At 60.4% G+C, this 65,662-nt stretch overlaps 1 protein-coding gene across 2 annotated transcripts; it reads left to right on the top strand.

Moving 5' to 3' along the window:
* Window positions 1–10,515: 10,515 nt before the first annotated feature.
* Window positions 10,516–55,679, top strand: FAM222A (family with sequence similarity 222 member A). Of its 2 annotated transcripts, none has more exons than XM_002723975.6 (3): window positions 10,516–10,647; window positions 34,933–35,060; window positions 53,317–55,679. In XM_002723975.6, the coding sequence occupies exons 2-3, from the start codon at window positions 34,979–34,981 to the stop codon at window positions 54,603–54,605; spliced, it is 1,371 nt and encodes a 456-aa protein (XP_002724021.3). In that variant the 5' UTR covers window positions 10,516–10,647; window positions 34,933–34,978; the 3' UTR covers window positions 54,606–55,679. The 2 variants fall into 2 exon arrangements, with proteins under 2 accessions (XP_002724021.3, XP_089179434.1); XM_089323308.1 differs by lacking the exon at window positions 10,516–10,647 and adding an exon at window positions 16,169–16,267.
* The last annotated feature ends 9,983 nt before the right edge of the window (window positions 55,680–65,662 follow it).

A 65,662-nucleotide genomic window follows, 5' to 3' on the forward strand; every position in this document is an offset into this window, starting at 1 on the left:
CCCTTCCAGAAAACAGGCTGGGAAATGTAATGGAGAAATAATGACTTTCCTCCACAGGATTAAATGACATAGACCAGGGCCCGGTGAGGAATCGGGAGGCGGGCGCAGAAGCCCTGTTTCTGGCAGCCTGTGTGGCCCTGGGCAAGTCTCCGGCCATCTTGAGACTTGGCGTCTCCACCTGTCCAATGAGAGGGCTTGGAGCAGCATCAGGAATGGGTGAATGACAGCACACCTCCTGTCACTGTCTCCTCCTCTGCCCATGGTAGGCATTGCTAATCAATTGCAGCACCATATTCATTGGACTGGATGGGATAGCAGAATCAACCGAGCCAGTGTTCCAGGCATTTTCTTCCAGGTGGTCGGGGTTGCCACACCGGCACTGGACTGGGCGGCCACGGTCTTCTCGAGGACAGAGCCCGTGATGTCCAGCGGTGTTGTTGCTACTCTCCTAGCTCACAGCCCAGCACAGCAGGAATACCCAAGGCTAGCTCTCACAAAGCACTGGCCAGGGGTCCAGGGCTTTCTGCGTCACCCCGCCGTGACACCAGAGCCACCAGAAAAGGCAGTTTTTATTGTTATCCTTGTTTTACAGGGCAGGAAAGCGAAGCCCAGAGTGGGTAAGTGATTGACCTCAAGTCACACAGACAATACGTGGTGGGGTCGGGATTCAAACCCACGGCCCTGTCTCACCTGAGGCCGTCCAGATCGGGGCAGGAGACCCTTCTCTTCTCTTGTGGCTGGAAGTCTGAGGAACAGGCCACCAGTTCTCCACACTAAACTCTGTGCCAACGACGTCACACAGGCGGCCACTTGTAATGACCTCCCTTTTTCAGATGGTGACACTGAAGCCCAGAGGGATGACGGTCATGTGGCTGGTGTTGGGTCACGTGGTACGATGCGTCCCCTCCCCTCTCTCCCTGCCCTGTGATCCCTTGGAGATGCAACATGACCAGATGGATGAATGGTGAATGACCGATGCGTGTGGCACTGGAGGAGCTCTGGGCCGTGCCAGCCCTCTGGCCCCTGCGCCGATGCCCCGTGCCTGTCCTTTGCTAAGCCACCTGCCTTGGCTGCGTGACCTCTCGCCTCTGCTCATGACCCCAGATGATCCTGGGAGCCTCTGGTTGGGGTCTGAATCCATCACTGCCGAGTGCTCTGTCCCAGGCCTGCTCCCTCCCATCCATCTTCGCCCCTGCGGCTCCAGAGAAGGGGGCGGTGCAGGGGTGGAGGGGAAGGGTCCTGCCCCTGGGACCCCTGGCCACGGAGTTCTTTTCAGCACTTCCCAGTCCCCTCCCAATCAGTGACACACACCCCCCACAGGGCACTTTGGTCCCTCGCCTTGGAACTCAGGGCGCTGGTTGGTGAGTGTGGGCTTTGGGGGCGCCCCAGCTGGCATGCAGCGCTCAGAAGGGAGACGCCCCGAGCGAAGATGTGCTGAGTGGCCCCTGGCTTGCTCTGTGACCTGGGGCCGGTCTCTTCCTCTGTCTGGGCCTCAGTGTCCCCAGTAATGAGGGGGCGAAGCCAGCAGCTCTCAAGCCTGTCTTATCGGATCCGGATCCGTAGCAACCTTTTGAAAATACTGAATCGCACGCGAACCCCACTGTGGAAGCCGTGGAAGTGAATGGACTCCTGCTGAGGTTGGCAGGGCAGGGGCTGGGGTGTGGCCTGTCCACCCAGCCCCCCCCCCCCAGTGGTCCCTAAGACACTTTGCTGAAAGCCCGAGGTGCCGAGAAAGATTTTGAAAGTACAGTAACCAATGTTCTTTTCAAGCATTTTATTATGAAAAATCCCAGCCAGCAAAGTGAAAAAGCCGCCTGCGGGCCACCGTAACACTTTCCTGTCCCGCTCTGTCAAACACGGCCACCCCCCCCAGCTCTGCCCACGCCCAGGGCTCAGAGAGGGCCGTGCCAGGGCGTCTAAGTCCCCCTGTTACGGACCGACGCTGACACGGAGCGGCTCAGCTCCCGCCCAGAATTCCGAGCCTGTGGCGGGGGTGAGCAGGTGGGCGGTGGGCAGCTTTTCTTCCCCAGGTGGCTCCAGGATCCAGGCTTGGTGTATCTTTTGGTCCTGCCCGGTGCTCAAAGGACAGATCCTCTGCTTCGGGGTAGATGGGAAGGCGGGCAGAGAGAGGGCACGACGGCTTACTCTGCACTCTCGCGTTTCCACGGTAAGCGGAGCCTGGATGTGTGGTCCCCGGCTGGGCACTGCTACCTGGAAACCTCCCTCCCCGGGCAGGGGGGCGTGGAATTCAGCAGCGACTGGGCGGTCTCGGCCACACCCAGTATGGCTGGAAGCCCCACCCTCCCCGCCACCCGCCCAGGGCCATCTACTATCCTTTCAGTCATCCCCCTGCCTCCATGCCAGGTCAGAGAGAGGCTGGCCAGCCCTCCACAGGAGTTTAACTTTGTTCAAACATGTATTAGGCTCTGACTGTGTACCTGTGTCAGGATTTGGCCTCTGTCCTCGGGACCCTGCCGGGAGATGGAACAGAGAGCCTTCTCCTTTGTGGGCAGAGGCCCCGGGAGCTTTCCCAAAGGATCCGAGGTTGGAACACTGGAGGAGGGATCTGATCTGATGAACCGCTATTAGGCGCCTCCTGTGTGCACAGCACACTCACGGGGCTGAGTTCATTGATTTTTCCCTTGTTCTTGGAAGTCTGCGGCGGGGGGGCGGGGGGAGAGGTGGCCAGGGCTGAGTGGTGACGGGACTTGTCCCAGGTTGCGCAGCGAGGGGGTGGAGCTGGGATCTGAACCCGTTCCTGCTCTCTGAGCTGGTCAGAGAAGAAACACGGCTTTCCCCACGCACACCCCACCTCCTTCAAGCCCCTGCGCCAGGGGCTCCACGCGCGCCCCCTCATTTCTTCCTCTCTCGCAGCCCAGTGAGCCGATCAGAGATCCGAGGCTCAGAGTGGCACAGCACCTCACCCAAGGTGGCACAGCACCTGACCCAAGGTCACACAGCCAGTGGGGGTTCCCCTCCTGGTCCGTGGGTCACACCGGGGGCCTTGCTTGGGGCACCTGTGGTTTTTACGGCTAAAGGCAGTCACAGGGGTGCTTTCCACGGCCATGGCGTGTTTTCTCTGTCAACGATGGTGTGGACGTACTTCAAGGCCACGGAGCGACGTCTCTGAGCAATCATGGTTTATAGGACAGCTGCAGATGGGTTAGCAGAACCCCTCGTGGCTGGATCCCAGCCAGGAAGGGGCACGGGCCGGGGGTGGGGGTGGAGGGGGCGCCTTCCTGGAGTCCTCTGGGTCTGGGCCCAGGACTGGGGGCTGTGGCAGGGAGGGGGCCCGGGCCTCTCAGTGGCCGGGGGCCCAATCAATGCTATCTCTCCAGGCCATGCCTGGGCAGACATTGATTTCCAGCGCTGCTGTTAACTCCCTGTTTATGTAACGCCTGAACTTTGCACAACTGAGTCGTTTAATGTGCAGAGAGGGCTTGTTGCCATGAAAACCAAGCCGCACATGACAGCCGGGATGCGGCGGGATCCCTGTTTTATTGGCCTGTGCTGAATGTATTTTAACCTTGATAAGTCAATAGCGTTCTGTACAAAGGAGCTCTGGCACAGGCCTTTACAGGTCAGCGGGGAGGCGGGGCCGGCCCACTCTAATCCCCTGGAAATCTCCCCGCCACCCAGAGCCCGGCAGAACCAGGCCCAGCTGGCCAGAGGACAGAGCTGACCTTGGGGGGGCGGGGAGGCCACGGTGCTCTCCCTCCAGGCCCTTGTTCCTGTGTGTAAGGCCTCCAGCTAAGTCGGAAACCCTCTGTTGCCAAAGAGACCCGGCCAAGGTTCAAATCCTAGCTCCACCCCATCAGGGGCGCAGCGCGACCTTGAGCAAGGCCCCTGACCCCGGCCTCAGTGTTCACGTCTGGAACAAGGGCCTGTTGCTGGGGCCTCGTCCATAGCAGGGTCTCTCACGACGGATGCTGTGACTTACTTAATTTTTTAAAAAAGGATTTATTTTATGTTTTGAAAGGTACAGGGACAGAGAGAGATGGAGAGACAGAGAGATGTATTTTGCAGTAATAGCTGTCAGTTTGACTCATTCATAGAGCCCGTCAGGCCTGGGGAGACGTTGGACCTGTTTTCTCGTGACTGTCCTTGCGACAGGCAGGGCTGGACTAGACAGCCCCAATTTTCTTTTTTCTTTTTAAGATGTATTTATTTATTTGAAAGTCAGAGTTGCACAAAGAGGGAGAAGCAGAGAGAGAGAGAGAGAGAGAGAGAGAGAAGTCTTCCATCCGCTGGTTCACTCCCCAATTGGCTGCAACAGTCAGAGCTGTGCCGATCCAAAGCCAGGAGCCAGGAGCCAGGAGCTTCTTCTGGGTCTCCCACGTGAGTGCAGGGGCCCAAGCACTTGGGCCATCTTCCACTGCTTTCCCAGGCCATAGCATCAGAAGTGGAGCAGCCGGGACTTGAACTAGTGCCCATATGGGATGCTGGCACTGCAGGCGGCAGCCTTACCCGCTACACCACAGCACCGCCCTCCTCCCCATCAATTTTCAGATGAGGAAAGTCAGCCAGGGAGGTTGTCCGTCTTGTCCATGGGTCAGGTGAGAAGACAACCTGGAGCACCGCCAACAAAGAGCCACCCAAGTCCCTGACCCCAGCCCACTGCTCTTTCAAACTCAAAAACACAAACCCAAGAACTGCACCCCATGCAGCTCCTTCCCCAACACCCAAGCCCTGACTCCAGGCAGACATCACCAGTCGATGGCCGCACCGTGTCCTTCCCCTCCCAGCCCCGGTGGGGCTTCAGAGTCCTCCTCAACAAGGAGCAGTGTTGGAGACGAGACTCGTCTAAAACTGTGCGTCCTAAAGGGGCTCTGGGTTCAAGTCCAACTCTGGGGGCGTGGCCTCACCTGACTGCATGACCTTCCCGCTCTGGGTCCCCTCACCTCCAACAGGGGAATGTTCGTCCCTCTCTGAGGGGTCTCCCAGGTAGAAGGGACCTGCACCAGCCCCTGGTTCCTGTCCCAACTCTATTCTCCCATCCCCAGGCCCCCAGATCTTCCCCAACCCCATCAGCAAATACTGACCTCTGTGCTAGTGGCTGGGTAAGGTGCTGGGGACACAGCAGCAAGACACAGAGAAGAAGAGCAGTCAGTCCACCTGCAGGTGCACTGAGAGTTACCAGCTACCAGGGAGGGGAAAATAACTTCAGATGGGGTAGTCAAGGAAGGCTTCTCAGAGGAGGTGGCCAACCTGAAGTATGACAACGAACGAGCCATTGAAGAAGTAGAAGGAACGGCTCATACAAACTGGGAAAGAGACACCTCCCAGCCATGAAGCAGAGGCAAAAGAGGCTTAAGGCGAGGGCGGGGTGTGGCCTGGAGTCTGGCAGGGGTCCATCACCCACACTCTGGTGTGCCCACTGCTCCCCATCGGGCCTGCCCCAGAGAGCGAGTAAGGGAGCCAGCCAGCGCTGCAGGTATGGGGGGCGGGGCCAGGCGAGGAAGCAGGTTGCGCGTGCTCCTGCCACCCCTTTGCTCCACCAACTCCAGCAAGAGCATAAAGAGCCCTTTCTTCCCTGCTTATTAATAGCTCTGATTAAATTATCTCTGAGCGCCCTGCGTGGTGTGCACCAGTGGGGGCCTGGCTCCCTCCAGGCGCTGGCCTAGAAACAGCAACCAGGGCAGGTAAGGCAACGGGGTGGGGGTGGGGGCTGCTCCCCTGGCCGGGATAAAGGCCCCGCCTCTGCCTCCCCACCTCTCCCCAGGGCGGGCACAGCCCCGACCCACTTCTGCCCCCTCCCTGGGAGCCCCCCGCCCACCCCGTGCAGTCTTCCCGCCCCTCCCCGCTGGCCTCTGTCTCCCATCTCCCAGGGCAGGCGGCCCCAGCCTTTTCACCATCACCAGCTGCTTGGGGCTCCCCCCTCCCACACTCCGTGGTGACATCTGCCAGTCGCCCACTCCGTGTCCTCCACGGCACGTGAGTCCCACAAAACCCGTGTCTCAGCCTGGGTTCCCGCTGAGTTCCCAGGGCGCTTACTTAGGAAACATTGAATGAAGGGAGGAATTAGCAGAGTTAAAGGGAGGCTGCTCAGGCCCCGGTGAGTGGGGGCATGACCAATCTCAAGTCGGCGGGAGGCTGGAACAAAAAGTCCAGGTTCCAGGACCCCTGAGCTATGCCTATATGGCAATTCATCCCATTTCACAAGTGGGGAAACTGAGGCACGAGCTCACAACCCAGTCAGATTTCACTCCCTCCTCCCACCCCATTCCCAGAATAAAAACCAAAAGAAAGCCAAAAGCCAGCTGATTTGTCAATTCACCCAACAAACCTTCCCTGAGTGCTCTGTTTCCAGGCCGGTGCTAGGGATCAAAGGGTCCAAACGCAGACCCTGCCCTTGGAGAGCCCTCAGGCTGGTGGAGAAACTGACCAATCCGTGAGCTGTTAGGACAGCCATGAAGGGGGAGGAGCCCCAGCCTGCAGGGGTGTAGTCAGGGAAGGCTTCCCAGAGGAGGAAGCACTGACGCTGACGTCTAAAGGAGGAGCAGTGGTCAGCTACCCGCAGAGGGGCACTGAGCGGTGAGCGAGGCCCTCAGAGGCTGTGCAGGTGTTCCGCAGGGTTGCTGTGGAAGGGGGGCCCTCCGTGCCCCTGGCCTCCTCGGGGCCTCTTGGACCCCCGGCCTCAGCCAGTGTTCGGGGCCTCGGCAGCCTAGCGGCTCTGCGAACCGTGGCAAATCCATCCTGACACTGTCTGCAGTCAAATAATGCTGAGTTATTGGACACGACCAAGAGCAGGGACAGGAGGGCTGACCTCGGGGAGGTGGGGACATGGGCCGGGGGCTCGGGGGGTGGGGGTGGGTGGCATGAGTGGGGACCCAGGGCTGAGCATCTTCTGGGGAATCCACCTTCCTGGAGGAGCCCAGGAGGCCCCTGGGAGGCTGGGACCTCCTTACCCGGATGAAGAAATTCTGAAATCCACGAACAGTGTGTTTTTTTGTTTTTTTGTTTTTTTTTTTTTTTAATATGCATGTCCATGAACTTTATGAAGACCCCTCATCTGCATGGATTTTGAAATTTTTGCACCCAAAAAAAATCTTTTAATTCCACTTCCTGTATAGCAAGTTTGAACATTGATTTTTATTTTACTTGAAAGGCAATAAGACAGACTCTTTGATCTGCCGGTTCCCTCCCCAAATGCGTGCAACAGCTGGGACTGTTGGGCCGGGCCGAAGCTGAGAGCCAAGAACTCAGTCCAGGGCTCCTGGGTGAGCGGCAGGGACGGAGGACTGGAGCCGCCACCTGGTGCCTTGCAAGTGCCCATCAGCAGGGAGCTGGCTTTGCAGCAGAGGAGCAGGGACTGGACCAGGCACTCTGATGGAACATTCCACCTCCCGCCCAGTTCCTGCCCCCGCACAGCAGCCTCTGGGCTGGCTGCCGCCGCCATCCCACCATCGGCACAACAGTGACTCACAGACCAGGGGCCTTTCCAGATCTGTGGGCCTGGCTGCACCCTCTGCCAGCACCAGGGAGCGACTGACCCACCTCCAGGATGTCTGATTGGCAGCGCCGGGCCGGGGGCTCCACCCTCCCCGTTATAGTGGAGGAAACTGAGGCCCGTGGAGTGGAAACTTGCCCTGAAGGCCACACCCAGGCAATTTGTGGTTGGCACAGGGCTCCATGCATCAGGGTCAGGGGCTTTGGCCTTTGGGACCTGCTTCTAGCACTGTGTGGCCTTGGGCAAGCCCTGTGGCCTTCCTCCACTCTAAGATGCTAAGACCAGTGCTGTGTGGGCAAGGAGAGGCAGGACTACTTGTACGAGCTGGCATTCGCACTGAACACAAACCTGGCAGGTGGTGGGGACCAAGGTCGTTAGCAGCCTATAAGGGAAAAAGCCCCAGGCTGCGAGTGGCCCACCACAGCTGTCTCCCCTCTCCTCACCCCTTTCTTTCCCTGTCTCTGGCTTGAGCCTCTGGCCCCCCAACCTGTCCACACCCAGGGTCCCCCCAGCCAGTGCCCCCACAACCCACCTCGGTGGCATCCCTGCACCTCTGGCTGCTGGCCTGGGGGGAAAGCAGCTGTGGCCAAGCCAATCACACTTCCAGGGAAAGCCCCGCCCATTCCCCCAGCTCAGGGAGGGGGAGGGGAAGGGGGGGGCCCGGGGAGGGGCACTGAGGCCCTGAGCAGCCAGGAGCTCTGCACCTGGCAGCCACTTGAGGCCTGAAACAGGGCCAGCTCCTGCCCTAGATAAGACGGTCGGCGGCCTACTTGGGCAGGCCCTGGAGGCCCCCCGCGGGTGCCTCTCCCCAGCTCCTAGGGCCTGACTGAAGTCAGCCCATGCCCTGGCCGTGCTCAGTAGCCTGGGGGCCCTGCCACAGCAGGCACTGACCGAGCACTTAGTGGTTGAGCCCTCACGGGCAAGAATGCACTTTGCTCTCTGGACAACCCTGTGAGATAGGAATGGAGGTGCCCCCCCGCCCCAAGCTCCCAGGCTGCACACGGAGGCGCAGGGTTGCAGAGGTACCTTGCCAAGGCCGACAGCTAGCCGGAACGGGGTGACACAGCCTGAGCTGTGGCGGTGGGGGGCTCTGGATGCCGCTTTGCAGTTCTGTAGGCACCCTGAGGTTTAGCCTGCAGGGCTGGCTCCCAGCTTGCTGAGTGATGGACACGGAGCAATAGGGATCTGCCCCTCTCAGGGCTCAATCCCCCAGCTGTCAATGGCGACTATTAAATGGGCCACCCATGGGCAATCAGACAGCCCAAAGGCCAACTCATGAAGCTGCTTAGGAAATAAAAAGCAGAGCTGGCGCTGTGGGGGTTAAGCCACCGCCTGCAGTGCTGGCATGTCATATGGGTGCCAGTTTGATTCCCGATGGCTCCATTTCCGATCCAGCTCCCTGCTATTGTGCCTGGGAAAGCAGCGGAGGATGGCCCAAGTGCCTGTGTCACTAAACCCACGTGAGAGACACAGAAGAAGCTCCTGGCTTTGGATCAGCCCAGCTCCAGCCATTGTGGCCATCTGGGGAATGAACCAGCCAATGGATGATCTCTCTGTCTTCCTCTCTCTCTGTAACTCTGCCTCTCAAATAAATCTTAAAAAAACAAAAACCCACAACATCTTTTTCTTCTACGCGTTGGGTCATGATAATAGCAGCAGCCATGTCAGTTTTCTCTTCTGTAAAATGGGCCAATGATACACACAGTGATGAAGATGACATAAAATACTTTATTTTGCTGCGTGTTAGAGACTGCGGTTTTTGTTATTCTTTACAAATTCCCCACAGGGTTGCTCTCAAGATTAAATGAAGCAATTCAGACATGGCACTCAACTCAGCGTTTTGCCCTCAATAGGGGGCACGCTGGGGCCCCGACCAAAAGGGACTACAAGTACCAGCATGCCCTGCGCTCTTAGTCGGGGCCCCGCCGTTCGGCGCCGGCGCGTAGCACGCTGGGAGTTGCAGTCCTGGAGCCGCAGGCCCTCCTGGTCCCAGCTTGGGGGAGGAGGTTGGAGAGCCGCCCTGCCGGCCTTTGAATTTTGCCGCGAAAAGCGCGCGTGGCTGCCCCAGGCCCCGCCCCCTGCAGGACGCGGCGCCGCGTCACCCTGGTAACCGCCTCTCGGCCGCTGCTGATTGGACCGGGCGGCGGGGGGCGGGCCGGGGGCGAGACGCCGCGGCAGCTGCGGGCGCTCGCGTCTGTCAGTCGGGTCGGAGCGGAGCAGCGGGCAGGACGGCCGGGCCGGCGGCTCAGTGAGGAGGCTGCGTGCGCCGGCCGGGGGAGGCGGAGAGCGGGGCGCGGCGCTCGGCCTTCGGGCCTGGGAGCCAGGCGAGGCGCCGGCGCGCGCCAGGACGCACAAGGCTGCGGCCCCGGGAGCCCCCGCGCATCGCCGGGGGCCATGGGCGCGTGAGAGTCCGGTGCGCGTCGGCCCTGCTGCAGCTCGCGAGCCTGCAAGCCTGGTGCGGCGTCCCCCGGGCCGTCCCCGCGTCCGCGCCGCGCCACCAAGACCGGCTCTTTCTCGTCACCGAGGCCCCGAGGCTCCTCCGCGCCGCCGCCGCCGCTCGCCGGCCTCCCCTCCCCCACGCCCGCCCGTGGCTCGGAGCGAGAGGAGGAGGGGCTGGTGCATTCTCGCCGCTGCTCTTTGCAACCTGCGGGGGCCGGTGCATGCCCGGCGAGCAGCCGGGGCGCCTGCAGGTGCGTGCCACCCCCAGAGAAGGCGACCCTCCCACCCCGGCGCGGACCCGGGGGACTGCAAGCCGCCGGCGGGAGAGCGGACGACAGCAAGCAACAAAGGCTGCAGCTGGGGCTGGCGCGAGGGGCCGCGGCCGCCGGGCTCCCAGCGCGGGCGGAGAGCGCGCCCTGGGAGCGGCGCGGGCCGAGCTGCGGCCGTGAGCGAGGCCCGGAGGGGAGACGCAGCGCCGCCCGCCGGACGCGGCGAGCGCAGGCCCCGGCCAGGATGCGCCGCCCGAGCGCCCGCGCGGCCCGGGCTCCCTGCGGGCGCGACCCGCGCTGAGCCGAGGCACCGGCTCGCACCCCCGACTTCGGACGGCACTCCCCAGCGCCCCGGCCCACCCGGAGAGAGGCGTCGGCCCCCGGAGGCCCTCGTCGGCCGGCGCCTGCCGCCGCTGCATGGCTGCGACCCGCCGAGCGCAACGACGTGGCCGCTGAGACCCCGTGCCCCCCGACGGCCTGGCTGACCCGGTGAGTTGCGCGGGGCGGGGCTGCGCGGCGGGCACGGACTTCCCGGGCCCTGGGCGCTTGGGGGTCCCGGTTTCCCCCGCGTCCGCCCCTCTCCCTCCCACTCACAACTTGTCCGGCCGGCCAGCCCGAGCGCAGGCTGGGGGGCGGAGGTTGGGGTTCGGCCGGGGACCTGGGCGGGGCGGATGCCAGAGAGGAAAGGTCACCCCCCCACACCTTGGAGCCAACAAAGGTAGCGGCTGCGCCGTCCGATCCTGCCCCGGGGGCCCGTGCGTCTCGAGGGCGCTGCGAGGGGGCACCCAGGTGGGGACAGCCTTGAGGGCTACAGGGGGACCTCAGCTCGGAGCGCGATATGGGTGGGCACCTGACCACGTTCTCGGGTCGTGCCCACTGGGGCTGGACCGTGGCCGGGTCTCCCTTCCGGCCCGTGGTCCCAAGCCGATGACTCACGGGGGCCTTGGTGGGGGTGGCTGCGGCGGCGTGACGTCACTGCCCGACCTCTGACGTCACCGGGGTTGCCATGGCGACGCGACTTGCCTTGACCCGAGGCCGGAGGGGGCGGGGTCGTGGTGACCAACGGGCAGAGCTGGCCGCTTTTGTAGTGCTGGAGGGGTGGGGGCTGACTCCTTCCCCCCACTGCAGTCCTCTGACCTAAATCCCTAGCGCCCCATGAGGTGGGGGAAGGGGCAGTGCCAGCTGTCCCCGCTGATGCTCCTCCCCCACCCCCACCCAGGACAGGTGTTTAGAGCTTTGCCCATGCAGCCTGGCAGTGCCTGGAGGCTCTGGACTCCGGCAACTTCCTGCTGTCAAGGGAGAGGCTAAGGAGGCCGCCCTGAACCCCACCTTGTACCCAGCCAGCAGGCCCAGAGCCCTGGGGACCCCCGGGGCTTCCTGCAGGCTACTTCTGCTTGGGAAAACGCAGGTGCCTTGCCTCCAGCCGGGGCGGGGGCAGGGGAGCTGCTGCCTGCTGCCCCTAGGAACCCGGGGTGGGGGAGAGTCCCCACTGCTCAGGCCCAAGGTTAGGGGCCTTTGCGGGGCCCCAGCTCCTGGCCGACTGCTCTCCTCTCGGTGGGAGAGCGTTTGATGAGCCCCGCGCGGTGACACGAGGTGCCCGGTGGGCAAGGCCAGCCCGTGAGGGTCAAGGGCTGGATAAAGTGTGTGTCTGCCAGGGCCAGCTTGGCCGGGTGTCGGACGCCAGCCCCGTCTGCCCCACCTCCCACCCCCGCCGCTGCCCTGGTCCCCGCAGAGGCTCTGAGAAGCCTCCCAGCCGGGACCTTGAGGCCGCTGGCTTTGTGATTCTTCGCCTGAGCCATTGCTGCCGGTGTCGGATGTGGGCGACACTGCCGGGCTGACATTTCTAGGAGGTCTGAAAACCGGGTCACTGCTTCGGCAGCCGGGGCGGGGGGGGGGGGGTCGGAGGAGCGGGGGTGCGTGCGTGTGGCGGGGTCCTTTGGAGGAGCCAGGCGCCCTGGCCCCGTGCAGCCTGCCTGTTTCCGGTCCTCCCCGGCTCTCTGGCTGGAGGCACAGGTCAGGGAGTATATGGGGGGCGGGGAGCGGCGGTGGCAGGGAGATGGCCTCCCAGCTGAAGCTGTGTCGTTAAACACGCAGGCTTCCAGGGACAGCAGATGGGGGAGTGCTGCCTCTCGAAGCTTCCCAGTTTAGAAACAAACCCCAAGCGCGCGCCAGAGATCCGAAAACACAGGCGGTTGGAGGCCCTCCTTCAAGTATTTACACTGCCACAGCCAAGGCGGGGAAACGCCTTCAGAATTGGGCGATTCCTTCTGCTCCCTCCCCCTGGCTCCCTGGGCTCAGCGAGGCAGTGCCAGCTCCCCCTGTGCCAGGCTTTTTTTTTTTTTTTTTTAGGATATGACGGCTGACGTGCTGCAGCCCATTTTGTGGATGACGAAACTGAGGTCCAAACAGACGAGCTGATGGGCCACAGCTACAGAGGCTTGGCCCTGCAAGGCCCTGCCTGGAGCCCCTGGCTCTCCCCATCCCTTCCCTGGGGGGGGGGAGAGAGAGAGAAGAGGCGTCCTCACTTGTGAGACAGGGGGTCCATGTAGGCGACAGGGGCTGCTGGCTGTGGAGGGAGTCGGGCCCCACCGAGGTGCTTCGTCCACACCACTTCTGCCCTGACCTTGCGGCCAGCCCACCGCACACCCCACCCCTGTGGAATGACGCCTGCTTGCCAAGAAGGGCTGCACGTGTCGCCTGCTCCTCTGGACTTGTTTGGAGGGGATGGCAAGGCTGCTGTCACCCAGCCCGGGGAAACCCCCCCCCAACCCTGTCATTCAGCTGGTGGGAACAGGCAGTGGCACCTGTGATGGGTGTGGCTTCCGACCCAGCTGGCAGGCCCTGGGGGAGCTTCGAGCTGCTGGTGCTGTGTGACTCCAATGGGCTGGCTGCCTACCCTTGTGCCAGGGGTGTGGGGGCCCTGCACCCTGGAGCCTAGGTGGCCTCAGCCCCTTTGGACATCTCCTCTGTCAGGGCCATCCCCTCTTCCAGGTTGTCTGCCCCACCCCCCAGTAATCCTTCTCAGGGCCTAAGCTCATCCACCCTCTGTCCCTCCTGAGCTCTGGGCTGGGCAGCTCAACCCCCTTGGCAAGAAACCCCAGGCTCCCTGGCGACGGGCAGTGGCTCAGGGCCGGGCTCTGCAGGGCGCTGGGCCCTGAGTCCCCCTCTTGCTGGCCGTGTGACCTTGGGTGAGTAGCTTCCCCTCTCCGAGCCTCAGTTTGGAGAAGGAACTGGCGGTGGCACCTGCTGCCCTGGAGTGAGGCGAGATTCGGTGAGGCCTTGGCACCCCGAGATCCCTGTTCTGGGGGCGCAGGGAGCCCCATCCTCAGAGTGGGGCCTGCAGTGCCTTGAGCCAAAGATCAAAGGGGGCCCACCCTTCCTGCTGTCTCCGCCCCGGGGGGCGCCTGCCACAGAGCCCCCTCCCCAGCCTCCTCCTCTGGCTCCTCCTGCCTTCCTGTCCCTCCCAAATGGGGGCGGAAGCAGGGGGAGCGAGCAGCTCGTATTCAGGCACGGTAATTCAATCGCCCGGCGATTCCTCCGGGCTGGGCGGGGGTGAGAACCGGGAGGCGCACAAAAGGGCGGCTTTATTACCTCCCGCGGCGGGGAGCCGCCTTCATTGTGTTAACCCATTTGCGTGTCAAGAGCTATTGTGCACTTGCGCGGCCCGGCGGCCTGTGCGAGCCGGGCCGGGCCCAGGGAGGAGGCTGCAGGCCTCGCTGCTGCTGGCCGGTCACCTCCGCGGGCGCCGCCCGCTGCCCCCATTGGTTGCTAAGTGATTTGCATCTAAGGTAATCACTTTTATCTCAGAAGGATATCGACTATAATTATAAGCTACTGACATCTTTTGAAATCTGCCTAATGACTATTTTAGTATGCACCGGGCTAGGGCTGGGAAGGGGGGGTGGATGGATTCCTTCTGGCTGGACCACTCATGACTTAGTGGGGCAATGTCTGAGTGCCTACTGTGTGCCTCAGACAAGACAGGGTGCGCACCAGGGGAGCTTGCATTCTGTGGGCACCATTTCAGAGACTGAGAAAGGGAGCACACCCCCCGCCCCCAGGAAGGAGCCACCGGGCCAGGAATTGGCTGACACGTGAGTCTCTGGACCCCTTGAGCCGGGTGCAGGCCTTTGAGACGGCACCAATCTGGAATGTTCCAGGGTCCGTGTCAGAGCCCTGTGAAATGCACCTGCTCATAGTACCCCCATGCACCTTACTGAACAGGAAACGGGGGGGGTGGGGTGGGGGGGTACAGGAAGATCGAGGCACTGCTCAAGGTCACATCCCAGGAGGGGCAGAAGAGTGACATCCATTGGTGACCAGAGGTGTGCGGTGTCGGCCTGGGCCAGGAGAAGCGGGTGACAGGGCAGGCCCAGATTCCACTCCCCAATCCCCTCTTCCACCCTCTGTGGTTGGGTTCCGGAAGCACCCAGCATCAGTCTCATGGAGACCCCGCCCACCCCACCGGCCACTAAGCAGGAGGCAGAGCTCAGGAATGAGCTGCCCACAGCCCCCACAGGGCATCAGATGAGTCTGACTCACCGGGATTCTGGACAGAGCCCGAGAGGAAGAGGGGAAACCTGCTGCAGGTCACGAGGGCTTCCTGGCCGAGGGGCTCTGGCTCTGGGCTCTGAGAACCCAGTGGATCTGCCCAGCGTGGCGTGATTGGGGGAGTTCAAGACCCCAAGGGCATGGCCGGGGAAAGCCGGGGGAGCCTTGAATGCCAGGCTGAGGCCCTCGCGTGGTGCAGGTGCTGGAGGTGGGGGTGGGGTCGGCAAGGGGCTTGGGAGTCTTCCGCTGAGTCCCTTTACCCCCTAGGTCTCAGTCTCTCTTCTGTGCAAGGGGGTGGGAGCCAGGATGAGCTGTGTGAGCCTGGAGCCAGTAAGGAGACAGGGGCTTGGCTGAGCCCCTCAGCTGAGTGGGCCAGGCTCAAGCGCTGGCCCCAGCCAGTCTCCCCGCCCCAGCCGCAGCAGCTGTTTGGGGCCCTAGGGGCCCCGGCCATTGTGTAGGGGCCACTGAGGACAAAGGCCCCGGGGTCAGAGGGCGAGGCCTGGCTGACTGTGAACAGGCTCCCTGGGACAGGGACTTAATGGCACAGAGTTGGTGGGGAGGGCAGGGAGGGTGGGGGAGGGAGGTCCAGCCACCAGCTGTCTGTCCCAGGGTCTGTGCCAGGGCAGGGCCAGCTGCATCCCAGGCCAGGCCTGAGCGTGGCACCGCGGCTGCAGCGTCCGGGTGCCCCGTCTACCTTGGAGGGCAGCTGTGTGGCCTGGCAGTCAGCGGACCAGTGGGCAGTAAACAGGAACAGCTATTTTTACTCCTTGTGTATCCGTTCATTGAGAGAGATTCACTGCTCCGCGCCAGGCTCCCTGCCAGCTGCTGGGGACACGGAGATGAACGGGCCCCCGTAGCCTCGAAAGGTGGCGCGTACCGAGGGAGAGGCACCCGTGCACAGCGGGCTCAGTGTGCAGCCCTCGGGCCAGGCGCAGAGCCACACGGCTGGGGGCCCATGGGGACCCTGCCCTCGGGCCTCCGTCTGCCAAGGCACACGGGGAGTCAGGTGGGGAGGCCAGGGAAGGCTCCCTGGAGGAGGAGGCACTGTAATAACTGGATTTTTTTTTGGACTTCTTTTCCAACATCTTGGCCCATCATGAGAATCACGGGACACTGCTGGCCTCGGCAAGGTGCCAGCCCAGGCTTCCTGCTTCGGCATTTTTCTCTCTGGCTTAATCCTCACTCTGAGAAGGGTGTTTTTGGCCCTGTTGCATAAATGAAGAAGTCGAGGCTGGGGAGGGGCGGTGGGCCAGCGATGTGGCTGCCGTGGGAGGATCCTCAGTCACCCCCCCGCCTCCACCACACCCCACACTCAGTCGCGTCCTTCGCAGAATGTCAAGGATGGCAAATCTGTGGCAGACCTGGCTTGCCCTACACCGCTGTGCCCTTGGCAGACATTGCCAATCAATTGCTGCCCTCTTCCCCTGCTGAGCTCCTCCTCTGACCTTGGGCTCTTTGCAGGGCTCTGGGCAGGCAGCACCAATCAATCAGCAGGGCCTGGGAGCTGAAACTGGTTGCCTGCTGGGCCTCCCTGAGCTCCGCCGTCCCTTGTCCACTGGTACGTGGTTCAGAAGACCCGGGTACCCACATAAGAGATTCTGGGGGAACCCCTGAGGACGTGAGTGGGAGCCACTGAGGTGTGGGAGTCAGTTACCTTCTTCCGACTCCCAGAGAGATGTGTGCCTATCCACGCACGTTCCGACGCCCACAGCCCGGGTGAGAACAGGTAGCACTTGTTGAGGTCCGTGAGAGCGAGGTCCCTCCTGGACCTCTTCTTGTTCAGTGCTCTGCACAGTACCCACAGCATGCTGTGTAGACCTCCCGGGCGAATCCTTAGCCCATTTTAGAGATGAGGAAACTGAGGCTCATGACGGGGAAGCAGAGGAGGGCTGTGCACTTGCCAGGTGGCTGAGCTGGCATCAGACCCAGCTCTGGGGCGGGGTGCTGGGTAGCAGGCTTGCGGGGAGGGGGCGAGGCTAGGGACCTTCTGCACGGAGGGAACAGCATGAGAGGCAGCTCAGAGGCAGGCAGTGGAGGGCCAGCATGAGGCTGGGTGTGGCTGGAAGGTGGAGAGGCGGGACTGTGGAAGACGCCATGGCAGTGGTCTGAACAGCAAACGAGGAGGTCTCACATGGGTGTCACCATTCAGCATCTCTGCAGGGTCGGGATCCCGCCGCGAGCCGTGGCCTAGAGCCGTGCCTGGTGGCTCCAGCAGGCAGGCGTCCAAGAAGTGCTCACTGAGGGAGATGGTGACCGGCAGGCTTCTGGGCAGGTGCCTGGGGCGGGGCTTCCCTGCCTGCAGGACCCCTCTCTGTGCACCCTTCCCGTGGCCACCATGCGTGGCGGGCCCAGCGCTTGGGGGGATGAAAGATGAAGGTGCCTGACCATTTTTTAACTCAATAAAGGGAGAGACAGGCTGCAGGCCGGAGATATAATTAGTTCGCAGCAGTGGCGCTTTCTTGATTTAGCTTCTGAGAGAACAAGACAAGGATGTTATACCCAATTAGCAGTAACATCCAGTCGGAGCCTCAATAGGTGAGATAACAAGCTATTTTTATGACTTTTCTTTCCCAGCCTGGAGGGGGCGGGGAGGAAGGGGGTATCGGGGCCTTATTCCTTTTCATCAGGGAACAGTTATTAGCGGTCTCAGGATTTCCCCAAGCCAAATGATGTGTTTGTTAACCCAAACAAGCCAGCCTTCTGGAGCAGCAGCTGGGGGGTGGGGGCATGGCAGGTGCAGGCCCCTTGTCCCTGTCCGTCCTGGCAGCCCTTTGAGAAGTTCACTGAGCCCACTGGCGTGGCAGAGGAAGCTCGGGCCCGTGGGCTGTTCTTGGGCTTATCTTGGTGCCCCTACCTGCTTGCAAGGGGACAGCAGCAGGCCTGGCCAGTTCCTCTCAGTCCTGGCCCCTGGCAGCCCTTCCTGACGCCACCCTCTGTCCCTTCTGCCAACTGGGCCAGAGGTTCTGGCTCCTTGGCCTTGAACCTCGCCATTGCATTCTCCCCACTGGACCCCCACGACTGCTCGCACAACCCAGACCCAGTCTCTGGCCCACTCTGTCCACCCTGGTTACCCCCGCAGCCGGGGCACCCAGCACTGGCCAAGTCCCCACTGAGCAGGGTAGCTCTGCCAAGCCCCAGCCCAGCGGCCTGGCCGCGCTCCGACTCCTGGCGAAGGCTGGGGGATGCCCAGAGAGGGAGCTGGCAGGGCTGCTGGGACACCCCAGCAGCCGGGCCCCGAGCCCGGAGCAGGTTCCTGGGCCACCGCCCACCCCGCAGAGCCTCCTCGCACCCTGTCCCGTGTCCCGTCTCTCTGCCAGTGTGCAGCCCCGCGCTCTCACTTCAGACAACTGACAAACCCAGCCATGCAAAGTGGGAGTTTAATTGCAAACAGTTTTGATGGATCATGGGCCCATCTGTGCCACCATATGCAAAAGAGAAAAAAAATTTCCCCTTTTTTTTCCCTCCCCGCCCTGCTCCCAAACTAACTCCAAAAGGAAAAACTGCCAAGGGTTTTCTGGCTGAGCTAGGCACAGAGCTGGGACGCATCCTCGGGGCTTCCTGCGGGTGAGCCTGGCGAGGCCAGAGGGCCAGCTGGGGGGAGGGGTGAGAGGGTCCCTACCCCGAGGTGAGAACCTCACACAGCAGCTGTGTTGGCCTCTGTGCACCGGGTCCCCACGCGGTCCCGGGCCTTTCCACACGTGAAGTTAAAGGACTGTGGCCACGTTCGGGATGCCGCCTGCACGGGCCTTGGCTTGGGGCAAGCCCTGCACGGCGAGGCTGGGTGGCTGGGAGGGTGTGAGCTAATGGTGCAGGGGTTACAGTGAGGAGGGGCGTCTCTGTCTTTGATGCAGGAGAAGCCCCTCTTTCCAGGGGAGCCTCTCGCCCTGGTGCCCAGCCCGGTGGGGTCCCTCAGGGTGGGCTGGGCTCATTGCGGGGAGGGGTCTGGGAGGTTTCACCTCCGCAGATACCTGCTGGGGTGTGAGTCTCACGCCAGCTCATCCCAGCTGGTCAATGCACACGCTGCACTTCTCGCTGTCTGTGCCTCTGTTTTGTCATCTGTAAAATGGGCACAGGTCGTCAGCGGGATAGTGCCCATGAAGGGCTTCCCTGTTGGTCCGGCATTGCTTCTGCCGCCCAGATGTGGCCTTTTGCTGTCTGTTCTGGGAGGAAGGGGGCCTTTCCCAGGCTCCTGAACAGACCCCTGGCGTGTGCTGAGTGAACGGCGATGGGTACCTGACTGTGTGTGGGCGGTACGGGGAGCTGTCGGGGAGGGATTGGGACCCAGGCTTGTCAAGAATTCGGTGCTTTCAATCCCTTTCTCACTGGGGTCTACACTGCCCTGCGACCTGCAAGGCTTGTGAATCCCATTCTACAGGTGAGGAATACTGAGGCTCAGGGGCTGATAGGGTGCTCTCAAGGTCATGCCACCCAACAGAGGCCAGAGCCGGAATTGGAACCGTGGCCTGGGCGACTCCAAGCCCCTAGTCGTCCTCACGTTGCAGGTGACGAGAGTCGGGCCGCGGCCGAGATCCCACAGCCGGCACCTGGGGAGTCTCCTGCCCCTGCTGTGCACGAGGGCCTCGGCCCCTCCCTCCCCGTCAGCTTTATAAACTGGCAGCACGGTAGGTGCCAACCAGTGCCTGAGGCCCCGAGCCTGGCACTTGGCACAGCCCGCCCGCAAGGCAGCAGGGGAGAGTGGGGCATGGGCACCGCCCCCAGGACCCAGGCAAGCCGGGCCAGGCGCCAGGCAGCCCGTTTCCCGCCCCCGGGTGAGCACCAGCTCCCGCGGTCTGCACTGGAACTATCAGAAGGGAGCGTTCGCTCGAGGCCGACGCCAGGTGCACGTGGAGCTGTGTGAACGCCGATCGGGCCTGGGGTCCTGTTGCTCCGTCTCACGTGTCAGGTGGTGTTGCTCCGTGTTGCACGTGTTCATGCAATCGCTGTGAACGTCACAGGGGGATTCCGCGGCGTTCCTGGCTCTGGGGTGGCGCACGCGGGGCCCGGGGCCAGGGGTCTGCCTTGTGCTTGGAGAAGGCTCAGGCTGAGGGCGAGAAATGAGAAGGAACTGCTGGTGGGAAGGTGGGGCCCAGAGCCCGCCCACTCCACCTCCTGGAATGACAGCTTCAGTCACCGCCGGCACACTGTGCACTGAGCGGGCCTGTTTGCCCATCTGTGGGCTGGGGGATGCTGCCCAGTGGCCAGGCTTCCGAGCTTGCTGGGGCTTAGGGGCATCCTGCGTGTTTTTTCCTCTGCGTATGGTGGCTGCGTAGACCCTCTGAAGGCCGGCTGCCCCTCTGAACAGCCGGCAGTGTGAGGCCTGGAGTCCCACGCTGGAGTGGCCCAGGGCAGCCGTCGGATGATGGAGCCAGCATGCCCCAGCTGTTTGTGAACAGTTGCTGCTGTCATCCCATGGCCTGCACGTGGGCTGGGGACGGCACCAACAGACAGGGACCTTGCTGGATGGAGGGCGGCTGGATTGTTCTAGAAGGAGGTAGAGGTGCTGCTGCCCACCCTACCCCACCCCCGGAGCTGGGACTGCAGGGTAGGACGGAGGAGGGAGAGGCTGAGGACACAGCTGGCCACGCCGTGGAGGCTCCTGCCCGCCACGCCTCCCCTCACTGACTTCCGGCCAGGCCCTGTGTAGCCTCCCGGAGGCCTCTGACAGCCCGGGAGGACTGGGTATGTTGTCATAGTGCCCACTGCACAGATGAGGAACCTGAGGTCACACAGCTGGGAGGTGGCAGGGTGGGGAGGGGGGCTGGAAGTGAGATCCACAAACCTCCCCCGACCCCCCGACCCTGAGTTATTCCTCTAAAGTCCTTGCTGCTTTGCACACCCTCCCCGGGGCCCCGGCTCTCTGTGAAAGGGTCATCTGAGGCCGGGCCGGCTGGCCAGGGACACACTGGGCTTTGTGTAGGCTCAGGCCAGGCAGGGCAGCCAGTGGAGAGCGGACAGGGCGGTGTGGCCCAGCCAGCCCGGGACAAATGTGCAGAGTGGGAATAGAGGCCCCTTTGTGCAGCTCTCGGGCTGGGGGACAGGCGCTGCCAGCTGCCACCCCTGGGACTGTGCCCTTGCTGAGGGCTTCTGGCTGTCCCCGGGGGACCAGCCAGGGCCCTACCATCGTCTTCCGTGTGTGTCTTCCTCTTGTTTCCACCTGCCAGGCCCCGCTGAGCTAGTTCACTGCAGGCCTACTGTGTGCCAGCCCTGCAGGTGGGGAGGTCGTAGCTCCAGGGTGTGGGTGACGACCCCGAGGTTCAAGGCGCGCAGCGACCCGCCACGCTGGCCGTGAGCTGTGCACGGGACTGCCCTCCAAGCCCTTTCTCTCCCTGGCATTAGCTGTACACTGTGCCTTGCTGGTCTTGGCCCCAGGACCCAGAGTTCAACTCCAGGTGTGGGGGGTGAGCAGAGACAGGTGCTGGGGGCTGGGATTCCTGGGCCTCTCTGGTGACCTCTGGAAGGCTGCAGGCTCTCTGAGTTCCTGGACAGGTGCGTGGCGTCCATCCCACCCCTGTGTCCCAGCCTAGAGGCCTGGTGAGCGTGCCCCACCCATTCAGCGCTCTCTGAGCCTTCATGTCAGCTGAGAAGGGAAGTAGAGCGGGACCTGCCCCCCCCCCGCCCCCCCGCCCAGGGCCTTGGACCCAGGCAGGTGACCGCCAAGCCGAGGCAGTGGGCGGGCGGCAGGCAGGGCAGTGCGGGAGCAGGAGCAGGAAGGCTCTCATTGGTCGCACCGCAGCCCCATTCTGCAGACCAGTAGCTTGAGGGTCAGGTGGCGAAAGGGCTTTGTTAAAGGCCCCAGGGTCCCTGTAGCTTCTGGGGAGGCCCAGCCCCCGGCCTCTTCCTGACCCCTACCAGCCCAAGCCGTCTACTGCAGATGTTGACCGAGTCCCCTCCCTGGACCCAGCCCTGTGGAAGACCCAGACCACACTTGGGAGCCCCCGAAGGCCATTGGCTGCCTCCTGTGTGTTCTGGCACCCTGGGAGGGTTTGCACCTGCTCCGTGTCCCCCTCCTCTGTGCCTCTGCTCAGGCTGGGGCTGCCACCGGGTGTGCTCTGCCCTCCCATTGCCTGGCACGAGTGGCCCCACGTGGCACCTCTGCAGGGTAAGGGTCTCAGAGCCTGCTTGCCGGCCCCAGCGCCCACCCATGCCTTTCTTGCCCCCTCCCATGCTCATCCTGCACAGTGGGTGCCCAGTGGGCATTCAGGGCAGTCTGAACCACAGACGCCAGCCCAGCCTCACAGGCCTGCTCCCCCCGACCTCCCACCAGCAGGAGAAACAGACCCAGATAGGGCCCTGCCCACTGTGTCCTTCAAGTCCGCCCAAGGCGGGGCAGCCGGGTTCCGGGTGAGTGAAGAGGCCCAGAAAGCCAGAGCCCAGCCGAGGTCAGGGGCCCAGGGACCCTGTGACCCTCAGACCCGGGCCACCCTCTCCAGGTTAGACAGCGCAGGTGCAGCAGGTGCGGCAGGGCGGCCAAGCAGGTAACGCAGTGCAGACGGGGCCTTGGTGCTTCGCGGGCAGCCAGGTGGCTTGGTTTTCCCAAGAGAAAGCAGGCAATGAGGGTTCAGGTGGAAGTTTAGTTTTTCTGTGATTTAGCAAGATGTGTGTGGGCAGCACCGCAGCCTTCCAGGGTACGGGATTGTCTAGGTTGGGGTGGGGGTCCCGCAACGGCTCGGTTCCCCACCCCCAGCCAGCCAGAGCCCCCTGAATCCCAAAGCCTCTCCCTGAAGCCCTCGAGACACCCCCAGCCGCCTCCTTCCCCGCCAGAGGCAGGAGGCAGGGCCTGAGCCTGCCGAGGGCACCACCCAAATAGCTATAATCAGCAGCCTCGCCAAGACTTCAAACTCACCCAATTATCCTGCAGGGGAAAAAACACAAAATGAAAACAAATTAACATGTTTGCATAGAAGCCGCCGCAGCAACACACACAGACGCGCGCGTGTACTTGCTGGCGCGTGCCCCGGCGAGGCTGGGAGCTGCTGCGGCCGCCCCCTCCCTAGGCCTAGCACCCACCTGGCCCGAGAGGTGGGAGCAGTGCCCAGCCACCAAACTGTTCCCCTTGCCCCCCAAGCCTGTCTGGGCCCCACGGCAGCCTGCCACGTTCTGGTTTCAGTCTGGCAAGCGCACAAAACTCACTGTGGGCCTGAATCCCACCTCCCTGGCCTGTGAGAGAACTCTGAGAGCACAGAGAGGTTTGTGGACCTGCCCAAGGCTGCACAGCGGGCAAGTGGAAGACTTAGCTGGGGCTTTGTAGTTCACGCCGTAGCCCCTGCGTCTCCTCCGTGTCTCCCTGTTGCCTGTGGGTGAAATGTCAAGGCCTTGGCCCCTGGCACCCCCAACCTGTGTCCGTTCCTCCCTCGGCCCACGGCCTGGGGCGGCTTCTGCCCCGGGGCTGTGCGTGTGGACACCTGTGCCTTCCAGTCCCTGCTCCACCTGTCCCCAGCCCTGTGGCTTCTAGGCCTCTTCTCCTAGGACTTCTGGAGAGTCATTGGCTCTGGCCCAGATGAGGGGTCATGTGCACAAGGTGTGGTCCCTGCACCTGCAGTGGCCGCAGCACCCCCACTGCACAAGGCCGGGCTCCCTGCTCACCAGCCCCTGCTGGGTGCCCTGGGCCTCCACACCAGGCCATGCCCTGTGTACCAGAAGCTGCTGGTCCTGGGGAGGCCCGGCCTCCCTGGGTGTTCAAAGGATAAAGGACGAGGAAGAGCTGGGGTTTAGGTGTCGGCGCTCAAGGCTCCCCAGCCCTGGACTGCAGGGGCCTCCCCTGGCCTCACCACCTCGCTACCATGTGACAACAACCAAAGGGCTTCCTTGCACTGATCCCTCCCTGCCATGCTGGCCTGGCACGGTGAGGGCTGGGGTGGGCCCTGCTGCCTCGGGGTGGGGGGGGGACGTGCAGGTAACTGCTGTGCGCAGGCGCTGCCTGGGCGACCCCTTGCTGTGGCCGTGGAGGCAGACGTGGCTTCCGGTTGCGTTCCTCAGGGGGAGGAACAGGTCCCTGCGGGTTCGGTGACCACGGCCGGCTCTGCCCTTGAGGAGCAGAGCTGGAGTTCAAGCGGAGCTGCGGGTTGGGGCTTCCCCTCGGAGCCACGCTGCCTGTCGGGACCTGGACAGCGAGGCCGCAGGGTGACCCCTTCAGGCCTACGGTCGTGTGGGAGACTGAGTACCCTTTTAGCGCCCCCAGCACCCGCTTGGCCCGGCCGTGCCTTAGAGCCCAGGAGAGCTGAATTCAAGTCCAGGCCCTTTTCCTCTCTGAGCCCCTGCTCCCTGGCGTGGGACTCTGCACCCTGAGGGGTACGTGCAGGGCCCCAACGCGGGCCATCTTCTACTGCTTTCCCAGGCCACAGCAGAGAGCTGGACAGGAAGTGGAGCAGCCGGGTCTTGAATTGTCAGCTCTGCAGGTGGCAGCTTTCCCCGCCACGCCACAGCGCCGGCCCCTGCAGAGGGGTTTGTCAGGCTGGGGTGGGAAAACTGTGCTGGGACACAGGGTGGGGCGGGGACTGAGCCCCTGGGCCATGGGAGGGGCTGGGAGAAGGAAAAGCCTCAACCCAGTTCTCCGTTTGTTCCGATGATATTTACTTAACATTTAGTATTTTCATAGTCATTATTTACTTGAAAGGCAGTGGGAGAGAGATGCACACGCGTCTCCCATCCAGAGTGGTACTGTGGTGGAGGAGCAGACACTAAACCGACGGTCAGCGAGGGAATTTCAGAGTGGCCGTGACGGTGAAGGCGGATGAGAGGTGGTCAAGGAGGGCTTCTTGGAGGAAGCGATGTTTGAGCTGAGGTCTGAATGAGTCGGAGCTGGGGAGGGCGTGTTGGGGACGGTGCAGCAATGCAGTGTCCACAGGTGGCTGTTGAGTCACACAGGGAGGTGAGAACCGAGATGTCCTCATCAGTGTAAAATCCGCCTTGGATTTTAAAGGCTTTGGATTAGCAAATTCTGAATACTGATTACAGATGGAAGGGCCAGCCCGTGGGAGGTACTGGGTTGGAGCAGAGTGTGAATGACACCACGTGGCTGTGGATGCTGGGGAACCTACACCTGGGGCTTGCCCCGTCACATGTCTCCCCTGGACAGTGCTCCTGTGGGGTATCTGGGGAGACACATGACATGTGCAAGGCCCTGGGGTAGAGGTTACCCTGTTAAAGGGACAGGAAGAAAGCCAGTGCGGCCAGCAGGGTTAGCCTGGGGAGAGGGACGTTGCGGCCCCTGGGTGGGGAGGGGTTTCAGGCAGGACGGCCGAGGACATCGTTAGGGATGCACGGAAGGGGGTGGGTGTTGGGTTAAGCTGCCGCTTGGTACGCCAGCATCCCGCCAGCATCCCGTCTCGGAGTGCTTGGGATCAAATCCTGCCTCCACTTCTCTCCCAGCTTCCTGCTAATGAGAGCCCTGGGAGGCAGCTGGTGATGGCCCCTGTCACCCACACAGGGGAGACCCGGATTCAGTTCCAGTCTTGGCCCAGCCCCGGCTATTGTAGGCTTTTGGGGAGTGAACCAACTGATGGAAGATCTCTATCTCTTCTTGTCTGTCATTCTGCTTTTTTTTTTTTTTAAGGTTTATTTATTTGAAAGGCTGAGTTACAGGGAAAGAGGGAGAGACAGATATTTCACCCATTGATTTACCCCCAAAATGGCTCCAATAGCCAGGGCTTGGCCTGGCCAAAGCCGGGAACCAGGAGCTTCATCTGGGTGCAGGACCCAAGCACTTGGGCCATCTTCTGCTGCGTTCCCAGGTGCGTTAGCAGGGGGCTGGGGTCCCTGCAGGATGCTGGCATCACTCTGCCTCTCAGATAAATAAATGGGGCTCCCCAAGAAGCCCACCGCTTACTGGAGCTCCAGGATTTCAAGGCCTCCAGAGCTTCCCCCGCCTCGGTGGCTGTTCCTACCATGCCGGGGAACGAGCCAGCTTCCAGCCTCCCAACTGCAGGAGTGTGAACTCCTAGGGAAAGGAAACCAGACGAGGCTGCATGCACACCGGAGAGGAGTTAGGAAAGCACAAAGCAGACAGGCTTCCCAGGGAGAAGTGCAGCCTGGCAGCCGGGCTGGGCTGGGCCCTGGTTGGAACCCGGCCATCTGGCTGCCGCACGGAGCCCCACGGCAGGGTGATGTGGCATGAGCAGGGGACGGCTGGCGACGGCCACGCGTGAGGGGCGTGTGTGGCTCCCATCAGAGGTTCTAACAGGTGGCGGGGTGATGTGGCATGAGCAGGGGATGGCTGGCGACGGCCATGCATGAGGGGCATGTGTGGCTCCCATCAGAGGTTCTAACAGGTGGAACGTGTGAACTGCAGGGTGCTGAAGGTGTTGGGCTGAGCCCTGCTGCTGTCACCAGGCCAGGGTCTTCCCAGAAGGCTCTGCTCTTTCTGCCACAGCCTGACCCCTGGTCCTCCCTGCCCCCCACTAGGAAGCCTTTGTTGACCTTGGCTTCAGGCTTCTGGTCCAGGCCAGACCTCGCCAGACTCTTCTGCCCACTCCATCCTCAAACAGCCTCGGTCTTCCTCCCCCGCTCCCCTCTGGGTCGGACCCTCAAGCCCTGACTGTCCCAGGCCCACCTCTTCCGCTAGGCTGTTTTTGCAACACCCTGCCCCCCTCCCCGTTCCCTCCTGGCGATGGCAGCCATCGCGTCTTTGTCCCCGGCGCGGGGGTGGGTTAAGTGAGGTGACGTCTGCAAAGCGCTCAGACCCGTGGGGAACACTAAAAATAAAACCCAGCTCTCCGTATCACTCTTACTATCAGGTCCTCGCTGCCGCTGCCTGGCTTAACCCTGAGCTGAGGGTGCAGGGCTGGGAACTGGGTGGATGGCGGGGAGGGCTGGCAGCACGAGGACCCTTGCCCTAGGTCTTGCCATGGTCCCTCTCCCAGGGAACTCCTCTCCCTGGAGTCTCCGGCAGCGCCTGCCCCTTTGGTCTCCATTTACCAATTACTAGTTGGTTCCTGGACCCCCTTGCAAAACCTGGGGTGTGTGTGTTGAGGGGGTTGCTTTCTGCCAGCGATGGTGTCACGGCGCTGATAAGTGAGCAGGACCCCACATAGCTTCATTCCTCCCAGGATGAGCGGAGAGAGCTGGGTCTAGGCATTTAGATTTGGTCCCCGCCAAGGCTCATTTCCATGAAAGTCAACCCCGCCCCTCCACTGCCTCCCTAGGATCTGCCCTCAGTGGGCGTGGTTCTGAGAGGACTAACCCCTGTTGCCTATGGCAACAACAGCCCCTCCCTATCAGACGGGGGGGGGGTGTGCCCCGCCCTGAGCCCCACTTGTTCACAGGAAGTGATCTCCCCGCCTGGCAGTGCATAGAGGGGTGCCCTCCAGTACCCAGGAGGGTTTGTTCCTCAGCCCACAGCTGCATCAAGGTCTCCCCACTCCCCAAAGGGTGTGTGCACGTGTGTGCGGTCCCTTGCTTGAGACCCCTGCCCCTGCCTTCTTCCCTGTCTGCCTCCTCCTTACCTGCTGCTGTGATCAGAAACAAAGCAGTAATGGTTAGTAACCGACGCTGGCAGCTACCACGGTGAGCCTGGCACTCTGTCTGCACGGGTCGGGGTAAGGGGTTAACCTCTTCATTTTTTTTTTTTTTTTTTTTTTGACAGGCAGAGTGGCCGGCGCACCGCGCTGATCCGATGGCAGGAGCCAGGAGCCAGGTGCTTTTCCTGGTCTCCCATGGGGTGCAGGGCCCAAGCACCTGGGCCATCCTCCACTGCACTCCCTGGCCACAGCAGAGGGCTGGCCTGGAAGAGGGGCAACCGGGACAGAATCCGGCGCCCCGACCGGGACTAGAACCCGGTGTGCCGGCGCCGCTAGGCGGAAGATTAGCCTAGTGAGCCGCGGCGCCGGCCCGGTTAACCTCTTCAGAGGAAGAACCAGGCTCCGAGAGATGTGGGGATGTGCCCAGGCCGTGAGTTCAGGCCCTGGCTCTGGGCCCCTCCCCAGCGGTGCCTTCTCTCCTTGACACCTCCAGGCCAGATAGGGTGGCTGCATCCTGGCTACCCCTTGTCTCCTTGTCTTTCTGAAGATGTGTTTATTTTGAAAGTCAGAGTTACAGAGATGAAGTGAGAGATCCATTTGCTGGCTTACTCTCCAGATGGCTGCAGTGGCCAACACTGGGCCAGGCCAAGGCCAGGAGCTTCATCCTGGTCTTCCACTGGTGACAGAGGCTCCAAACAATCACGCGCTTTCTCAGGCCAGTAGCAGGGAGCTGGGTCACGGACTGAACAGCCAGGGCTCAAACTGGCACACGCATGGGCTGCCAGGTTGAAGTTGTTGGCTTTACCCACTGTGCCGTTACACCAGGCCTGTCTCCTTGCCTTCTAATGACCCCTCTGATGCGTCCCAGCCTTTGGGGTCTGTTGCTGCTACAGCATCTAGGACAGGACTTGGCACACAGTAGGTGCTCAGTGGTCCTGCGGACTTGGGAAGGTGACAAAGGGCATTGCATTCACAGCCTCTGCCCCTCCCCTTTCTCCCGGGCATCTGGAGCTGGCCGTGGTGCTGAAGGGTGCTGGGCCAGGCGCCCACCCCACACCCAGTAGGAAAGTTCCGAGCCTGTCTCTCGCCCATCCTTCATTGGAGAGATGTCTCCCTACTGTGCACAGCCACCGGCAGCAGCACTGTGAGCCCGGGGGGTGGGGTCAGAGCCTCAGGGGAATCCACCATCATATTTATCAGGCACCTGCTAGATCTTGGGGAAGCCCTGAGCAACCTGGGCTTCGGCTGAAGGGCAGGGAGGAGTTTAAGGGGCAGAGATCTGGGCAAGGCTTACGTGGGCAAAAGCCTCAGTGCAGAGGGGAGAGGCTTGTGCCCAGGGATGCCCGCCTGGGGCTCTGGCTGTCACCCAGAACTCATGATTGTCACTTCACGTTTGGGGCTCCTCCTGTGACCCAGAACTACTGGCATCTGTGACTGCAGTGCCCCCAGCCAGGCCCAGATGGGCTGCTAGGGACCAATCGCTGGGAAGAGGGACTGGATACGTTCTGTGCCCAGATTTGCATTTTAGAGAGACCCCTGGCACGCAGGCTTTTGGGTGGATGCGGCGGGAACAGTGCCTCCTCCACCCCCAGCCTCTAAGAAAGAGAGTGCAAATCCCTTTCTGGTGCCACGGCCCGAACTGCAGCTGCAGTGGGAAATAATCACTTTTCACAGGCCCCTTATCCGCAGCCAGCCCTGGGCCGGTTTAATCAGCGGTGGTGCTGGTGTGACTTGAAGATTCCCGGGCTTGAGAGATCAGGAGAGGGGTTAAAGAAAATTACCCTTGGCCTCCTCCATGCTAATGTAATCTCTAACCAGATCTGCCCAGCCGCAGCTCAAATTGCTTTTTAGATTAACATTTAATTATTAACAGGGTCCCCTGGAAGGCCTCCGGCTCTGAACAGGGATGGGGGAGGGAGCCGCAGGAGGGAGGTGGGGGTGGGCGCTACCACGGCTGCTGTGCAGAGGCAGAGTGGGGTGAGGCAGGGAGGGAGGGGTAGTGGAGAGAGGTCAGGAAAGGGGAGGGAGAGACAGTGGGAGATGGGAGGTAGAGGGGGTGAGGGGTGGGTAGAGACAGAGGAGAGGAAGAGAGGGACGCTGAGCCTCCCGTTGGAGGTCTCAGAGGGGCTGGGGCCGCGGCTGAGCTCCCAGATGCCCTGGGCGAGGGTGGGTTGGGGTCCGGCCCCTGGCTGTGAAGACGCGGTGGTTTAGAAAGGTGGCTGCGGGTCTGACCGCAGCACCCCCAGTCCAGTGCTATTGTCTTCCTGGAGCCTGGGTCTTCTCCTCTCCATCCATGGTGCCCCGCCCCGGCCAAACTCGTGGCTCTTCCCTGCCTTCAGCCTTGTGGCCAGGACAGTGTAGGGGGAAGGAGAGGTCACTCACAGCGGGGCGAGAGGGATGAGCTGAGCACTGGGAGTGGTGGCTTCTCCTTTGCCTGCTTCCTGGGGACGGACTCCCACTGGGCAGTCAGCTCTCCGCAAGGACTGCTGGGTTTTCCCAGCTTCCCATCCTGTCCTGCAGATTCTGAATCCCTGCGGACAGGGGCCGGCAGGCTGAGGACCGTCCCTGCGGCTCGTGCACAGAGGCACTCGGCTGAGCCTCCTCTCCTGGGCAGCTCCTCGTGACGTGGGCTGGCTGCCACCCCATCAAGTTTCAGTTAGGGAAACTTGAGGCTCAGAGAGGTGCTGCAGCTGCCTGAGGTCCCCGGGGCCAGCTCTCCTGTCCGAAATCCTCGTTCCGTGCGAGGCCGGCAGGGCCTGCCTGGGCCTGCCCCTCTGAGCCAGAGCTGGTCTTTGGCCTTGTGTGGGGCCGCAGGAGCCAGCGTAGGCAGCTCCAGGGACGAGGTTGGGGGGAGGGCCGGAGGTAGCACAGCCTGTGGCCTTCACAGGGTCACAGCCCAGCCTGGGTGCTACGGGAATGTCGGAGGCACAGGGGTGAGGCCAGAGATTTCCGCCTGCATCAGGGACTGGCATGCGCACTGGAGGTCAGGTCTGCTGGCGGGTGGCAGGACACCGTTTTCTTTGTGATTTCTCTAAACATTCATTGGAAAGGCAGAGTTCAAGATCGGTCTTCTTCTATTGTCTGGTTCCTCCCCAAATGCCTAAAACAGCCAGGGCTGGGCCAGGCCAAAGTCAGGAGCCAGGAGCTCCATCCAGGTCTCACGTGGGTGTCAGGAGCCCAGGCCCTTGAGCCGTCATCTTCCCAGGGCACATTAGCAGGAAGCTGGGAGGAGGGACCCAATCCCAGGCCCTTCAGTATGGGAATGTGGTCTCTCAAGTGGCGGCCTGGCCGCAACACCCACTCTCTCTGGTTCTTAGAGACAGAGAGGGTCCCCGTCGCTTGTTCACTCCTCACACGTCTGTAACAGCCAGCACCAAAGCCAGGAGCTGGAACTCAATCCAAGTCTCCCACGTAGGTAGCAAGGACCCAACTACTTCACCATCACCGCTGCCTCCCATGGTGCACGTCAGCAGGAAGCTGGAGCCAGGAGCCTGAGCTGGGGATTGAACCCAGGTGCTCTGAGCCGCTTGATCAGCATCATCACCGCTGTGCCTAGTGCCCATCCCCGGAGGGACTTCTGTCCTCCCAGGATGTGACACAGGGGCGTCACTGTGCCCTGGGCTGCTGCCACCTAACAGCTGTGTGAGCTTGTGCGAATGGCTTCCCCTCTCTGCCTGCTTCCGCATCGGTGACACGGGGGCACTAGAGGGCTACCAGAACAGGCCACGGGGCCACTAGAGGGCGGGGGTGAGGGCTGAGGCTCAGGATGCCCGGGGCGCCAGGCTCACGGGAAGCAGGGGTCAGTGTCGGGAAGCAGGGGTCAGTGTCGGAGCTCCTCTCGGAGCAGCCAGACACGAGGCCGGCCGGCGGAGACCCCTCCTGGTTCTTTGAGTGAAGCAGGCCAGGCAGCAGGCAGCCTTTACCGTCCTATCCATTGTTCTGCCGGGGTGGGCCGCACAGGGCCACAGACGCTGGCTGTCCTTGGACTGCAGAGGCCTTCTCTCTCCCCGCCCTGTCATCCTTTATCTAAATCCCCCCTCCATGAAAGGACAGCTGGGGGTGTTATCTGGCGAGGGGACCTTTGCGTGGGTGTCTCGGAGATAAAGGCGCATCTTATCAGCCCCCGCGTCAGGGCTGGTGCCCGCATTCTCATCACGCAGCCTTTCGACATTTCCCTCCCCACCCCCTCCTCGGTTTTTATTATGAAAGTCACAAAAGACCTTGAGCTTATAAACAGTCTGATTTGCAGATAGGGTTTCCAAATGAGTGGCGCTCCCCAGACGGTCCTGGCAGGGGGCAGGGAGGAATGAGCCCCAGGAGGGAAGACCGTGATGTCCCTTGTTTGCTGTGTGACCTCAGGCGGACACTTGGTTTCTCTGGGCCCCGGCCACTTTGTCTTGAGACACTTGCAGAGCCGTTGGTTCCACCCAGCTGATGCCTATTTGTTAGGAAATGATTACTCTGTGCCGGGCGCTGGGAAGAGAGAGAGAAACAAGAAACTCCGAGCGCAGTGGAGAGAGGCAGACGTGAAAATTGGCAGTTAGAACTCGGCATGATTAGGGCTGCGATGGGGGTGCCCGGAGGAGGGGGCAGTTGAGCTGAGTTCCAGGACGTGGCAGGCAGAGCCACCAGCGAGTGCAAAGGGGTGGGGAGGGCCGGGCCGGGCCGGGGAAGCCTTGAAGGCCAAGCAGAGAGGGCGGGGCTCTGCTCAGAGGCCGCAAGACAATGAGGCGGTCTTGTTTGTAGAACTGGAGCTGGTGGGCAGCCTTGGCCGCATCCTAGCCCCGCCCAGCAGCAGGCCACAGAGCTGCAGAGATGGGCTCAGGCTGCAGGCCTCACTGCTCGTCCCTTGTGAATGTTTTGGAACGATCCAAGCAGCTGACCTGGAAAAGCCCAGCTGAGGCCTTAATGTCACCCCTGAAGACCTCCGAGGCCCCCTGAGCTCAGCCAGAGGCCCCCTCTTGGCTCCCAGAACTGCCAGGGCCTGCATAGCCGTCAGAGCACGGGGAGAACCCAGCCCCCCAGGAAGGCCCAGCACAGGCAGCCTACCCCTCCCCCCACCCTTTTCCCACAGCAAAGCATGCTGGGATGTAGGCCCATGGGGAAGACCGGGGGTACCTCTGGAGAGGGACTGGGCTCCTGGGCCCCCAGCACCTTGTGAGAAGCTGGGGGTAGGAGCAGGTGTGGCCAGGACCCTGGGAGGGAGGGGCCCCTGTGGCAGGCCAGAGAGAGGCAGGCGGCCATCTGGGGTCCCACAGCGAGAGGGGAGGTTGAGAGGTTTCCTCAGCACAGCAGGTCTCCCACCACCTTCCTCCACTGCCCAGGCCGGGGGCTCAGCGGAGCCCAGTGGTGAGCGGCAGGCTCCCCCAGCCCCGCTGCCTGCTGGCAGGCCCTGGACTGGCTGTCCCCTCCCTCTCCATGGGTTTCCCATCTGTGGAGGGACAGGGCTGGGGCTGCCTCTTGTCGGCTCTGCCCCGTCCCCACCAGTGTCAGAGTAGGCAGAGGTGGATACTGCCCAGAGCAGGAGTCGGGGGCAGAGAGGCTGTGCTGAGGATGCTGCCATGGCCTCTCCCACCACAGGCATGCACACAGCCATGCGTGCATCCGGGCACCAGCTGCGTGTGCATGCAGCAGCTGTGCCACTCAACGTGAACGTGTGCATGGACGTGTGCATGAACGTGTGCATGAATGTGTACATGAACGTGTACATGAACGTGTGCATGAATGTGTGCATGAACGTGTACATGGATGTGTGCATGAACATATGCGTGAACGTGTGCATGAATGTGTGCGTGAATGTGTGCATGAATGTGTGCATGAATGTGTACATGGATGTGTGCATGAACATGTGCGTGAACGTGTGCATGAACGTGTGCATGAATGTGTGCATGAACTTGTGCATGAATGTGTGCATGAATGTGTACATGAACGTGTGCATGAATGTGTACATGAACGTGTGCATGAATGTGTACATGGATGTGTACATGGATGTGTACATGGATGTGTGCATGAATGTGTACATGGATGTGTACATGGATGTGTACATGGATGTGTACATGGATGTGTACATGAATGTGTGCATGAATGTGTACATGAACGTGTGCATGAATGTGTACATGAACGTGTGCATGAATGTGTACATGGATGTGTACATGGATGTGTACATGGATGTGTGCATGAATGTGTACATGGATGTGTACATGGATGTGTACATGAACGTGTACATGAACGTGTGCATGAACGTGTACATGAATGTGTACATGAATGTGTGCATGAATGTGTACATGGATGTGTACATGGATGTGTGCATGAATGTGTACATGAATGTGTGCATGAATGTATACATGAACGTGTACATGAATGTGTGCATGAACGTGTGCATGAATGTGTACATGAACGTGTGCATGAATGTGTGCATGAATGTGTATGGTGTCAGAGTGTGGGCGCCCAGCACAGCCCACCTGAGCAGGCCAGCGCGGGCACCGTGTGGCCTCAGGGCCCATATCCCAGGGGGAGGTAGTGGTGGTCGAGCCACACCTGCTCATGTCCCAGGTCCCCGAGGGGGAGCCGTGCTGCGGCGTTCCCTCGCGGGCGTGGGCCCCACTCCGTGCCCCGTGGAAGCGGTGTAATTTCTGCCTGATTGTAATGGCATATTTTCAAATCCCCCTGAAATCAAAGCCGGGGAGGGGGCAGCGCAGCGCCTACGGCACCGCTGCGCTAAGACTGGCAACTGGGGGGGGGGGGAGGATCACCTGCCCTCCCCCACATCCATCCCTCACTCTTTTTTTTTTTTTTTTTGAGACAGTAATAGGAGAAAATTGGTTTTGAAACTGAATAAAAGTCCCTTTCAGAGGAAATCATTTCTTTCAGGGCACCTTTGCTGAAAGTAAAATAGAGCGTAATGAAAGGTGCCCGCGTGATTGTCTTTCATTACCGGGAGGGAGCCCAGGACAGACGAGGCTGCCACCGTCTCGGGAAACACAAGATTGGAATAATTGCGCCGTAACAAGGAGCTTGTTGTGAAATTAGTATCTTAAGAAAGTAGTGAAAAAAGGCTTTTCCTCATGAATACTTCATTATTAGGGGAACGCACAGAATTTAGAGCCCAGACACCTGTTTAGTATTAAATAACTTCCCGTTCTTCCCTTCAACACCCCCTTTCCCTCTTCTTCGTTTTTCAAACCCACATGAGGATGGAGGTGGCTGGACCAGGGGGGTGGCCCTGGAGGCGGTAGGGCTGGGCGCCCTGGGCTGGGGGGACATGCAGGGTCTCCAGGGCTGCACCCTTGATGGAATGGAGGGAGGGAGGGCCTGGGCGGGGAAGGTCCCGCCCTCTCATGGCGGCCTCCACGCAGGCCAGCCCTGACCGGGGCTCCTGTGTCTCGGTTGCGCCCTGGCTTCCTAGAGTGGCAGGAGGGTGGGTTTGGGGACAGTAGGGTGAGCTTGAGCGTGGACGAGGGAGCGCCGGGGTGGGCCTCCCTCCCCAGGTGGGGTGAGGGCCTCGCTCGGGCAATGGCACATGCCGGGCCGGGTTTGCCAGTACCCCTTGGACCTCCAAGCGGCCATCCTGACCCTCGGTCCAGGGCCGCCAAGAGGACTCGGGGGCCTCCCTGCTCCGGCTGGCCCCCCCCTGGGCATCCCCACGGGCCCTGGTCTCCACACCTGACAGATGTGGGGGAAGGGCGTCTGCTTCCTCCTGCAGGGCGGTGGGGAGCACGCAGGCCCCGCAGAGCCTCTAGTGACCAGTGTCTCGCCTCCCTCCTCCCAGGGACCCTGCTGCAGCGCGCGCCCTGCCGTGGGCCCCCAACTCCGCCATGCTCGCCTGTCTGCAGAGGACCCAGAACCCGCCGGGCCAGCACCTGGCCTGCCCGAGCAAGAGCCTGGAGCTGCGCAAGTGTGAGTGCACCTGCCCCTGACCCAGCACCGCCCCCCTTGGGGTCTGAGTCCTTGGGGCTGGACCCACCGCAGGCCGCCGCGGGGCAGGTCACGCAGGGGCCTGCAGGGCCAGTCCCGTCAGCACATCGACCCCCTTCAATCCCCATCACAGTCTGTTTTTAAAGATTTATTTATTATTTATTTGCAAGTCAGAGTTACACAGAGAGGCACAGGCAGAGAGAGAGAGGTCTTCCATTGGCTGGTTCACTCCCCTATTGGCAGCAACCGTCAGAGCTGGGCCAATCCGAAGCCAGGAGCTTCTTGGTCTCCCACGTGAGTGCAGGGAACCAAGCACTTGGGCCATCTTCCGCTGCTTCCCCAGGCCATTAGCAGAGAGCTGGATCAGAAGTGGAGCAGCTGGGACTTGAACCAGCGCCCATATGGGATGCCAGCACTGCAGGAGGCAGCTTTACCCGCTATGCCACAGCGCCGGCCTCCCTCACCCTGTCTTAACGTCTGTGTTCTCTGGGGGCTCCAGGCCTATGCTTGGTCTGGGCCACCCCCCAGGGCCTCCTCCGGCTGGCCCCAGCGTGCCGCACACCAGGTCTCACCGGCCGTCATGTTCCAGCACTACCCGAGGAGGGAGCATGGAAGCTAAACCGCCCTGAGCGGGACCTGGCTGCAGGCCGTGGTTTCTCAGGGTGGCCCATTCGGGGCTGGCCTTGACGGCCTAGCACCAGGAGTCCTCTGAGCCGATTCTTTTTAGCCACCATACAGTTTGTTGAAAAAGAAAAAAAAAAAAAGCATTGAAGTTCCCGCGAACAGTCTCGTGAGAGAACTCAGAGGGTCGGCTGGCGGAGGCCCGAGTTCCTCACCACAGCTCCTGGTTAGAGCTGAAAATCCATCTCCAGTTCACCGGAGTCCCCACCCGTCCCTGTTGCCTCCGTGCTAGAACCCGGGACCCAGCCCTGTTTATCCGTAGGCTGCGCTGTGGCCGTTTTCCCTTTCAGGTCTGTCTGTAGATAAGGTAAGGCGTCCCTGTGGTCCAGTCCTCAGGAGGAGGGAAGGAGAGTATGGACAACAGCCTCCGACTTACCCAGCCACCTGCTCCCCTTCCCAGAGGCACCCGGGGGTTGTCCGCCTGCCGGGCGGCCTTCTGGGAGATGCTGGGTGCACACGTGCCTTCCACGCCGTCCGGCTCACTCTTTGACCTGGTACCATCCCCTGCAGGTCAGGTTCTAGAAAGAACGCTTCCTCGACCTTTGCCACAGAGGTCTCTCTCCCCAGGATGAAGCGTGCGCACCCGGCTAGTCCTCTCGCTACACTGTAACCAGCCTGTTGCCGGCACAGGCCAGGCAGTAGTAGAGCCCCTGGGTGCCACAGGATACACTAACTGAGGAGCCTGGGCTGGTGTATTCTGACGTCAGTAGAGACCATACCCACGAACTGCCCACGGCACAGTGTGGGACATCACGCTCAGGCTCTGCTCCCTGGGGCACTGACTGCTCACGACAGACTCTTCATTTAGTTTGCTACGAATCCAGCTAGACATCTTCTCAGGCTTGAGCCTTTTTTTCCTTTGAATGAGCTCATCACTATGGTCCATTTTTTAAATTATTGATTAGATGGTTGTCTTTGTCCTTGTTGATTTGTAGGAGCTATTTGTATATGATGAACCGCTAGGTCTTGTGAACTACAGTTGTTTTCATGTTTTCCCCAATTTGTCATTTGTTTTTGAGTCGTGAAAGACTCTGAAAAGTGACATTTGCGTTTCCTTTTACGGTCTCTGGGTTTTATGCTGTACTAGGAATGTTCTCACTCAGGCTGAGATGTTGCGTTGTGTTTGTTTTTAAAGAAAGGTTCCCCAGGGTTTCTTCTAGGTCTCCTGTGGTTTTCAAAAGCTCTGACCTGATTATCTGTGAAGTATCAGCGCTGTCGTGTTCCGGGTCCTGGGGCACCGTGTTACACGAAGTCAGGCGGGGAGACGCCGGGCACTGCTTGCTTACGGCGATGTGAATTCCGTCTTCACTGAGATGCAATTCAGAAGTGCAAAATCAGTTGCTCTTGGCGTACTGTAATGGCTTTAGAACGTGTTCTGGAAGAAACCCTGTAACCATCCATCGATGACCACCACCTTGTCCCCCCCCCCCCCCCCCCCCCACTTCTCCAGAGTCCCCAGGCTGGGCTGGACTGGGCTAAGAATGGAAGCCTACGGCTGTGAGCTTTCGTGGCTTCCTGAGCGAGCGCCTCCTTGTGGCCAGTCCGTGTGGTGGCAGGCGTATCTTACGCTAATACTCGGTGGGGCTTGTTCTTGTTAATCCCGAATTCCCCTGGCGCTTTCCTGTACTGTCCTGTCTGAGCCACAGCGTCCACTTACAGAAACCCTGGTTACTCTGCACGGGGATTACATCCACAGAGACTTGAGACAGAGCTGACATTTTCATGATTCACTCTTTCCTCCAAGACGTGATGTGCTTTTCAAGAAAGAAAGAAATTTATTTGGAAGGCAGAGTTACAGAGAGACCTTCGAGCTACTGGTTCACTCCCCAGATGGCCACGAGAGCCAGGGCTGGGCCAGGCCAAAGCTAGGATCCAGGAACTCCATCCGGGTCTCCCACGTGGGTGCAGGGGCCCAAGCACTCAGGCCATCTTCTGCCACCTCCCCAGGCGCACTAGCAGGGAGCTGGATCGGAAGTGACGGAGCAGCCGGGACTGGAAGCGGCGCTCACGTGGGCGCCAGCATCGTGGGAGCAGCTTACCCTGCTTGTGCAGACGCCCGGTCCCTCCAGGACGGCTTCACGTTTTGGGCGTCTTGGGGTGAGCTTCCAGCTGGGAGTTTAAGCTTCTTTGACTAGTCGTTTCCTCCCTAACTGGAGGTTGTTTATAGGAAGGCTATTAACTTCTGCCACCTTCCTCAAGTATTTTATTGATTATAATGGGTTTTCAGTTCCATCTCTTGGGTTTTCCAGTTACACTGTTACATCATTTGCAGATGATAATTTTACTTCCTATTTTGCTTTATCCCTTAATTTCTTTGCTTTACTTAATAGAGTTGAATCTTATCCCTAGAACAGTGAAACATAATAGTGGCGATAACAGACGTTCTTACTTTGTAGCTTCTAGATTTCACCATTAAGCAAACGCTGGCTTCAGGGCAGGTATTCTATTGGGTTAAGTCTCCAGCCATTCCGGTTTTATGAAGGATTCTAAAAATCAAGAATGAAAGTTCAACTTTGCCAAAATGACTTTTCATCGTGTACGAGGAGGATCATGGTCCCCCCAACTTGATCCAGTGTGACTCTGCGATATTAACGGAGTTCTTAATATCCCAGCCCTGGCTGTTGCAGCCATTTGGGGAGAGAACCAGGAGATGAAAGCTCTCTCTCTCTCTCTCTCTCTCTCCCTGAAACTCTGCCTTTTAAGTAAATCTTAAAAACAAAGAAACATCAGAGGCTTTCCTTTTTCCCCGTGCTTTGACACCTTCTGTAGAGCTGGGACCATCTGCTAAGTTGGGCTGCCCCTGTGAAACCGGGCCACAGAACCTGCTGTTGGTTCTGTGACTGGGGGTCTGGTTCAGGTGTCCTGTGGCTTCCTGAATGAGATTGGGACCTCATGCTCCATTTTATCCAGGTCTTCAGATTTGCATACAGTTGAACCAGTTTTTAAGTCTTAAGTGGCGGTTTCCCCATTATTTCTTTCATTGTGTTCTTGTGCTTTCTCCCCCTCCCCCTCCCTCTCCTTTTTAAATTAGGTTAGCTCACAATATTATCTATTGCCCTTCCCCATGGATTCCTCCTCAGGATTTATTAGTAATTACCCTTTTCTGGTTTCTGGTTCATTAATTTATGCTTTTATCTGTATTAAAACCTTTCTTTTGCTTGCCTTGGTAATTTTTTATAGATACTTAGATATAGGGTGTTTTTTTTTTAAGGGGAAAAATTCAGGCTTTGAAGTTCCTGAGCACTTCTCAAGGCGTCTCCTGTGAGCTCGCTGTGCGGGATTTTCTGGATATACTTTTGGTTTTGATTCCTTCTTTAACCCAAAACTCATCCGAGAGCCCGCTATCCACTCAAGTAGTAGTGCTTCTGTGTTTATTTCCAGTTGTTTTGTTGTTTAGAGATTTATTTCAAAGGCAGAGTTATAGAGACAGATGTTCCCTCTGCTGGGTCACTCTCCAGCGGCCAGGTCTGCGCCAGGATGAAGTTGGGAGCCTGGAATTCCACCCCGGCTTCCCACGTGGGTGCCCTTGGGCCGTCCTCCGCTGCTTCCCCAGGCACTTAGCAGGGAGCTGGACTGGAAGAAGAGCGGGTGGGACTGGTACCAGCGTCGCAGCCAGGGCTTAATCCACGGCACCACAATGCTGGCCGTTGTTGTCTTTTTACACTAAGATAAGGGGACCTCGTCTGCTATCTCCATTTCCTTGGACTTGACTTTTTCTTGGTGAGATAATCTGTGGTGATTTTTCTGTGCATTTCAGAAAGGTCTGACTCTGCAGGATTCAGGGTTTGGAGTATACCAACTATGCCTGCCCTAATGATCGCATTAGTGGGGTCGTCCATGTCTTACTCCCCTGTCATGGACAGAGAAGGAATTAGACACCCACTGCCTACATGGTCCAGTCTGCTTTTCCTTAGAGCACCTAGAACTCGTCTGTGAATGGTGGTAATATTTTAGTTAATGCAGAGATACTTCTGTCTGTTAACATGGTGACATCTGCTTTTTGCGTTTCACATTTTTTTGAAACGTTTGCGAATTCTTTATTTTGATCTGTGAGTTCCTTTTAGGTGTGACTCATGCACCGCAGAGTTGGTTTCAGCTTTGTGATCCACTCCGAACACCTCCTTATTTCATAGGAGAGTTTAGCCTGTTACACTTGCTGATATGACAGATGCGTGGTTTCCAGGCCTGTGTTCTTTGCTGTGATCCCTGTACCTGCCAACCACAAGGAAGGCGGGTACTTGTGCTAGTGGTGTGGCTCTAGCCCCTTACTGAGTCACTAGTCCTCTATTTAGAACAGGCTCTCTGTAAGACAATACTACATTAGTGTATTTCCTGGAGTTTATTTGGAAGTCAGAGTTACACAGAGAGAGAGGTCTTCCATCCGCTGGTTCACTCTCCAGTTGGCCACAACGGCCGGAGCTGTGCCGATCTGAAACCAGGAGCTTCTTCCGGGTCTCCCACGTGGGTGCAGGGGCCCAAGGACTTGGGCCATCTTCTACTGCTTTCCTAGGCCATAGCAGAGAGCTGGATCGGAAGTGGAGCAGCTGGGACTCAAACTGGCGCCCATGTGGGATACTGGCACTGCAGGCCAGGGCTTTAACCCGCTGCACCACAGCGCCAGCCCCTGCCATCAAATTTTAACTGACACTTTTAAGATTTTCTTACAGGGCTGATGCTTTGTTGAAGGTTAAGCTTCCACATGCAGTGCCAGCATCCCATATGGGTGCCAGCTTGAGACCCGGCTGCTCCACTTCCGATCCAGCTCCCTGCTAATGCTCTTGGGAGAGCAGTGGCGACAGCCCAAGTGTTTGGGCCCCTGAACCCAAGTGGGAGTCCCGGATGAGGCTCCTGGCTTCAGCCTGGCCCATCCCTGGCCATTGTGGCTGTTTGGGGAGTGAGTCAGCAGATGGAAGATCTGTCTCCCTCCCCTTCTCTGTATCTCTCTGCCTTTCAAATAAAATTTTTTTAAGATTCATTTGGGGGCCACCACCATCCACTTGGGTGCCAATTTGGGTTCTGGCTGCTCCAGCTCCTTGCTAATGTGCCTGGGAAAGCAGCTCCTGGCTTTGGCCTCTCCCAGCCCTATTGCAGCCATTTGGTAAGTGAACCAGAGGATGGAAGATGGATTGACTCATTCTCTCTGTAACTCTGCCTCTCAAATAATTTTTTTAAAATATTTATTTATTTATTTAAAGGCAGAGCTACAGAGAGATCTTCCATCCTTTGGTTCACTTCCCATTGGCTACAACAGCCAGAGCTAGGCCAGGCTGAAACCAAGAGCCAGGAGCTTCATCCGGGTCTCACGTGGGTGGCAGGGGCCGAAGTACTCGGGCCATCTTCCACTGCTTTTCTCCGGCCCTTAGCAGGGCGCTGGACCAGCTGGGACTTGAACTGCAGCCCATATGCGATGGCACTGCAGGTGGTGGCTTTACTTGGTACTTTTCTAGTGCTACACCACAGTGCTGGCCCCGAATGATTCCTTTTGATCGCAGCTGTTGAAGGTGAGGACGTCACTCCCCCTTCCTGAAGCTGCCTTAGGATGTTCACGTCCACCTCTGTCACCGAGTCCCGCGTTTGTTTCCATCCCAGGAACAGGGTACCGCGCCCTCTCTCAGCTTCCATTCACCTGCCTTCCCTAGCGCTCCTGTCTTCTAAACTTTTCCAACTTTTTCATTTTTTCACTTTTTTTTAAGGCAGAGCCACAGAAAGCAAGATTCACTCCCCAAATGCCCAGAACCACCAAGACGGGGCCGGGCCAGAATCAAGACCCCAGAACGCAATCCGTGTTTCCCATGTGGGTGGCAGGGACTTAAACACTTGAGCCCTCACCTGCTGCCTCCCGCGGGTGTGCGTTAGCGAAGCTGCATCGGAAGCGACGTAGCTGGGCCTCGAGCCAGGCGCTCTGGGCTGCAGGTGACCCAAGAGGCCCACCCCAGCACCTGTTGCTTTGTGGTTCCTCTGCAAGGGAACTTCAGAGAGCTCCTGGGAAATCTGGTTAGTTTGTTTTGGTGTAAAAAAAAAAAAAACAGTGAAATCCATGCACACAACATGTGGATTCCAAACAGTTCGTGAAAACTGTAACAGAAAAGGTCATGGATTTCATGACATTTTTGTGCCCAGATTCACGTAACTTGTAATTCCGTTTTTCGTGAACTTTTAAAACTCTCGCACTTTGGCAAGTTTCCTCTCCTCCTCTGTCTCCTTGGGGGGTTTGCGTTAAAGAACAGTTGCTTCTCACTTTGTTTTTCGCCTTATGCTGAAACAGTTGCCTGTAACCTCACTTCTGGGAGGAAGCAGTTTTTGTTCCTTCTGCTGGGCCCTGCTTTCCCGTTTTAGCGACTCTGACTGGGGCCCACGCGGATTGCATCTGCATTTCCTCCCCTCTGGAGGAAGGGGATTTCCCCAGCCCAGTTATTGCAGGAGATTCGAGCTGGAGAAAGGTCCAGACCACATCCCGGGCTAACTGGGATTTTTCTTAGGACCCAGAGTTTCTTATTTAGTGGAAAGGCACAGTGACAGAGAGAGGGAGAGACAGAAAGAGCTCGTCCATCTGCTGGTTCACACCCCAGTTGCCCACAATAGCCAGGGCTGGGCCAGGCCAAAATCAGGAGCCTAGGACTCCATGTAGGTCTCCCCTGTGGGTAGCAGGGACCCAAGTACGTGAGCCATCTCTGCTACCTTGGGCAGGAAGCTGGATTGAAAGTGACCTAGCTGAGACTCGAACCACTGATCTGAGAAGTGGAAGTCCCCAGCAGCGGTTTGGCTTGCTGTGCCACGATGCCCGTCCCAACATTCCGTGTGCAGACCCGGCTTGTCTGTGCGAGTTCCCGTGGGCCCCGGGCGGGAGGGGGGGTGTCCTGCTCTCATGCTGCAGAGAAGGGGCGCAGACTGTGCACCTCCGGCTGCGCCCCGATGTTTGGGAGTGTGCACTGCCACTCTGAGGTCTGCAGCTGTGGCACCTTTTGTCTGCCTCTTCCCTCAGCCCCACCCCTCCAGCGGCTTTTTGTTTCTTTGGGGTTTAGCAGGTGCACTGCGTTTGCTGCACACACAAAGGATCGCATTCCTTTGTTGATGGCGTTTAGGTTGTTTCTAGTCTCTCACACTTCTAAGTCCTGGTGCAGAGATGGACCGGCGGGCTTAAAGGGTCTGCATGTCCCAACCTGTCATCGCTCCTGTCCAGCCATCAGAGCGTGCTGCCCACTGGCCAGAGGCAGGGACTGCGCCCAAGGACCTGGGCCGCTGCTTCCTTCCTGCTCCGAAGCCGGAATGGAGTGTGTGGAGGGCCACCCCGGATGGCCTGCGTCCCCTGCTCGCTCAGATCCTCTGCCGTCTCTGCAGTTATTGGCAGAGACACTGGTGCTGCCTGTAATTGGAGAGTACAGGAAAGAGGGAGGCAGGAAGGGAGATAAGCAAATTCAATTGGGGGCCCTGCTGCTGGTCAGGGCCGGGACACTCGGCCACAGAGGCTCCTGACCTCTGCTCCCCGGCCAGAACCGAGACCCTGAGCCTTGTGACCAGCCCTTGGGCCATGCTGACATTCCCAGGAGAGGAACAGGTCCCGACCAGGCCCAGGGAATGTGACCTTGGACACGGTGTGCACCCAGCAAACCAGAAACGAGTGCAGTTCACCTCCCTGGGACCCCAGGGCAGGCGGGACCGGGGAGCCGGGCTACAGCCAGCTGTGTCTGGGAGCCTGGGCAGCCGGCTGTCGCGGCCTATTCCCACAGATGACCGGACAAAAACTAAAGCAGCCTTGTCCATTCGCCTCCCCAGGTCAGGCCTAAGATTTGGGGCTGTTTCCAGCTGGCCAGAGTCCTGGGGGCCCACGCAGGACCTGGCCACCTCTGGGAGAGAATCCCATTTCTCTCAGCTGCCCAGGGCCTTCGCCACTCACAGTAAATATCTGACTGGGTTGTGCACTGCTGAGAGCCCTGGCGAGCTGGGGACTCAGAGATGGGCCTGCTCGGAGGGTGTGGGGGCTGAGAAGGGTGGAGCCCGAGCCCCAGGAAGCAGCCACCGCACCCTGACATCCATCCCCACCATCCCCATGTATGTCACCCATCTTCTTGGATGGGAAGCTCTGAAGGGCTAGGAAAAATCCCAGCACCCCCGCCAGGCCCCCGCCCGCCAGGCCACAGCCCCACGCAACCCCTGCAGGTGCCGCTGCTTCCACCCACGCAGACACAAGAGGACGGAAGAAACAAAGCAATTGAAAATTCCAATAAAATTAAAAACAAATCGGGCAGCTCAGCAGATTCAATTACGTCGCTGAGCGCAGCCTGGGGCGGGGGGCTGGTGCCAACCCTGCCGCAGGCACGGAGCCTGGGAGAGCAGGAGGGGCAGGCAGGCCACACCCCTGTGGGTGACTTCACCGAGAACCAGGAAGGGGGCTCACCCCAACTCCACAGGGTGCAAACAGCAGAGCCCAAGATGCAAATGGTAGTTCAGGTGCACTGCACAGGGTCCCTAAGACAGGGGGCTACACGAGAGGGTCTCAGGACTAGAAAGGAATCAAACTAAATGCACAGGAAAGGCCACGAGAGTAAGACCCCCACGAGACGCCGTGGAGAGCTGTTCTTCCTTGGTGACAGTCTGCAAAGGCTCCTGGGACAGAGCCCCCGTTTTCAGCTGTGGGCCGTGCAGTGGAGGGGATGACTGGTCAACCTGCCACCCCAGCACAGAGGCACAGGTGTGCCGAGGCCCCGGGGCAAGTGCGCAGTGGGGTGCTGGCGCCTCTGCACCAACCCCGCGGAGCTGGAAGCGCACTTCACAGCCACGGAGGCTCAGGTCACACATCCACCCCGGGCTACACGGCAGCTAGTTCACAGAGTGGGGCAGCCATCACACAGTCAAACTCGGGACCCTCTTGCAGTCACTCCTTGCTTCTCCCCACATCCCTCAGCCCCAGACACCCACTTCCCTACTCGGTGTCCCTATAAAGCTTTGACATCTTGCGCACACGGCCCTTTAAGACAAGCTGCGTTCACTTACCCTAACATTTTCTAACCAAAACAAAACACTTTGAGAGACAGAGAGGTCTGCCATCCACTAGTTCACGCCCAGATGGCTGGACCAGGTGCCAGGATCTCCCACATAGGTGGCAGGGGCCCAAGCACTCGGGCCATCCTCCACTGCTTTCCCAGGCTTGTTGGCAGGGAGCTGGAATCGGAAGTGGAATGCGATGCTGGTGCTGCAGGCGGGGGCTTAACTTGCTGGGCCACGTCCCTGGCCCGAACCCGAACGTCGTCAGAGGCCCTCCACGGTCTAGGAGGTGTCAGTGTGTCACTCCTTATTGCCAAACAGCATACCTTTCACTACATGGCTCTTCTGCATTTCATGTGCCCGTGTGTCAGTGCGTTTTTCCTCCCATGCACGCTTTTGCATCGACATGCGTGGAACTCCCTCCGGGTCTCCCGCCTGGGTGGCAGCGGCCTCATCATCCAGGCCCCTCTGCTGCCGTCCCAGGCGCATTAGCAGGGGGCTGGATAGAAGCGGAGCAGCTGGCCCACGAACCAGGACTCCGATGTGTCCCAGGTAGCAGTTCGCCCTCTGCACCACAGTGCCGGCCCCTCTCCCGATTCCGAATTGCACTGTCTAATGACTAAGGCTCCTGAACATCTTCGTGTGCTTATTGGCCTTTGCATGACAGGCCTTTGAAAAGCCTCTGGGGAAAATGAAAGTTTTACTTTGTTGCAAAAAAAAAAATGTTGAAGTCCATGCACACAGAGGATAGCCAAAAGGTTTACTAAAATCACTTATGAAAAAACTATTTTTTTTTTGCACCAAAGCAAAGTTCACTACAAATTCCATTTTCCATGAACTTTTTGAAGTACACTGTAACTGGCCAAAGCAGCCCAACCTCACACCACACAAAGGGTTCCCACGCAGATAGAAGGCAAAACCGCACTCATCCCTGAGGATCAGTTATCCCGGGGTAGGAAGGATTTCCAAAATGGAGGAAAAAATCATAAATGAAGGCAAAGACAAGGTTAGAGCACATTAAAATCAAACTGTGACTCAGCTTGTCCTTTAGGGAAAAAAAGGCCAAGCCACGAATTGAGAGGGGGTGCCCCCAGCATAGATCACGGCCCCCCATCCGTGGTGGAGCACAGGGTGGGCAGGAACCGTGGGGGCAGGGAGGACACGCAGGACTGTGGCTGTCTGGAAGGCCCGGGAGGAAGCAGTCTTTGAAAGCTGCAGTGGGTACAGGGGCGGGCGGTGACGCAGCGTGGCAGGATGGGGCCTTGGCTCAGCGGGGAGAGGCGGGGCACAAGGAGCCCAGGTAGGAGCAGGCAAGGGAAACTGAGGCACGGGGGACTCGAGCTGTGAGGGCTTAAAGCACCCGCACCTACGGGGACACCTCAGCCACTCTGGGGCTCCAGCCAGGGCCAGTGAGTGGGAAGGCAGGTGGCAGACACACGCGTGCCGGGGAGCACCCACCTGTCTGGGCACTCGTGACTTCACACTGTGCCGAGCGTCTAAGCACGTACACGTGTTTGCACATGGGTGCACGCACATAGGCAGGGGCTGAGAGGATCCTGTGTGTAGTGCCCAGTGATGAGCATCAATCTCCACAGCCTTTGCTGAGCACCTACTGTATACCAAGCTGTATGACATGCATTCTGTCATGGAATCGCTCCACACACCCCGCCCCCAGAGGACACGGAGGCCAGACAGTGGAATTCCTTCCCCGAGGTCCCCTGGCCGGCCACTGGGGCATCTGGATTCATACCGAGTTGGACCTCAAAGGGCCTCGCTTTGGGTAGTGGGCTGGGGGCGGGCCAAGGTCCCTGGGACGGCCAGAAAGGGGCTGCTCAGCCATCCTGCAGCTCTGAGAGCAGCTGTGCACGCCTCAGCCCCGCCGCCTCCCCACCCCCTCCTGGGCCCCATCATTAGGGATTCTGCCCGTGCCACCAGCTAATTAGTGTCACGTTAATTGAGCATTCAGGAGGCTGCCACCTCCAAGGGCAGTGTCATTGGTGAAGGGGAGTGCATAGGCGGGGCTGCTCCTGCCTGCGGACAGGGGCCCTTTCCGTCCTGCTCAAGGCCCCGGGCGCTCCTGCCCCTCCCCCACTGCACCCCAGATAATGCCCCTTGTCACTCTCGAGCCTTACGGGAGGAGGCCCAGACAGTCACAGAGAGACTTTGGGAGCACCTACTGTGTGCCGGCCACACCCTCCCTGTGCCCGCTGCAGGCAGCTGGCTCCGTTCTGTGTCCACAGTGGACTCCAGGGAGGGAACCACCTGTCCCACGAGCCCATGGGAACCTGGGGTTATAGGACCGCAGAACCCAATTCCACCCGCAGCCTCAGGAACCTGAGCAACTGCAGGGCCCCCTGAGCCTCAGTCTGCTTCTGTGTCAGTTGGGGGCAGCCCCAGAATGCACTTCCTGGGGTGGCCAGGGCTGGAGAAAGCGTGCAACTCCCTGCAGTGGCCCGGCCCAGCGCAGCACACCTCACCCCACCTCCCACCTTCAGCAAGGCAGTGCCCGGCGGGCCTGGCTTCTGTCCGCGACAGCTGCTGGGTGCCTGCAGGACCAGGAATTCTTGGTGGCATTCCTTGATAAGCAGCTAGGACGTTACACGCCCATGGTAACCCCGAAACGCACCCACCCCTCTACCCCCTCTTACAGATGACACACTCAGTGGCTTGCCCAAGGTCACCCACAAGGGGGCAGAGCTGGGCTTGTCTGCTTTGCTGGCTCTGTGCCCACGGCCCCTCCACGTGGCCAGGCCTGTCCCTGCTCTCCCTGTGGCAACATTAAACCCCACTCAAAGGGCTGGACTTAATTGGCTTAATACACTCGTTAATAACCATGTCTATTTAACACACCTGTAAAAGGCCCATAACATTAACTTAACGGCAGCAAAGGGCTCGCCCGGCGCCTTCCTCCCCAGCCTTTCATGGGGGCCTCGTGGCAAGGGCCAGTGCCTGGGCTTCTGCACGCCCAAGTCCCGAGTCCGGCTGGCAGCTGCCCTGAGCCACTTAAAAGGCCCCAGAACCAGGCGGCACCTGCCTTGGGACCGACAGGCAGGGGTTCTCGAGCACCTGCGTGGGGGCCCCACGCGTTCACGGAGTCGTCAGGGCAGTGACGAAGAGCAGGGTCTGCCCTCAGAGGGCAAGTCTCCAGCCCAGGGGACAGGTCAACCAACAGCCACGGCACAGGGTCCCGGGCGGCAGGGTGGGGCTCCTCTGCGGAGACCTGGAGGGACACTGCTTCCGGCTCCCGCGGCCGGAGCAGGGCTGAAAGCAATGCCACCGCCTGCGCCCACCCAGCACACAGCGCAGGCTCCGACTGCGCCAGGCACTGCAGTGCAGACACGCGGTCCCTGCCTGTGGATCGTGGCCAGTCTCGAGCCCAGCGACTGCTTCAGCACTTCGGACAGGGACTGGGGCCCGAGACGGGGCGCTTCTCCGCAGGGCCAGAGCGGGCGGTCAGGGTGGGCAGTGGGATCTTGGTCACGGAGGGACACTGCATCCTCCGTGCACCGCAGAGACGCAGCGCATGACCTGGGCTCTCGTGACCTTGTTCTGCCACAAGAGGTCCCCAGCAGGCACCCTCCTGGTGTGTGGCTGGCCCTGCCCAGCGTCTGTCTGGGTGTTGCCTCACTAGTGGAACTCACTTCACTTATTTGGAAGGCAAAGACAGGGGCCGGCGCTGTGGCGTAGCAGGATAAGCCACGCTGGCGTCTCTTACAGCACCGGTTGGTGTCTTGGCTGTTCCACTTCCAATCCAGTTCCCTGCTACCGCCCCCTGGAAAGCAGCACATGACCCAAGAGCTCAGGCCCCTCCCCCAACGTGGAAGAGCCAGAAGCAGCTCCTGGTTCCTGGCTTTGGCCCGGCCCAGCCCCAGCCACTGCAGCCAATGGGGGAGTAAACCAGCAGATGGAAGATCCCTGTTTCTCCCTCTGTCACTCTGCCTTTCAAATAAATAAATATTTAAAAGAAAAAATGGCAGAGAGACAGAGATCTTCCATCTGTTAAATGCCCTCAACAGCCAAGACTGGACCAGGCCCCAGCCAGGAACTCCATCCAGGTCTCCCAGTGGGTGGCAGGGGCCCACATACCTGAGCCGTCACCTGCCAGTTCCCAGGGTGCACATTAGCAGGAGCTGGACTCAAACCCAGGCACTCGGCTGTAGAATGTAGGTGTCCCAAGAGGCCTGTAAGCTTAGCTGTGCCTGACACCCCCTTCTTGACTGTTGTTTGAACCTAAGAGTTCTCCGGTGGCCCAGGCCCGCCTCCACATCCCCTCAGTCCCTGCCCATCCTCACTCGCCCTGTCCCTCGAGCGTCGTAACCTCCCCTTCTGAAAGCCCAGGCCCACCTCCCTGCTGCAGGGACCACACGAGCGCAAGCCGAGGGCCTGACGCAATGCCTGGCCTGGGGGAGCGTGCGGCAGGACACTGAGTGCGCACCCAGGGGTCTGGGAGAAGGACTGGGCCAGGTGGCCAGGGCCTCGGTGCCAGCCACCCTGAGCAGCTCAGACCTCACACACACTGGCTCCGTGGTGGTGGTTGTGTTGGGGGTGGGGGTGACGGAGAGAAGCAGCTGGGAGCTTTGAGGAATCCCCAGCACCATCCAGCGTGGCACTCACGGGGGGCAGGCACTGGGCGAGGCCGGCCCTTTGCTCCTCACCCAAACCCTCTGAGCCTGGCGGCAGCACTGACCCAGTTTACACAAGAACGGGCTCAGAGGAGGGCAGCGCGGGCCGGAGGCCACACGGTCAGAGTTCAGCAGAGCTGGCGTTCGAACAAAGCTACGGACTCGTGGCCCCCATCCCACCGCCCACCCCCGCCTCTGCACCCTGCACAGAGCAGGCGCTGCTGAGAAGGCCAGGGGCCAGCAGCCAGTGGAGGCCAGTGGGCCGCTTAAGGCACAGGAAGAGGATGTGTGGGAGCAAGCTGCACACCCCAGGGAGGGCAGGGAGCTGTGTGCCCCCACCCCCACCATTCTAATTCAGTACGAGCAGTCAGCCGCCAGCAAATCCAGAAACGCAAAGAGTTTCCCCGCCCCCCCCCACCAGCCCCTGCCCCCTTCCCAGAGAAGCCGCCCTGCAGCCCGTGTCCGGGCCAGGCGCACCGCCCTCCTGTCACTCATGGCCCCCAGACCCTGCCGGGCTGGTCACTCTGCCACGTCACACCGCCTTCTAGAACTCGTGGTCTCCCACAGCCACGTGTCGTGCTTGGGAACAGGGACAGGGCACAGTGTGGACGGCATCTCTGCTCTGTCGGGGCTGGGTGCCTGGAATCTCCTGAGGGCTTGTTCACTCACACGTGGCCTCTCTGTATGGCCTGCGAGCCAGGGAGCCACGTCCCGGTGGAGGCCACGTGACCTTTTCCACCGCAGCCCCCGAGTCCCACGGCCTCACTCGGCTGTGCCCTGTTCCACAGATGTAGGCAAAGGGAAACAAGATGCTGCTATTTGTGTCAGAGTCTGTGGACACGCTTTAGAGCTCCCCACCTGCCTTCCTCTTTTCTTCTTATTTATCTGAAAGGCAGACACACACACACACACACTGGTTCATTCCACAAATGCCCACAAAAGCCGGGCTGGGCCAGGCCAAGCCAGGAGCCAGGAACTACAGCAAGGTCTCCCACGTGGGTGGCAAGGAACACATGGGGGCCCCACACACTTGATCCGTCACTGCCGCCTCCCAGGACGCACACCCGCAGGGAGCTGGGCTAGGGAGTGGAGGTGGGACTTGAATCCAGGCACTCAGACAGGGGACCCTGGCGTCTCAAGCAGTGTCTTAGCTCCTGGACAGGCCCTTCTGGCCACGGCTCCACCATGTCCGCCTCCTCACCTGGACCACGGAGCGCCTTCCACCTGGCCGCGCCGTTAGGGCCTCGCTGAGCCAAGCCTTGGGCCCAGAGCCCAGCGTGCACTAAGCCCTCAGCCAGTGGCGGCCTGGGAGGGTCACCCTGGGCGAGCCCCACTGGCCAGACAGGAGCAAGACTGCTTCCACCCGTGAGCGAGGACGAGGCTTGGGCACTGCTGCCGCCGCTGCTTAAGGTTTTAAACACCTAATTTATTCCACCCATTAGATAGATTTTGTAGATTTAATCATTTTCACAGTTGGTGGCTCATTGGATACTCAAGATAAACTCCGAAGCAAAGTATAATGGCGAGGACAGATGAGTGTTCACGGCACAATGGCAGAGGCTGGCTCGGGAGGAGAGTGCGGGGGACAGGCATGCACACAGACAGGGTCTCCCTCGCCCCCAGCCGCTGCTTTTGCTGACTCCAGTAGGTTACCACAGTTAATTTCAGCAGTTTTGTTCATCTGTAAAATTGCATAAAAGTGACATTTCTGTGCTCATTATAGCAGCCGCTGATTTACGGCTGGGAAATGGAGAGCGAGGCCCCTTTTCGCGGGACTCTCCGAGCGGTGCTAAGTGCCCATGAAATTGCTTGTATAATGTAGTTTAAATCCAATCTCGGAGAAAGATTCCCCCGCTGGCCAAAGTGACATTTCCATTCTCCACACCGAGTTTATTTTAGGCCACTTAGGAGGGGGCTGGCCCAGGTTAGGCCGGAGGGGCACAGCCCCTGCCCCCACAGGGTGCCCCGCGCAGCCGCCTCCTTCCCTTCGTCAAAGGAGCAGGGGGCAGTGCTCTTTCTAGGCCACGGGCCTGCCCCTGTCCTGCCCTCTGCCTACAACCTTCGCTGGCTGTCCAGTGCCCCAGGCAGGGCTTCACCAGCTTAGCCCTGCTGACTTCTGCACAAGTCCGTGTGGGGGAGGGGCGCCCCTCCACTGGGATGACCACGCGTGTCCCAGACGTCAGCACTGCGCCTGTGTGTGCCGAAGCAGTGCCCCACTTGAAGCCTCTGCGTCGTCACGGACGCAGCCCTGGGACGTCCTCCCACCCTCCAGCGTCTGCCTGCCCCATTCCTCCCTCCTCGGCACCTGCCTGGACACCATTCCTTCTGGAAGGCTGTCTCCCAGGCCCGGCTGCCCAGGGCTCCGGACCCCCCAGCCCCCCCCCACAGCTTATGCCTCCCCATCACAGCCCAGCACCTTTGCCCCTTTTACAGATGAGCAGAGAGCTGAGCCCCTCCCCCCCCCCCCCCCGTTCCACTGGAGTCACTATCCCCCAGCACCTGTCGTGCCCTCACCCCCTGCTGGGCACTGACCTTTCTTGAGGCCACCCTGCGGACCCAAGACGAGCATCACTCCCATTCCACATGAGGAAAAACTGAGGCTCCTCCACTGGGTAGACAGCCTGCCCAGGCCCACAGAAACCCACAGCCAGGGCTGCACCCAGAAACGTCTGAGACGAGGGAAAGGCTCTGGATGGGACCAGAGGTCTGCTGCCAGCAACCCGCTGCCCCTGTGGCAGGGCCCGCTGGGCACACAAACAGCAGGTGGTCAGGAGGGGGCACTGAGATGCTGAGAAATACGACAGCAGGGGGCTGTGGGTTGAGGTGCAGCTTGCGATGCTGGCGTCCCATAAAGGGCGGAAACCAAATAGCCAGGACTTGACCCAGCTTCCTGCTAATGCACCTGGGACGCAGCAGGTGCTGGCACAAGTACTTGGGCCCTGCCACCCCTCATGGTAGACTCGGATGGAATTTCTGGCATCTGGCTTTGGCCTGGCCCAGACCTGGCTGCTGCGGCCATTTGGGGAGTAAACCAGCAGGTGGAAGAGATTATGTCTCTCCCCCGCCCCCCTTCTCTGCCTTTCAGACAAATAAATAAAAATATTTAAAAGGAAACAAAGGTGCTAGAAGGAAGGAACACCCCGGGAGTGGAGACATAAGGAAGTCTGGGACACGTGCAGCCCCTATCCGAGGGCCTGGGTTCGAGTCCCTGCTGTGCGCTCCCAGCTTCCCGCTAGTGTGCACTCTGGGAAGCAGCAGGTGACGGCCTAAGTGGTCGGGTCCCTACCACCCACGTGGGGGCCCGGACTGAGTCCCTGGCTCCCGGCTTCAGCCTGGCCCAGTCCTGGCTGTTTCACTTGGGGAGTGAACAGATGAAATCGAGCATCGTGGAGGGTGGAGGCACGGGGACACCTGGGCGCCGCGGCAGGCGGGAGTGCAGCTGGCGCCGCCCCTGGGCACACCGCTGGCTTTCCTCCTCCTGCCGAGCGTGCCTCCCCGGGGCCCCAGCACAGCTCCCCACACCGGGGCCACAGCAGTATTTGTGTCAGCTGCACAGGACCCGACCGGTTTCAAGAGCAGAGGACAGACGCACCAACAGGTGGCCACGCCATGAGAAAGGGCTTCCTGCCGGCCGCAAGTGACATCGGTGCAGGATTCCTCTCGCCAGCACCAAAGGCTGGCACGCGCCTCCGTGTGCTCAGAGGCCACGAGGGCGGCTCAGTTGGCCAGGGAGCGGATGGGCGTGTGGGGGTGAGGTGGGCGTGTCCCTTTGGGGAGAGTTGACCCGGCTTTGTGGTTATGGGCACCCTCCTTTCTGCACCTCACCCTTGGATCCGAAGCTGAGAAATCATGGCGGGGTGCATGGGGGAGGCAGGGCTGGGCAGCCCCAGGAGCTCCCGAAGGCAGCCGGGCAGGCGTGGCCTCGGCTCTCACCTGTGCTTTCGTCCCCGCAGGCGAGACGGCGGCCAGCTCCATGCACTCCTCCCGCTACCCAAGCCCAGCCGAGCTGGACGCCTACGCCGAGAAGGTGGCCAACAGCCCGCTGTCCGTCAAGATCTTCCCTACTAACATCCGGGTGCCCCAGCACAAGCACCTCGGCCGCACCGTCAACGGCTACGACACCAGCGGCCAGCGCTACAGCCCCTACCCGCAGCACGCCGCCGCCGGCTACCAGGGCCTGCTGGCCATTGTCAAGGCCGCCACCTCCTCTTCCTCCTCCTCCTCCAGCGCGGCCGCACCCGCCGGGCCCGCCAAAAGTGTGCTCAAGAGCGCCGAGGGCAAGCGGACCAAGCTGTCGCCGGCCGCCGTGCAAGTGGGCATCGCGCCCTACCCGGCGCCCAGCACCCTGGCGCCCTTGGCCTACGCCAAGCCACCCGAGGCGCCTGCCCCACCACCCAGCTTGCCTGCAGCCGCCACCGCGGCCTCCGTCATCCCCCTGCCGGGCCGGGGCCTGCCCCTGCCGCCTTCCAACTTGCCCTCCATCCACAGCCTCCTCTACCAGCTCAACCAGCAGTGCCAGGCGCCGGGGGCTGCACCTGCGGCCTGCCAGGGCGTGGCCGTGCCGCACCCCAGCCCAGCCCAGCACGGCCCTGTGCCCAGCTTCCCCAGCATGGCCTACTCAGCAGCCGCCGGGCTGCCCGACTGCCGAAAAGGCACAGAGCTGGGCCAGGGAGCCACACCAGCCTTGACGTTGGCTGGGGCGGCCAAGCCCGCGGGCTGCGCGGAAGGCGGTCTGGATTACCTGCTGTGGCCACAGAAGCCGCCGCCGCCGCCCCAGCCGCTGCGCGCCTACGGCGGCGGCAGCACGCTAACAAGCAAGTCCCCGGAGGCTTGCGGGGGGCGGGCCTACGAGCGCGCCGGCGGGTCGCCCCTCAACTGCGGCGTGGCGCTGCCCGCCGGCTTCACGGTGGGCCAGTACTTCGCTGCCCCCTGGAACAGCGTGCTGGTGACGCCCACCAGTGACTGCTACAACCCCGCAGCGGGGGCAATGACCGAGCTGGGGCCCGGGGCGGCCCGGGAGCTGGCGGGGCCCCCGGCGGCCGTGCTCTCCGGCCTGCCCAGCAAGAGCGCGTGCAACACGTCGGTGCTGAGCAGCAGCCTCCAGTCGCTCGAGTATCTCATCAGCGACCTGCGGCCGCCGTGCATCAAGGAGCAAATGTTGGGCAAAGGCTACGAGACCGTGGCGGTGCCCCGGCTGCTCGACCACCAGCACGCCCACATCCGCCTGCCCGTCTACAGATAAGGGCTGCCCGGCGCCGCGCTCGGACCAGGCGCGGGCTTGGGGGTGGCAGGCAGGGACGCCAGGCTGGCTGCGTCCCCGCTGTCGGCGGGTAGGGAAGGCACGGTGACCTCGCCCCGCCCTCGGCTGCCCCCGACACTGGGAGGGGCCGGGGTCAGCCGCTGAGGCCCACCCCTGCCTCCCCCAGACTGGCCACAGCAGGGAGAGAGAAACCCCCGTACAGACAGGAATGCTTCTCTGGGTCTCTGGGAGAGAGCTCAGGCTAGGATGGGGAGTCGGGGTGGGGGTCAGAGGGCCGGGGCCCCCCAGCTTCCTGGGGAAGGAGCGAAGGGAACCTCTAGGAAGTCCAGAGTGTCTTCCCCAAGCAACCAGATCGAACAGCACTCTGAGGGAGCCCCAGGGACTGCCAGGCCCCCGACCCTCTCCCTCAGACTCTCCTGTCTGCCCTGCCCTGCCCCCAGTCCTTCCTAACAGAACCGCATCAGCCCCGTTCTCCAAACCCTGGAACACCATCTTCCCCTTCCCTCCACGACATCTCACAGGGCTGCTGGGCACGGCTGTGCAGGCTGTGCGCTCTACAAGGGCACCTTGTCCAAGGAGCCGCCACTCGCATCCTAGACTTGTATATTTATTCCAGTTTTCCGCATTTTGGGGAAGGGGCACCTGTTCCTATTCGCACAAAGGCACCACAGGGGCTGGGGTGGGCCTGAAGGCTTAGAGCCCACTCAGAGGAACCCCACTTTGCCTTCCGGGGTGGGGGGACAACCTCCGGGGTTTAATTGGGAGGCCCCAATGCAACTCCTTTCCTGCCGGCCACCCGCCCAGGCCTGCCCCACACCCCCAGCGGGAGGCAGGAGCCCCCCCCCCGTGAACCCCTGAGGCCTGAAGTCCCCTGCGGCCCCGCGCTCCAGAGGTGGTACTGTATCTCTCTCCAAGGCCTGTCCAAGCACTAAGTGCATTTACAAATCTCTGAGAATGTTTTTTTATACTAAAATTGACCATTATATTCTACTGTGAGAAGTGCGGTCGGCACTATATTGTTTTAAAAACGAAGAGAAAGAAAAAAAAAGGAACGCAGTGGTGTCTCGGCCGTGGGATTCCTCCACAGCGCTCGCTTCCTCCTTCCCCGCTGCCTTCGAGGTGAGCCCGGCGAAGGGACGGGGCCCCGGGGGAGGCCAGCGCCTGCGGGGCTTCCCCGGCCTGGGGCCCGCCGCCTTCGCTGTTTCATTTACCGTCCAGCTCTGGCAGCAGGGTGGACACCAACTCTGACCTTGTGTCCGTGTGGATGCCACTGGGTCATGGCTGCGGGGCGGCAGAAACAGAACCCAGCAGGCCCGCTCCACGCCGTCTGGGGGTGGCGTCCCCGCCTCACTCCATCCCCTCCAGCTCCTCCTCTGTGCCTGGATGCACCAAGCTCCGGCAGCAGGGGGAGAGCTGGCTCCCTGGCCAGCCCCCCACACACACCCACCCTCGCCCTGGGGCCTGCTCTGTTCCAGGAGCGCAGACTGGTTTGGGCACATGCACTGGATCTTGCTGCAGCCTCACTACCTACCCTTGCAGGCACGGGGGGTGCGCACGTGTGTGTGTGTGTGTGTGTGCACGTCTGTGTGTAGCGGGGGGGGGGAGTGAGAGGAAGAAGGCTCAGAGACGGGAGCCACCTGCCAGCCATCTCACAGCAGGTCCACAGCAAGCTGGGGTCAAAGCCCACAGCACGGGCTCCTCCTCACGTCCTGTCCCTGCCTCCCCTTCCCTCCAACCTGACGTCTGGGGGACCCCTCCTGTGCACGGAGCCTCGCTCCGGGGCTGCCGTGGTGGGGGCGTCCAGATCCCGATTCCGAATCCGGCAGCAGATGGAGTGCCTCCCAGGCTCCCTCCCAGCCTCACAGCAGCCCTTGGTCCTTGGAGGAGACAGAGGCCCCGGAGGAAGGGGCCGTGTCCCGGGCAGGAGTGGGAGCCGTGGGCCATCCTCATTCCCCCAGCCCACAGGGTGAGCGAGTGGGGGAGGCAGGGCTCCATGGGCGGCGGCCAAGGCATTCACGCATCACGTGTGACCCACGCAAACAGCAGCTGAGCTCACAGGAACCTCTCCAAAGTCTCAGAGGAGCACCCCCACCTTACGGGGCGGACGCGGAGAGCCCGAGAAATGGCCAGGAGGAGTTTGAGAGAAGGAACCAGGGGTTTCAGCTCTGAGCCCCGCCCCCCACCTGGCGCACCCAGTGCCCAGGACAGACTGGGAGCAGGCCCGTCCCCTGGACAAAGCTGGGCTTGGGTTCCACTCCACACATCTCTACCCCGAGAGACCCCGCACCAGGGCAATCCCCAAGGGGGCGGAGCCAGCCCACAGATGGGGTCCAAGGAGACTAAGACCCAGTGGGCATCTGGGTGGGGGTGGGACATCCAGGGCAGCACCTAGGGCCAGGGTAGGGCCGGGCAGGGAGCTGGGCCCAGCTGATGGCAGGGGCCCCCGCTGCGGTTACCCAACACCAGTCTGGAGTTTGGCATCCCAGGCCCGCCTGTCCTGGGCCATCGGTGCTGAGACTGGGGCACACGTCCAGGCCAGCTCCCTCCCATTCGGAGACGGGCTCAGCACCCACCCACCTTCCCAGGCAGAGTCCCCTGTGCTCTGTAGACCGGGGTCTGTGTGCCTGGCACGCAGCAGGACACCAGAGGCCCAGCCAGGCTTCTCACCCTGTCTTAGCACAAACTCCCTGTGTGCCCAGGCCCACGCCCGCTCCCTGGGAGCCTGCTCTGTATCTACAGTCACACCAGCAGGGGCAGACGGAGCAGAAACACACCGCCAAAGTCACCCAGCGCCGCGGTTTCTGCAACCAGCCCGGACGCCGGGCCCCTCACGACCACTCGGCGTGAGGCAGACGCCACTGCCTGTGCCCCAGGCGGGGCTGCTGAGGCCCAGCTGAGGGCGAGCCGGCTGCCCACTGTCACGTGGCTGAGGAGGCCGCACAGAGACGCAGCTGTGCGAGCACGGGCCGGCCGCTCCGGGTCTGAGTGAGGAGACCGAGTCCCACCGCCCTCTGGGCCTCAGTTTCCCCAAGCACGACAGCTGGATTCACAATGAGTCTGGTGCAGCAGCAGAACTGGAGCTCTTAACGTCGCAAACCCCCTCCCCACCACAGCTGCAGCCCCTCCTGGCTCACAGCCCCTTGCAGCTGTGCGGGCCGACGCCGCCACCACCACTTGCTGTCACAGCAGCCGTTACAGATCACTCAGTCTTACAGAGCCGTGGGGGCCGCCCCCGGTGGTGTGGGGTGGGATGAGGGGACACTCACGTTTCCGGGGTGACTCCGTGTCCTTAGGCTGAGCCCCGATTTTCAGGAAAGGGAAGCCAGGCCAAGTACGAACTCCTGAACGTGACCTCAAAAGTACGACTTCCAACCCGCAGCTACTCAGCTCGCTGCGCCCACGTGCGCCCCGGGTTCCACCTGCGCTGCCCCCTGCCTGCGCGTCTGAGGCACCCTTAAAGAACCCGCGCCCAGCTCGGCGCCACAGCGCCCCCATCCCCGGTCGGTGACGCCTTGCCAGCGTCCAGGGTGGTGAGCGATTCCTGTGGACAAAAGTCTTTCTGCTTAGGTCACGCCCATCAGCAGCTCGCCAAGAGAGTGGCCAGGGGAGGGAAGGAGGCGGGAAAACCAGCCACGGCGTCCAGCCTGGGAGAACATGGCTTCTCTAGCCTCAGTTTCCACATCTGTCAAAGGGGGGGTGGAGCCCGAATTCGTCCCTTAACAGGGAGCTCCCCGAGGCAGAGGGCTGACCTGGACGGTTAGATTGACAGTTTCTTGACTACGCTGAAGCAGGAGGCAGCGGCCAGCAGAACCCTGACGTTAAATTCTGACTTTACGTCTGTACTTGATCTAGTGATGGGTGGGCTGACGCTGGACAGTCGGTGGGCTGCAGGGCTCAGTGGGCCCAGGACCAGGATCACAATGGCAGAGTGTAACCAGCCATGCGCTACACTGTTGCTAAGCCGTCCCAGGAAGTTCCACGGGGCTGACTGGGATGCAGCCCCCTCAGAGTGCAGGCGCAAGTGTATTCAAGTCCAGCAGGTACCAGGCAGCTGAGCCGAGGGGAGAGGGAGAGAGGTGGGCGGTTCAGCCCCCGCGGTCCCAGAGCCAGGAGGTTAACAGACGGCAATGAAGTCAGCGGTTTTACCCCGCCCTCACCCAGGCCAGCTGATGTCTAAGTGGCCCTGGAAAGTGAGTATCGGGGTGAAAAGAGTTTGAGCAGTGACGCCTAAGCCCGCTCTGGGAGATGCGCACAGCACATCGGATGACTCAAGGCTGTGGGAGACCCTTTGAGCTTCAACCCAGCAATTCCCTGGCTCCTCTGATGGCCTATGTATTTGTTCCTGCCTGTTAACACCCAAGGCCCAAACAGGACTTCGGGAAATACCAACTCCTACTTCCCAGGTTGCAGCTGGGGGAACCGAGAGTCCCTTTGCCCCTCGGCCTCAGTTTCCCAACCACAGCACTAGGACTCGCGAGTCTGCTGCAGCCCCCACCTGCACTCACTGGGCCTTATCCCCCGGGCCCCACAGCCTAGTTGGTCTTTGTCCACCATACTGACTTGGGCCCTGGGGCAGGGGGGGTGCCCCAGGAAGAGGGAGGAAGCCAGCGTCTGAGATACCGGATGGGTTGCCTATTTTGAAAAAGAGGAAACAGGTTCAGAGAGGGGGAGGAATCGGCCCGAGCGGATCTAGGGATCTTGGCCCTCCTGAGAGGGGGTGGGGATGGGGTGTTCTCAGCCTCAGGGCACGCCTACCGCCCGGGGCTCTTCCTCCCACATCCCCAGGTTGCAAGTTTCGCTGGCTGTGACCACAGCGACCCCTAGTGGCCAATCTTGGTAATCTCAGCCGCCCCATCCTGTGGTGACCTGTGGGACCCAGCAGGTTCATCCCAAACCGAGGATCACTGATGTCACCGATGACCTTGAGCTGGGACCTGTGGTTCTCGGTGTAAGTTCCAGCTTCACCCAACCTCTGCTGTCCTCAACTGTTGGACGCCACAGCCTGCTGCTACACAGCACAGTTATACTACCATTATGTTAGATACATATGCCTTTTCTATATTCTCCTGTTGGAGAAATGGACATGGGCATACCTTAGCCCCAGAAACACTAAGTTTAAAAACAAAGCTTGGCCGGGGCCGCGGCTCACTTGGCTAATCCTCCGCCTAGCGGTGCCGGCACACCGGGTTCTAGTCCCGGTCGGGGCGCCAGATTCTGTCCCGGTTGCCCCTCTTCCAGGCCAGCTCTCTGCTGTGGCCCAGGAGTGCAGTGGAGGATGGCCCAAGTGCTTGGGCCCTGCACCCCATGGGAGACCAGGAGAAGTACCTGGCTCCTGCCATCGGATCAGCGCGGTGTGCGGGCCGCAGTGCACCGGCCACGGCGGCCACTGGAGGGTGAACCAACGGCAAAAGGAAGACCTTTCTCTCTGCTCTGTCTCTCTCTCTCACTGTCCACTCTGCCTGTAAAAAAAAAAAAAAAGCTTGCCACTGCCTGGGCAGGTTCCCCTCCCAAAAAGGAAGGTTCAAAGCTGGCACCCCCCACATCCAGGCTGCTTCTCCCTGGGCATGGCTGCTTATTTTCTCGGCTCTTACTTTCTTCATCTGTGAAATGGGGATAAGAAGCTGTACCTGCACTTGCACAACAGAAAACACCAGCTCAACTGGTTTCAATGAGAAAGAAAATATATTATCTCAATTATTACCATAAGTAGCCGGGGGGGGGGGGAGCTGGCACTGTGGAGTGGCAAGTAGGGCCGCACCTGTGATGCCAGTATCCCATATGGGTGCTGGTTCAAGTCCCGGCTGCTCCATTCCAGATCCCTGCTAACGTGCCTGGGAGGGCAGCAGAGGATGGCCTGGGACTTGTGCCCCTGCCACCCACATGGGAGACCCAGAAGCAGCTCCTGGCTTAGGACTGGCCCAACTCTGGTCACTGTAGCCATCTGGGGAGTGAAACAAAGGATGGAAGATTGATACCTCTCTCTCTCTCTCTGTCTCTCTCTTTCCAACTCTGCCTTTCAAATAAATAAGTAAATATTTTTTTAAAAAAGAGAAAGAGAGAGAGAGAGAGCCTGCATCCTCTATGGAAGTGTACGGTTAAAAAAAAAAAAAAAAAAGACGACTTAATGTAGGCTGTTGGTCCCAGAGGTTGATCAGTGAATTCGGCAGCCAATGGTGTCCTCACCAACCATATTCTTTTCATCCTTCTCTTCTGCCAACCCACTCCCTCCACGGTCACAAAGTGGCTGCTACAGTTCCAGGCCTCACATCTAGACCTGACAATACCCAGGAAAGGAGAAGGCAGTCTCTTCCGATGCTTGTGACATTCCCAGGAGAACCCTTCCCCCAGCAGACTTAGCCTCTCGTCTCCTGGGTCAGATGGCTACTCCCACATCAATACTGAATAAGGACAACAGTCACGGTGGTGGGGGACTCACGGGGGTGCTGGACAGAGTGGACCCTTGAGCAAAATCGGAGCCTGAAGGAGGGGGAGGGATGCAACTCCTGGGCAGCACCAGCAGGCATCGCGCCGCATGGCGCATCCATCAGTGCTGCCTGCAGGTCCTGAGGCTGGAACGGCAGACCCTGAGCGCCGCAGAGGCCTCCACACTGTTCACCCGCCTCCCCCTCCTGTGTCCCCTGCAAGAACAGACTCCCAGCCCGGCCTCTCCCGACCCAACCTCGGGGGCTTGCGTCTCCCCTGCCCCAAAGGCTGAGAGCGAACAAAGCTCACCCCACGGTCACCAGGACTGCGGATTCCTAAAAATACACCACGAGGTGAGAGATACTTGATCGGATGTGGCTGCCCGTGCAGGGAGCCGTGAGCGCCCCATCCACAGCGCCCAACTGATGGGAGTCAGGGTCCGTGGGGTGGGGCGTGGGGAGCGGCTGCTGACCACCGCCCACTGTGGCCCCACCGCAGCCAGAAACGCCAGCGGCCGGCGTCCGGGGAGAAGAGCAGTGTGGATGAATGGGGCTTACATTCAGGCAAAATCCCCGCGTTTGCCTTAAACGTCCCAACAGCCAATGAGAACGGGACGTGGTAACAGACTCCACCGGCGGCAGAGGCCCGTGCCGCTGGGATCCAAGTTTCCCCGACTGCCCTTCCTGACGGTCCCTTTGTCTTGGCTGCCAGTCGTGGTAATTATTTCCAAGTAGTGCATTTTTTTTTTTTTTTTTTTGACAGGCAGAGTTAGACAGTGAGAGAGAGAGACAGAGAGAAAGGTCTTCCTTCCATTGGTTCACTCCCCAAATGGCTGCCACGGCCAGCGCTGCGCCGATCCGAAGCCAGGAGCCAGGTGCTTCCTCCTGGTCTCCCATGCGGGCACAGGGCCCAAGCACTTGGGCCATCCTCCACTGCACTCCCTGGCCACATCAGAGAGCTGGACTGGAAGAGGAGCAACTGGGACAGAATCCGGTGCCCTGACCAGGACTAGAACCCGGGGTGCTGGCGCCGCAGGCGGAGGATCAGCCTAGTGAGCTGTGGCGCCAGCCCCCAGCAGTGCTTTAAACTTTGGGGGGAGGCAGCCCTCCTGTCATATACGACATCCAAACGCTTCGGCATTATTAAACGCACATGCACGCATGATCAGAAATCCCGCTTGGAAGCCAGTCAGGGGAGCTTTCAAAGGCAACGGGCTCCAGAGAGAGCGGGCAGGTGGCGTGGGGCTCAGTGCAAGCGACAGGTGACGGCCGGGGTCTTGCTCCAGAAGCAGCCTGGCCTCGCCACTTCCCGCCCTTCCTTAGCAAGGGTTCTGAGGACGGACACCAGGGCTCACGTCCCCCCGCCACGTGGCCGTCAGACGCCTTGGGCCACAGCCTCGGCTGCCCCATCTGTGCAATGGGCCACATTCCTTGCAGCCTGGCCACTCTCTGTACTCCCTCTCCTGGAGTCTGGTGTGCGTGAGCTCTTGCCGCCTCCACCCAACAACACAGCGACGCAGCCATCCCAAAAGCACACGTTCCTCACGTATCGGCACGGTGCGTGATGGCGGCGACCTGGCTCAGCCCTGTGCCTCTCCTCCTCCCTGGGAGCAAGCCTGGGCAGGTGTGCCGAGCTCCCCCTAGTGGCCATGGGACATTCCACTCTGCCCATGGTGGAGGCCATGACAAGGGGACAACGCCACAGGCGTGGGGAGGGGGAAGTGGGGGCCCCGGACGCAGCCCGGCACGGGTGTCGGCTGTCAGCACACCTACTGCTTTCAGGGGGGCTGCTCTTCCTCGCCCTCAGTTCCCACGGTCTGGGGGTGCTAACTCCAGCCGTCTGACCCGTCCGCGGTGACTGTTCGAGAGCACACATGTGACCCAAGTCAGTCCAGGCCTTTGGTTGGGGCAGTTGGGAAAGGCAGCCCTGAGACTGTGGAGCCAGGCCCCAGTGCTGCGGCCCAGCAGGCAAGGCCCCCACTGTGACGCTGGCATCCCACACCGGAGCGCAGGTGCCAGTCCCGGCTGCTCTAAGCCAGTTTCCTGCATATGCACCTGGGAAGGAAGCAGATGACGACCTGAGTGCCAGGGGCCCTGTCACCCACATGGGAGACCTGGATGGAGCTCGTGGCTCCTGGCTTCAGCATGGCCCAACTCTGGCTCTTGTGGCCATTTGGAGAGTGAACCAGTGGATGGACGATCTCTCTGTCATACTGCCTTCCAAATAAATAATTAAAAAAAAATAGGATTGCTGAGGGGCTGGCACTGTGGCATAGCGGGTAAAGCCGCTGCCTGCAGTGCCAGCATCCCATATAGGCCCTGGTTCGAGTCCTGGCTGCTCCACTTCCAATCCAGCTCTCTGCTATGGCCTGGGAAAGCAGCAGAAGATGGCCCAAGTCCTCCCGGCTCAGCAATCCTATTTTTTTTTTAAGATTTATTTATTTATTTGAAAGGCAGAGTTACACAGAGAAAGAAGGAGAGGCAGAGAGAGAGAGAGAGAGAGAGAGAGGTCTTCCATATGATGGTTCACTCCCCAACTGGCCGCAACAGCTGGAGCTGGCCCAGTTGGAAGCCAGGAGCCAGGAGCTTCTTCCGGGTCTCCCACATGGGTGCAGGGGCCCAAGCGATTGGGCCATCTTCCTCTGCTTTCCCAGGCCATAGCAGAGAGCTGGATCAGAAGTGGAGCAGCCGGGACTTGACCCGGCGCCCAAATGGGATGCCGGCACTGGAGGCGGTGGTTTTACCTGCTCTGCCACGGCGCCAGCCCCTAAGGCTTTTCACTGTTGAAATGAGAGATTTGAAGCAAACTGACAGCTCAACATGACCAGGCACAGAGAATTAGAACCTTTTTTTGGTTTGTTTGATGCGAGTCTATGTCCCATGCGTCACCTGCAACCACGGCGGCATCGGCCAGCACATCCAGGTGTGGAGGACGCTGGGCGCGGCCATCATTAAGATGCTCCCATTGAGGTGGGTGCTGTGGCACAGCAGGTTAAGCTGCTGTTTGTGCCGCCGGCGTCCCCCACCCGAGCGCCAGTTCAAGTCCCACCTGCTCAGCTCTGACCCAGCTCCCCGCTAACGCCCCTAGGAAGGCAGAGGAAGACGGCCCAAGAGCCTGAGTCCCTGCACCCACGGGGACCGAGCTCCTGGCTCCTGGCTCAGCCCTGGCCATTGCGGCCATCTGGGGAGTGAACCAGCAGACGGAAGACCTCTCTCTCTCTAACTCTGCCTTTCAAATAAATAATTAAATTAAAAAAAAAAAAAGTATTGGAACAAACTCTCCAAGACTTGAACACACTTAACTCCCCTGAAACAGCGACTTAGCCGCAGCTCCTCCCTAACCAGGGATCACCTTCAGAAAAACCAGCTGGAAAAGTTACCCCGCCTAAAAGCGCAATCGCAAGAAAACTCATCGCCAAAACCATTTCAGGATAGAACAGAAACATAAACGATGGAGCACTTTCCTCGAGAAACGCCAAGCGCCTAGGGGCCGGGAGGACGCTCGAGCGGCAGCCACTCCTGGTGACCATGTGGGGAGGGCGGACACCTGGGGAAAGGGCCGAGACGGACAGCACCTGTCCTCCGGGCCGTCCAGAGTCACTCCCGCCCGGCTCCCAGAACTGAGAGACGGAGGGGCTCACCTGCTCCCTCCATGCTCCCGCCCACGGCTTCTTGCCTGCTGATTGGCTGAGGCAGGGCCCACGTGACACGGTTCTGGCCAATCACACAACAGCAGGCAGTTTCCACCCATCCTCCCATATAAAACGAGAGGCGGGCCGCACTCGCTCCATGCTTTGTGCCCCGGATGCTGCGGAGTCTGGGTGTGCGGCACCATCTTGTGTACCCGAGGCAGCCACTGTGGGACATACACACAGCACAGTGCCTGGCCTGGCTGCAGCCCCACACATATGTGCTGAAGGAATGCCGGAGAGGCAGAAGTGGGCCTCTGGTGAATTACAGAAGGCCCGAAATTATTAATGAGCCTTCAACCCCGCCTAAACAGAGGACATCCGGCTCCCTGAGCCCTCAGAGCCCATTTCTCTTTCAGTCTAAGCTTTCCGTTACGTGCTGCTGGGATGGCACAGCGCTGGGGGATGCAACGTCTCTTCTCTGACACAGCCCAGCAATCCCCTGGTCTTCCAGGCTGTGCCCATTTCACGGAGGAGGAACCAGACTCCGAGTCCCTAGGGCCTCCCCTCCTTCCCGGCGCCCACCTCCAACACCAACAACTTCCGAAGGTGCTTTCACGCAACCAGAGGAGAGGAAAAGAGAAAGCGGGACCTTTCCCAGCCCGGGGCCTTCCTCCGTTATGCGAGTCGTTGCCCCCACCTTCAGAGCCGGATGTGGGTCTGCCCCTCCTTGGCAGTCCCTCCCCCGGCTGTGGGGATTGGCTCGGGCGTGGCATGTGACCTACGTTTGTCCAATCAGAATGGTTCTGGGCCCACCAGGTCCGCATGCTGGGCGGGACACTGGGTGTGGGATTGGCAAATAGAAACTGGGTTTGGAGCCTGGGCGTTAACTTTCAAAAAGTCCGTGGAAAAATGGAATTAGAAGTTTATCTTTCAGATCTATGCAGAGATTTTTTTTCACAGTTTGCATTTTCCAAGAACTTTTCGA

The sequence above is a fragment of the Oryctolagus cuniculus genome, chromosome 21 (assembly GCF_051225735.1).
Source record: "Oryctolagus cuniculus isolate XC-2025 breed Fujian yellow rabbit chromosome 21, ASM5122573v1, whole genome shotgun sequence".
In the NCBI taxonomy this organism is placed as follows: domain Eukaryota; kingdom Metazoa; phylum Chordata; class Mammalia; order Lagomorpha; family Leporidae; genus Oryctolagus; species Oryctolagus cuniculus.

What these genes read in the sequence shown, in the direction of transcription:
- FAM222A (XM_002723975.6), top strand. Translation starts at nt 34,979, where the DNA reads ATGCTCGCCTGTCTGCAGAGGACCCAGAACCCGCCGGGCCAGCACCTG. An exon ending in GAGCCTGGAGCTGCGCAAGT is followed by an intron (nt 35,061 to 53,316) that starts GTGAGTGCACCT and finishes TCGTCCCCGCAG; the next exon opens with GCGAGACGGCGGCCAGCTCC.